General features: G+C 38.0%; 1 protein-coding gene across 1 annotated transcript; it reads right to left on the bottom strand.

Moving 5' to 3' along the window:
• Positions 1-10,293: 10,293 nt before the first annotated feature.
• LOC137744428 (uncharacterized) lies at positions 10,294-31,442 on the bottom strand. Its single transcript, XM_068484243.1, has 6 exons — positions 30,957-31,442; positions 30,531-30,692; positions 30,335-30,440; positions 11,608-11,810; positions 10,557-10,920; positions 10,294-10,430 (listed from the first exon to the last, which is right to left on the bottom strand). Exons 1-6 carry the CDS (start codon positions 31,440-31,442, stop codon positions 10,294-10,296), a joined length of 1,458 nt encoding a protein of 485 aa, XP_068340344.1.
• Positions 31,443-72,089: the final 40,647 nt, after the last annotated feature.

The raw sequence follows: 72,089 nt of genomic DNA on the forward strand, positions 1-72,089 counted from the left end.
CATTGCAGCCACTCCAACCACTCCCCAAACCATTCACACCATCAAACTATCCATAGACCTTGTGCTACAACGAAGAGGAAGATAAGAGGGCCTAAACGTTCATACAATTCAAGTTTGAGTTGTTGGAATGTTTAGGTGTTTCTTGGATTTCAATGTTTAATTTCAATACTCTTTGTTTTGTACGAATGAGGAATGGAAGAGAAGAGGGCCTAAACGTTCATACAATTCAAGTTTGAGTTGTTGGAATGTTTAGGTGTTTCTTTGATTCCAATGTTTAAATTCAACTAAACCCCCCTTGGCTAGGGGGGAATTCGAAATATATGTTTATGCTTGCATTTTGATTTGATTACTTCTAATTGCGTTTCATAAGTTGTGGATTCAATTCGTTTAACTGTTTGATTGATAACTTATTTATGTATGTTTATTGAGAGTGCACACTTAATTTTCATGCATGAATATGACGCTAGAATATAAGTGAGTTTCACCTAATAGTTACGAACTTATATTCACAAGTAGTGGAGGTTGCTTATAAACAATCGCGTTAAACGAATTCTTGGCATAAGTTTCATGCGTATTCCATAGTAACGAATGCCTCGTCAACACTTATAATTTTCATAGAGCGTAATGATTCTTGCTTGTATCTCTATTATGCAATCATGTAGGGGACTTGTGGGGAATGTTTTGGGTTGTCATATGCAATCATCCAATTCAATAACGTTAGGAAGATTTGAAAGTTAATTTAAGCGGACCTAATTAACTTGGAGCGTTGAGAATTCATGGTTTATTGAAATGCAATTGGAAATCATTTTATTATGCAAGTGTAACATGTGTGAAGATGAACCCCTTAGCTATTCTATCATCCATTCATTCCATTTTATCATTTTCATATTTACATTCTGTTTTAATTAGAATTTGTTCATTTATTTTAATTTCGTCCAAAACTCAATCCCCCTTTACTTTATTGTCCAATTTAGTTAGAAAGTATCTTAGTTTATGTTTCTAAGTGTTTTGATTCAATTTATTACACAAATTCGTCCAAATTCACCAAAGTGCTCAGAAACTGCCCAGAAAGTGATTTTAAGGCTGTTTTGAGTGTTTTGGGTGATGTTTGAGTCTTTTGGTTTGTTTTAGTGTTTTAAAGTTTAGTTTTGCATTCTTTGAGTCTAGTATAGTGTTTTATATTGTGTTTTTACGTTTGAATCAAACCATAATCTTAAATTCGTCCAACATTGGGTTTAAGGTCAGTGATAGGAGCATATTTATGCGACTTAAATGGCTTGTTCTCGTACATTTACGTTATGTTTCTTTAGTTATTTTAGTACTTTAAGCTATTTTCGTGTGTTTGTAGGTCCAAAGGGCTAAAGGAGCAAAAAGATGCATTTTGGAGACTTTTGGAGCACTTTTGGGCTAAGGACGGATAGCTTATGCTTGAAGCCAAAGTGTTGGACGAAATTGAAGACCTAATTGGAGCCAAAGTGTTGGAACCTTGTTCTCTTTAGTTTTAGGACATTTAAACCTTTCCTAATCCCAATCATGCCATGCATAACACACATCCATTCTAACACATTGTCATTGCACATGCATTTCCTTCATTAGTTAACCCACATGCACTTATCACTTATCATCACCACATATCATATCACTTAATCACTTATCACTTATCATCACCACTTAACCACTTATCATATCATAACCACATATCATATCACTTATCACTTATCACTTAACATATCATCCACCTACTTCACCTACAACATCCACCTACTTCACCTACAACATCCACTTCACCTACAACATCCACCTACTTCACCTACAACATCCACTTCACCTACAACATCCACCTACTTCACCTACAACATCCACCTACTTCACCTACAAATGACATAGCCATATGTTCCCTCCACTACTCCTATAAATACCCTTGCATTCATTCATTCATGGACATCTCATTTCATACACAACACATTACAAACACATTCTACCTTCCCTAGCCGTGAGCTTCCCATCTCTCCCCTTATAATCCAAACACCATTTTTCCATTCCCCTTCCACTTCTCCACCACTCCTCTTCCATTCCACACTTCCATCCCCCAAACCAATTATCCCTAGACCTTATGCTACAATAAAGAGGAAGAGAAGAGAGCCTAAACGTTCATACAATTCAAGTTTGAGTTGTTGGAATGTTTAGGCGTTTCTTTGATTTCAATGTTTAATTTCAATTCTCTTTGTTTTGTATGAGGAACTAAACCCCCCTTTAGCTAGGGGGTGATTCGAAATATATGTTTATGCTTGCATTTTGATTTGATTACTTCTAATTACGTTTCATAAGTTGTGAATTCAACTTGTTTAACTGTTTTATTGATAACCTATTTATGTATGTTTATTGAGAGTGCACACTTAATTTTCATGCATGAATTTGACGCTAGAATATAAGTGAATTTCACCTAATCGTTATGAACTTATATTCACAAGTAGTGGAGGTTGCTTATAAACAATCGCGTTAAACGAATTCTTGGCATAAGTTTCATGCGTATTCCATAGTAACGAATGTCTCGTCAAAACTTATAATCTTCATAGAGCGTAATGATTCTTGCTTGTATCTCTATTATGCAATCATGTAGGGGACTTGTGGGGAATGTTTTGGGTTGTCGTATGCAATCATCCAATTCAATAACGTTAGGAAGATTTGAAGGTTAATTTAAGCGGATCTAATTAACTTGGAGTGTTGAGAATTAATGATTTATTGAAATGCAATTGGAAATCATTTTATTATGCAAGTGTAACATGTGTGGAGATGAACCCCTTGGCTAGCATCCATTCATCCATACTTTCATCATATTCATATTTACATTCTGTCTAGTTTATTAACTTGTTTCGTTATTTCAATTTTTGTCAAGTCCTAAACCCCCCTTTACTTTCTTGTTCTTTAATGCTTAGAATCTGTTTAGTTTATGTTTTAAAGTATTTTTTTTTGTTTTTTGGTTTGTCTTAGTGTTTTAAACTTTAATTTTGCATTCTTTGAGTCTAGTTTAGTGTTTTAAACTTTATTTTACGTTTTTGAGTCAGTTTCCAAGAGATTTGCAATCCCTCCTAATCCCCGGTCCAGAACGATCCCTACTTATACTTATACTACAAATCGACAAAAAGAGGGTTTAATTTGTGCGTGTATAAATCTCGCATCAAATTTTGGCGCTGTTGCCGGGGATTAGAAAATTTGCTAATCCCTTGGATTGTTTGTTTCTGTATTGTCTTTTAGATTTAGTTTTTATTTGTGTTTTGTTTGTTAAGAACAACATGGCACTTGATAACGCTTCTCTTTTGTCACAGCTCATGGAAAGGTCCCAAATGCAAAGAGTTGATATATCTAATCTTCAATCAAGGAATAACGTGTTTTCCAATACTTACAATTCGGATTGGAGTGATCATTCAAACTCTATGTGGTGGGAACCTCAAAATGCTCAACAAGGAGGATATTGGCAGCCACCACAACCTCATATTCAATATGCCCAACCAAACTCAAGTTCGTCAATAGATTATAATCAAAAGCTTAATGAATTAATTTGTTTGGTGCAGGGCTCACAAAATCAAGACAATGAGGCTCAACAAGAAGGATATTGGCAGCCATATGAGGAGTTCTATTCAACGCCTATGCAGCCACCACAAAGGTTGGACCACTTGGATAAGCAAATTGGGCAGATCGCGGAGTTCGTAGGACAGTTTCGAGACCAAGGCGAACTCCCTAGTTCAACCATTGCAAATCAGAAGGGAGAATTTGAAAACACCAATGCTATCATGTTGAGAAGTGACAAGGAGGTTGGAACGGACCCTCAACCATCAAAATCAAATCACAAGGAAGAGGAATACACCCAACCCACGGAAAGGGTGGAAACACCTTTACCGGAGGCACCTATTGCTCCTATGCCATCTAATACAGGTATGGTTGTTCCAAATTTCATTATTTTTAACCCCGTTCCAACAAGTATCCCTATTCCTTGCAGATTCATGACTTCCAAGGAAGAAGAAGGTGAAAAAGACATCTTGGAAGCCCTTTCAAAGGTGACAAGTAGGGAATGTCATGAATTCATCAAAGAGGACGTTCTTGAAACCACAAAATCCAAAGAAGTTAAATTTGATGACATTGAACAAGTCATAACCATCACTTGCAATCTGGCCAAGTCCAATATCCCTGAAACTTTCAAAGGAGTGGTGTTTGTCATTGAGTTCTTGTCGGACAAAACAAGTAAGTTTTTTTCAAATTCCTTTACATTTTATACTAACTTGCTGTTTTTTATGAATCAGGCACCTACACTAGAATTCAAACCATTGCCGGTTCACTTCAAGTATCACCTTCCATTCAAGGACCAATTCCATGCCGTTTGATTTTATTTATGTTAATAAAAAAAAAATAAAAAAATAAAAAAAAATAAAAAAAAAAAAAGAGAAAGAAAGATACTAAACATGGAGAAAGGTGGAGCTTCACAAAGGTTGTTTGCGTGAAGCCCCACTACGAGGCGCAGAAGCGGGAGGCATAGAAGCGGGAAGCATCGGAGCGGAAGCCATCGGAGCGGAAGCCATCGGAGCGGGAGGCATCGGAGCTAGAGCAGTCCAGGCCTCAATACTTGGCCAAGCGCTGGATGACCCAGGAAAAAGGTGCCTCTGGAGATAAGACGCAAGCCTTTGACGGTCACTGTGAATTCGACCCTCAGATTCTTGCAGCTCATCAAGCTTCCTCTTCATCCCCGACGAATAGTTATTTGCAAGCACATGCAAACTTCTATTCTCGTACTTAAGCTGCTGGATCTCTTGCTTAAGTCTTTCCACCTCTGCCATCAACGATTCCACTTGGCGGGACCGAGCAAGCAGGCGTTGGCCCATGTTGGACACAGAACTCGCACACTGAACACTAAGTGCGAGGGACTCTTGAACGGCCAACTCATCGGACCGTCCTGACAGCAGCCTACTATCTTTTGGAGTGAGGAGGTTTTTAGCTACTATTGTAGCTGTTGTGGCGTCCTGCATCACAGAGTCTTCACCTGAAAGAGGACCGTTAGAAGATAAAAAAGAAGGGCGCCATACATTACCTTGACGGGGCGCAACCGGATCGCTGCTGAGACTCAAATCTAAGCTAAGGTTCGATGAGTTTGCCATTTTTTTCAAAAGTGTTCAAAGAGAAGGGGTGGATGGAGTTAAAATTTCACAAAGGGCCGGAGTCGAGTTTCAGGAATGGGAAATCTTCAGAGTGTGTGTGTTGGGGTGATTGATAGCTCTATAAAAAGCCAAGACGACGCGTCCACCGATTCAAAGAGCCGGATTTTCCGGCGTAATTTAGGCGACGCTCCCTCGGCTTTTCAGAAAACGCGTTCAACTTTGTCAAAAGATTTCTGACAAAGCTGAAAACACGTGGAGGCCATCATCGCATCTACACATCTTTAGCCGACAAGCGCAAAGTTCGGCGACGCTTTCTCTGCTTTTCAGAAGACGCGTGCAGCTTTGTCAAAAGGAGCCGCATCTGCACTACCACGTGTCGTTCAGAAAGCGAAGGGGCGTCGTTCAGAAATCGAAGGGGCGCCTGCTCAGAAATCGAAGAGGCGTATTCAAAGATCGAAGAGGCGCCACTATTTCAAAGAGCCGGATTTGCGGGATCAAAACGTTTGTCGACAAGGGTAAAAAGTACCACCACTTGATATTATCTCTATATATGTTGACCTTCGTCTTTTATGGCAGGGCAAACCTGAAGAAAATGCCCAACTCTCCCTCACCTCTGAGGGCGCACTCCCAGCAAAGCCTTTCAAAATACTCAATTCTTTCTTCTTCCCCAAAGATGATACCAGATGCCTGGAGTACATATGACCCAGGAGGAAACGGCGGATTGAAGCATGTGCTGATTCATTCACCGCTTCTTCAAAGCAAAGGTATCTCATATCATCAAGGTCAAAAGCAAATGTATCTCATATCATGCTCTTTCCCTGTCATTTTCTTTGTCCTTGTTCTTACTTGCATGGCAAAGTAAAAGAAGCAATCAGCCGGCACTTGGAGTCAGTCTTCCGATCTGGAGCCAACTGCCTGGAATCTATTCCTGATTGCTTACCTAGCGTTGCTCTCGAGTAGTCATCTTCAACGGTTGTTACACTTTGGTGCGAAAATTAACTTAACACACAAATTAACCCTCTTTTGACAATTGTAGCATATAAATAAGTAGGGATCGTTCTAAACCGGGGATTAGGAGGGATTGCTAAATCACTTGGAAACTGACTCAAAAACGTAAAACAAAGGTTAAAACACTAAACTAGACTCAAATAATGCAAAGCTAAACAATAAAAACACTAAAACAAACCCAAAGACTCAAAACAGCCCCAAAACACTCAAAACTGCCTTAAAAACACTTTCTGGGCAGTTTTGAGCACTTTCACTAATTTGGACGAATTTGGGTAACAACTTGAATCAAAACACTCAAAAACACAATCTAAAACATATTCTAACTAATTAGACACTCTAAGACACTTGGGGATTTGGTTTTTGACGAAAATCAAACAAACAAAACAAATATGTAAAATAGGCAGATTCTGACGAAATTGGTGAAATTAAGTGGATGGTGAGATGGCTAGGAGGTTTTTCTCCACACATGGCATACTTGCATACAAAATAATCTCCAGTTGCTTATTCGATGAATTTATGAACCTCAACACCCCAAGTTAATTAGGTACGCTTAAATTAACTCTCAGATTTCCCTTAGGTCATTGAATTGAATGGAATTAGCGCATTGCAATCAAATTATTCCTTAAAAGTTTTCTATATGAAAGCGCATGATAGAAAGACAATCAAAGATCATTAGGTTCTATGGAAATCATAGGTGTTGACGAGGCATTCGTAACTATGAAAGCGCATGATACTTATACCAAGAATTTACTTAACATAATTGCGACCAACAATCTTAACTACTCATGGATGTGAGTTCCCAACGATTAGGTGAAGTTCCCTCATATCCTAGCATCATGTTTATGCATGCAAATCAAGCGTGCACTCTCAATTCATATACATAAGCAAGTTTTAATTAAAATAGATAAGTAAATTGAATTCATCATTCATGAAATCACAACTGAAAATAATCAAATCATCATGCAAATATAACCATGGTTTCGAAATTCCCCCCTAGCCAAAGGGGGGATTAGTTCCTCATGCTTGCACAACAAAAAGTATTGAATTTAAACATGGAAATCATAAGAAAGAATACACCTAAATGCTCAGCAATTCCAAGATGGATTCGATGCACAGATTGGCTCCTCTTCCTCCTCCTTGCTGCGGCACAAAGTTAGGGTGATGGAATTGGTGGTTTTGGATGGTGTTTTCTAGTTTGGAGGGATGGAGGATGGTTGATTATGGTGGGAAGGGTGCGGCAGAGATGTATGGATGTGTAGGGAGGTCTATGGAGGCTTAGAATGGAGAATGGAGGTGCGGCACAAGGGTTTCTGAATAGCATAAGGGGGTAGTACGAATTTGTGGCTGAAAATATGTTTATATAGTCCTAGGGTTTATTAGATTAGGGTTTACTTAGCAGATTTGGTGGATTAGGGCCCTAGAATTCGGCCATAGTGATTCAAATCCACTTAGGAGAAGGTTTTGGCCCACATAGTTCTATAAACTGATTTGTATACCCAAATCCACAAGGATTAGGCCTTGGAATTCAGAATCCCAAAGGGATTGGGCCTAGGAAGGTGCGGCTGATTTAGGGGGAAGGGTAGCTTGCCTTGCAAGGCAAGGTAAAGCCTTCTAGAAAGGTTTGGGCGCCACTTTTCTAGGGTTTCTAGAAAGAATAGGTTTTGTGGCAGATTTGGGCCTTCTAGACTAGGATGCTTCTAGAAATAGGTTCTAGAATGATCCATTTAGGTCCCCATGTAATTAGGAGTAAGACATGATAAGGTTTGGATAGGATAAGATGAGATAAGGTTTGGATAATGTTTTGGATAATTGGATAATGTTAGATAAGGTTTTGGATAATGTTGGATAAGGTTGGATAAGGTTTTGGATAATGTTTCCTCTTTTCTTGCACTTTCCTTATCCACTTTGTCCTTAGCTTAGTTCCTTCCTCTTCTTATCACATTTCCACCTTCTTAAAGTCCAAATTCGTCCATCCATGTTAGCCCACATGCAAGCTCACCACCTAGTGTCCAAAATAGCTCCAAAATGCACCAAAATGCACTTTCTTGATACTTTAACCCATAGGACCTACAAACACACGAAATTGAGTTGTAATACGACATTAACTAAGAAATAATAGCACAAATGCACAAGAATAAGCTAGTTAAGTCGCCTAAATATGCTCCTATCAAATTCCCCCACACTTATCTTTTGCTAGTCCTCGAGCAAAACAAATAAACAAAAGAAACAAAACATATAATCTAAACCTTCCAACGTTCGTCTCAGGGATTTCCAATGAAACATGACATGCCAAAGATCACCACTCACATAGATTTAAGCAATCCTTACCCTCGAGCATACTTAATCATAGTCACCATTCACTAGCTCGCATTTAATCAATTAAAACAACATTTTGAATGTAGTAACATGCCTTACAGAATTCCCTCAATTCCTTACTAGGTGTACTCTCAATTTTCACACAGATTTTCTAACTACACTCCCTACACTAGGTATACGTGAGAAGATTGATGTAAACATGTAGACGAACACTCACATATGTTATAACAAGGAAAGCATTTTCTGGAATTATTAACATGTATGTATATGATCTCATGAATGGAATGCTACTACCTAGATACGAGAACCAGGGATACCATATGCTCCAAACCCACTTTAAACTCCACATATTGAAACACATAACAATCAAGATAGAAGTCAAAGGGTTGTAACGAGGCTAGGGTATTGGCTAACAACGAAAGGTAAAGGATAACAAACATTCTTAAAGCAATAATGAGCAAAGTATTGGATTAGGCACTTAGAATTCCCTTTATAACGCGGAAGTCAACTTTGATCACCCAAGGGGGAATCACACAAAACTTAGGGCCATATTCAAACTTTTTGGACCCTTTCTTCAACAATCAACACTTGTGAGTTCATTCTCACTTATTTTCACTCTTTTTCTTTCTTTTCTTCTTCTTTTTTTCTTCTTTTTCACAATTTTTTTTTTTTCTTTTCGTTTTTTTTTTTTTTTTTTCTTTCTTTTCTCGTGCCCCTTTTAAGACTTTGGCACACACACACTCACAAAATACCTTCCCCCACACTCGTTTTCTGCACAAATGTCACTCAAAAGGAATTCCTTTTACATTATGCTCCACTATACTTTAAGAACAAAGGTATGGGAAGTCCTATTCTAGGCTAGGTAAGGATGATGTGGTTAACAAGAAAATAGGCTAAATAAGGCTCAAGGGGGTTTAAACCTACAATACAAGTGACAAGGGTGGATTCGGCTATTTGGCTATGGTGGTGACTACTACACAACTTCATCTTGTTATTTGTTATGCTAATCAATTTCATGCTTTGAATAAAACGGGTATGAGTTCTAGTATTTGGAACTATAGTGATGAAACGCATTCTAAGTAGCAACCAAGCAAAGAATAATGAGATCATGCAACGACTTTTAGAAAACAAGAATGCACAGATTAATAACTCTCCAAATAAACGTTTAGGCTCAAGTCTCTCAGGGATGTAGCGTTTGTTTGAGTTCCTTCCTTCAAGCATGTTACAAAAACTGATTTTATCTTTTGCAATTACATGTGAATTCGTAAACTATAACTACAACCAAGCATAAACCAAAGAGCAAATCAAACTTCCATCATTGTTTGTAACTCTCTTTAACAGTCATGCATTAAAAACCAAATCCTCATCATTGTGTTGGAAGGTACCCTAAGACACAAACAAACACACAAAAACAACTCTTTTTGGCTTTTTCAAAACACTTTTTTCAATTTTTTTTCAAATTTTCGGATTTTTACTTCAACACACACCAAAATAGCTCAAAATGCATTAAAAACACCTAAAAACAGTGAGAAACAACATTAGAAGTGATAGGTGATAGAATCCCACGAATTTTGCATAAAAAACACTTGTTTACCCCCCCACACTTAAATCAAACATTGTCCTCAATGTTTCACACAAAGACTCACATAAAAGCAAACAAATAATAAGCAACTAAGCATGATAAAATAAACAGCAAGGAGAAGGGTTTAGAAACGCAAATCTGGGTTTGGAATGGAAGTTCCATCTTCTCCTTGTCGAATACATGGGTTGCCTCCCAAGAAGCGCTTGCTTTAACGTCTTCCAGCCGGACGAATACGCCATGCTAAGCTTCACTAGTAGTACCCACGGCATGGAGGGGTACATCATCCACCACATGCTCCTCGAAGTTCTCGTAGTAGGGCTTTAATCGATGGCCATTCACCGTGAACTCTTGTCCTGTTTTCAAGCTTTGAACTTGGACTGCACCATAAGGAAAAACATTAGTAATAACAAACGGGCCAACCCACTTAGAACGCAACTTACCAGGAAACAAGCGAAGGCGGGAATTAAAGAGTAGCACTTTCTGCCCAATAGAGAATGATTTGCCTCGAATCATCTTATCATGAAAAGCCTTTGTCTTTTCCTTGTAAATTCGAGCGTTGTCATACGCCTCGTTCCTAATCTCTTCTAATTCATTCAATTGGAGCTTCCTGTGAAGTCCAGCCGCATCAATGTCCATGTTGAATGTCTTGATGGCCCAATGCGCCTTGTGCTCCAATTCCACGGGAAGATGGCATGGTTTGCCATAAATGAGCCGAAATGGGGACATGCCCAGGGGGGTCTTGTAAGCCGTGCGATATGCCCACAACGCATCCTCCAACCGTACACTCCAATCCTTCCTTGTAGGGCCCACGGTTTTTTCTAGAATCTGCTTAATCTCCCTATTTGAAACCTCGGCTTGCCCATTGGTCTGAGGATGATAAGGTGTTGAAACCTTATGCGTGACGTTGTACTTCTTGAGCAAAGCCTCAATGGTTCGATTGCAAAAGTGAGATCCTCCATCACTTATGATCACTCGTGGCATTCCAAACCTTGCAAAAAGGTTAGTTCTAATGAAATCTGCAACCACTCGAGAATCATTAGTTCGGGTGGCTTTTGCTTCCACCCATTTCGATACATAATCCACAGCAAGTAAGATATACAAGAAACCATGTGAGGAAGGAAAAGGACCCATAAAATCAATACCCCAAACATCAAAAATTTCAACCGGGAGAATAACATTTTGCGGCATTTGATCCTTTGCACTAATGTTGCCCATTCTTTGGCAACGATCACAAGACATACAAAAGTTTCTAGCATCCTTAAATAAAGTTGGCCAATAGAATCCACATTCTAAAACCTTAAGGGCTGTGCGTTGTGTCCCAAAGTGTCCCCCACATGCATAAGTGTGACAAAATGTTAAAATAGAAGTGAATTCCATGTCATGCACACACTTACGTATAATCTGATCCGAGCAATATTTCCACAAGTATGGATCATCCCAAACATAAAACCTAGCGTCTTTTTTCAATTTATCACGTTGGTTTCTAGTTAAAGTGGTAGGAACTTGTTTAGTCACCAAATAATTTACCAAATCCGCATACCAAGGCTCACTTACCTTAATGGATAACAATTGCTCGTCAGGGAATGTTTCTACAATAGGGTACGGCTCCTCCTCATGTATCATGCGGCTTAGGTGGTCAGCCACCACATTTTCACTTCCCTTTTTGTCCTTGATTTCGATGTCAAACTCTTGAAGAAGTAGCATCCATCGAATTAGCCGTGGTTTGGCTTCCTTCTTCGTGAACAAGTACTTTAAAGCTGCATGATCAGTGAAAATAATAACCTTAGTACCAAGTAAATATGATCGAAATTTATCTAAAGCAAAGACAATGGCAAGAAGTTCTTTTTCAGTAGTTGAATAGTTCAATTGAGCGTCATTCAACGTCCGAGATGCGTAGTAGATGACATGCGGCTTCTTGTCCTTCCTTTGGCCTAAAACAGCCCCTAACGCATAGTCGGATGCATCACACATTAGCTCGAACGGAAGACTCCAATCTGGTGGCACAATGATGGGTGCCGTGGTTAGCATGTCCTTGAGGAGTTGGAAAGCTGCCGTGCATTCCTTGGTGAAGTCGAAAGGTGCATCTTTTTGTAGGAGGCGGCATAAAGGTTGGGAGATCTTCGAGAAATCCTTGATGAACCTCCTATAAAAACCTGCATGTCCAAGGAACGAACGAACCTCTCTAACCGAAGTAGGAGAGGGTAAGTGACGCACAAGATCTATTTTTGATTTATCTACCTCAATACCTTTTTCAGAAATAATATGACCTAAAACTATGCCTTGTTTAACCATGAAATGACATTTCTCCCAATTTAACACAAGGTTAGTTTCAATGCATCGTTTTAAAATCAAACTAAGATTATTCAAACAACCATCAAATGAATCACCAAAAACGCTGAAATCATCCATAAAAACTTCAATAATTTTCTCAACGTAATCTGAAAATATGCTCATCATGCATCTTTGAAATGTGGCAGGTGCATTACATAAACCAAATGGCATACGACGATAAGCAAATGTACCAAAAGGGCATGTGAAAGTGGTTTTTTCTTGATCTTCTGGGGCTATCACAATTTGATTATAACCTGAATACCCATCAAGAAAACAATAAAACGCATAACCCGCTAACCTTTCAAGCATTTGATCAATGAATGGCAAGGGAAAATGATATTTCCTTGTCGTGGCATTGAGCTTCCTATAGTCAATACAAACCCTCCAACCTGTTTGGATTCGCGTAGGAACAAGCTCATTTTCGGCATTTGTCACCACAGTTACTCCGGATTTCTTTGGGACACATTGCACCGGAGACACCCACCGACTGTCTGAAATTGGATAGATCACTCCACAATCCAAGAGCTTGATTATCTCCTTCTTCACAACTTCCATCATTGGAGGGTTGAGTCGGCGTTGAGCCTCTCGAGATGCTTTGGTCCCCTCCTCCAAAAGTATACGATGCATGCACGTGGTTGGGCTTATTCCCTTGATGTCGGCCAACGTCCAACCAATCGCAGTTTTGTACTCCTTTAACACCCTCACTAACTTACCTTCTTCTTGTGCCGTGAGTGAGGAGGATATGATGACGGGCAAGGTCTCTTGGTCTCCCAAGAAAACATACTTCAAATGGCTTGGCAATGGTTTAAGTTCAAGGGAAGGTGGCTGCACAACTGAAGGAATGGGCTTATTAGTCGAAATTGGAATTGAAATTAGGTCCGAAGACTTACCAGATTGTAGTGGCAATGACTCAAGGGCAGCCACTATCTCAACCATGTCAACACTAGGGGGCACGGCATGGTGCTTGATAGGAGCATATTTATGCGACTTAAATGGCTTGTTCTCGTACATTTACGTTATGTTTCTTTAGTTATTTTAGTACTTTAAGCTATTTTCGTGTGTTTGTAGGTCCAAAGGGCTAAAGGAGCAAAAAGATGCATTTTGGAGACTTTTGGAGCACTTTTGGGCTAAGGACGGATAGCTTATGCTTGAAGCCAAAGTGTTGGACAAAATTGAAGACCTAATTGGAGCCAAAGTGTTGGAACCTTGTTCTCTTTAGTTTTAGGACATTTAAACCTTTCCTAATCCCAATCATGCCATGCATAACACACATCCATTCTAACACATTGTCATTGCACATGCATTTCCTTCATTAGTTAACCCACATGCACTTATCACTTATCATCACCACATATCATATCACTTAATCACTTATCACTTATCATCACCACTTAACCACTTATCATATCATAACCACATATCATATCACTTATCACTTATCACTTAACATAACATCCACCTACTTCACCTACAACATCCACTTCACCTACAACATCCACCTACTTCACCTACAACATCCACCCACTTCACCTACAACATCCACCTACTTCACCTACAACATCCACTTCACCTACAACATCCACCTACTTCACCTACAACATCCACCTACTTCACCTACAAATGACATAGCCATATGTTCCCTCCACTACTCCTATAAATACCCTTGCATTCATTCATTCAATTCACATCTCATTTTCATACACAACACATTACAAACACATTCTCCCTTCCCTAGCCGTGAGCTTCCCATCTCTCCCCTTATAATCCAAACACCATTTTTCCATTCCCCTTCCACTTCTACACCACTCCTCATCCATTTCCATAATCCCCCAAACCTCACCTTAGACCTTGTGCTACAACAACGAGGAAGATAAGAGGGCCTAAACGTTCATACAATTCAAGTTTGAGTTGTTGGAATGTTTAGGTGTTTCTTTGATTTCAAAGTTTAAATTCAATTCTCTTTGTTTTGTACGTATGAGGAATGGAAGAGAAGAGTGCCTAAACGTTCATACAATTCAAGTTTGAGTTGTTGGAATGTTTAGGTGTTTCTTTGATTTCAAAGTTATGAGGAACTAATCCCCCTTTAGCTAGGGGGTGATTCGAAACTATGTTTATATTTGCAATATGAATTGATTAACTTTCGTTGGAATTTCATAAGTTGTTGATTCAATTTGTTTAACCGTTTGATTGATAACTTATTTATGTATGTTTATTAAGAATGCGCGCTTAATTTTCATGCATGAATATGACGCTAGAATATAAGTGAGTTTCACCTAATCGTTATGAACTTATATTCACAAGTAGTGGAGGTTGCTTATAAACAATCGCGTTAAATGAATTCTTGGCACGAGTTTCATGCTCATCATAGTAACGAATGCCTTGTCAACACTTATAGTTTTCATGATGCTTAATGATCTTTGATTGTATCTTTATTGTGCTGTTCACGTAAAGGACTTTTGGAGAATGTTGTGAATTGCGTTGCACTAACCCATCCAATTCATTAACTTAAGGAAAACTTGACGGTTAATTTAAGCGGACCTAATTAACCCGGAGTGTTGAGTTTCATAATTTATCGAAAGACCAACTGAGAATCAATCTTGTATGCAAGTGTAAAATGTGTTGAGAAGAACCCCTTAGCTATTCCATCATCCATATTTTTATCATATTTATATTTACGTTTTGCCTTTAATTACAATTTGTGCATTTTAGTTAATTTTCGTCAAATCAAACCCCCCCCCCCTTTACTTTCTTGTTCTTTAATGCTTAGAATTTGTTTAGTTTATGTTTTAAAGTATTTTTGAATTTTTGGTTTGTCTTAGTGTTTTAAACTTTAATTTTGCATTCTTTGAGTCTAGTTTAGTGTTTTAAACTTTATTTTACGTTTTTTTTCCAAGAGATTTGCAATCCCTCCTAATCCCCGGTCCAGAACGATCCCTACTTATACTTATACTACAATTGTCAAAAAGAGGGTTTAATTTGTGTGCATAAAAATCTCGCACCAAATTTTGGCGCCGTTGCCGGGGATTAGAAAATTTGCTAATCCCTTGGATTGTTTGTTTCTGTATTGTCTTTTAGATTTAGTTTTTTTTTTTTATTTGTGTTTTGTTTGTTAAGAACAAGATGGCACTTGATAATGCTTCTCTTTTGTCACAACTCATGGAAAGGTCCCAAATGCAAAAAGTTGATATATTTAATCTTCAATCAAGGAATAACGTGTTTTCCAATACTTACAATTCGGATTGGAGTGATCATTCAAACTCTATGTGGTGGGAACCTCAAAATGCTCAACAAGGAGGATATTGGCAGCCACCACAACCTCATATTCAATATGCCCAACCAAACTCAAGTTCGTCAATAGATTATAATCAAAAGCTTAATGAATTAATTTGTTTGGTGCAGGGCTCACAAATTCAAGACAATGAGGCTCAACAAGAAGGATATTGGCAGCCATATGAGGAGTTCTATTCAACGCCTATGCAGCCACCACAAAGGTTGGACCACTTGGATAAGCAAATTGGGCAGATCGCGGAGTTCGTAGGACAGTTTCGAGACCAAGGCGAACTCCCTAGTTCAACCATTGTAAATCCGAAGGGAGAATTTGAAACTGCCAAGGAAATCATGTTGAGAAGTGACAAGGAGGTTGGAACGGACCCTCAACCATCAAAATCAAATCACAAGGAAGAGGAATACACCCAACCCACGGAAAGGGTGGAAACACCTTTACCGGAGGCACCTATTGCTCCTATGCCATCTAATACAGGTATGGTTGTTCCAAATTTCATTATTTTTAACCCTGTTCCAAGATTCATGACTTCCAAGGAAGAAGAAGGTGAAAAAGACATCTTGGAAGCCCTTCCAAAGGTGACAAGTAAGGAATGTCATGAATTCATCAAAGAGGACGTTCTTGAAACCACAAAATCCAAAGAAGTTAAATTTGATGACATTGGACAAGTCATAACCATCACTTGCAATCTGGCCAAATCCAATATCCCTGAAACTTTCAAAGGAGTGGTGTTTGTCATTGAGTTCTTATCGGACAAAACAAGTAAGTTTTTTTTTCCAAATTCCATTAGATTTTATACTAACTTGCTATTTTTTTTTAATCAGGCACCTACACTAGAATTCAAACCACTGCCGGTTCACTTCAAGTATCACCTTCCATTCAAGGACCAATTCCATGCCGTTTGATTTTATTTATGTTAATAAAAAAAAAAAAAAAAAAAAAAAAAAGAAGAAAAAAAAAAAGAAAGATACTAAATGTGGAGAAAGGTGGAGCTTCACAAAGGTTGTTTGCGTGAAGCCCCACTACGAGGCGCAGAAGCGGAAGGCATAGAAGCGGGAGGCATAGAAGCGGGAGGCATCGGAGCGGAAGCCATCGGAGCGGGAGGCATCGGAGCTAGAGCATTCCAAGCCTCAATACTTGGCCAAGCGCTGGATGACCCAGGAAAAAGGTGCCTCTGGAGATAAGACGCAAGCCTTTGACGGTCACTGTGAATTCGACCCTCAGATTCTTGCAGCTCATCAAGCTTCCTCTTCATCCCCGACGAATAGTTATTTGCAAGCACATGCAAACTTCTATTCTCGTACTTAAGCTGCTGGATCTCTTGCTTAAGTCTTTCCACCTCTGCCATCAACGATTCCACTTGGCGGGACCGAGCAAGCAGGCGTTGGCCCATGTTGGACACAGAACTCGCACACTGAACACTAAGTGCGAGGGACTCTTGAACGGCCAACTCATCGGACAGTCCTGACAGCAGCCTACTATCTTTTGGAGTGAGGAGGTTTTTAGCTACTATTGTAGCTGTTGTGGCGTCCTGCATCACAGAGTCTTCACCTGAAAGAGGACCGTTAGAAGATAAAAAAGAAGGGCGCCATACATTACCTTGACGGGGCACAACCGGATCGCTGCTGAGACTCAAATCTAAGCTAAGGTTCGATGAGTTCGCCATTTTTTTTTCAACGATGTTCAAAGAGAAGGGGTGGATGGAGTTAAAATTTCACAAAGGGCCGGAGTCGAGTTTCAGGAATGGGAAATCTTCAGAGTGTGTGTGTTGGGGTGATTGATAGCTCTATAAAAAGCCAAGACGACGCGTCCACCGATTCAAAGAGCCGGATTTTCCGGCGTAATTTAGGCGACGCCCCCTCGGCTTTTCAAGAAAACGCGTTCAACTTTGTCAAAAGATTTCTGACAAAGCTGAAAACACGTGGAGGCCATCATCGCATCTACACATCTTTAGCCGACAAGCGCAAAGTTCGGCGACGCTTTCTCTGCTTTTCAGAAGACGTGTGCAGCTTTGTCAAAAGGAGCCGCATCTGCACTACCACGTGTCGTTCAGAAAGCGAAGGGGCGTCGTTCAGAAATCGAAGGGGCGCCTGCTCAGAAATCGAAGAGGCGTATTCAAAGATCGAAGAGGCGCCACTATTTCAAAGAGCCGGATTTGCGGGATCAAAACGTTTGTCGATGCTGCGAGATTTATACGCGCACAAATTAAACCCTCTTTTTGACAATTGTAGTATAAGTATAAGTAGGGATCGTTCTGGACCGGGGATTAGGAGGGATTGTTAATCACTTGGATTTGACTCAAAAACGTAAAAACGTAATAATAAACACTAAACTAGACTCAAAGAATGTAAAACTAAACTTTAAAACACTAAGACAAACCAAAGACTCAAAATGCTTTTAAAAACACAAACTAAAATGATTTCTAACTAAATTGACATTAAAGTAAAGGGGGATTTAAGTTTATACGAAATTAAATTAAATGAACAAATTAAAACAGAATGTAAATATGAAATTGATGGAATTGAATGGATGAATGCTAGCTAAGGGGTTCATCTCCATACATGTTATACTTGCATAATAAAACGATTTCCAATTGCATTTCAATAAATCATTAATTCTCAACACTCCAAGTTAATTAGGTCCGCTTAAATTAACCGTCAAGTTTTCCTTAAGTTAATGAATTGGATGACTGCATACGACAACCCAAAGCATTCCTCACAAGTTCCCTACATGAATTGCATAATAGAGATACAAGCAAGAATCATTAAGTTCTTTGAAAACTATAAGTGTTGACGAGGCATTCGTTACTATGATTGCATGAAACTTATGCCAAAAATTCGTTTAACGCGATTGTTTATAAGCAACCTCCACTACTTGTGAATATAAGTTCATAACGATTAGGTGAAATTCACTTATATTCTAGCGTCAAATTCATGCATGAAAATTAAGTGTGCACTCTCAATAAACATACATAAATAGGTTATCAATAAAACAGTTAAACAAATTGAATTCACAACTTATGAAACGTAATTAGAAGTAATCAAATCAAAATGCAAGCATAAACATATATTTCGAATCACCCCCTAGCTAAAGGGGGGTTTAGTTCCTCATACAAAACAAAGAGAATTGAAATTAAACATTGAAATCAAAGAAACGCCTAAACATTCCAACAACTCAAACTTGAATTGTATGAACGTTTAGGCTCTCTTCTCTTCCTCTTTATTGTAGCATAAGGTCTAGGGATAATTGGTTTGGGGGATGGAAGTGTGGAATGGAAGAGGAGTGGTGGAGAAGTGGAAGGGGAATGGAAAAATGGTGTTTGGATTATAAGGGGAGAGATGGGAAGCTCACGGCTAGGGAAGGGAGAATGTGTTTGTAATGTGTTGTGTATGAAATGAGATGTTCATGAATGAATGAATGCAAGGGTATTTATAGGAGTAGTGGAGGGAACATATGGCTATGTGATTTGTAGGTGAAGTAAGTGTGTGAGGTTGGTGAAGTAAGTGGAGGTTGTAGGTGAAGTAGGTGGATGTTGTAGGTGAAGTAGGTGGATGTTGTAGGTGAAGTGGATGTTGTAGGTGAAGTAGGTGGATGTTGTAGGTGAAGTAGGTGGATGTTGTAGGTGAAGTAGGTGGATGATATGTTAAGTGATAAGTGATATGATATGTGGTTATGATATGATAAGTGGTTAAGTGGTGATGATAAGTGATAAGTGATTAAGTGATATGATATGTGGTGATGATAAGTGATAAGTGCATGTGGGTTAACTAATGAAGGAAATGCATGTGCAATGACAATGTGTTAGAATGGATGTGTGTTATGCATGGCATGATTGGGATTAGGAAAGGTTTAAATGTCCTAAAACTAAAGAGAACAAGGTTCCAACACTTTGGCTCCAATTAGGTCTTCAATTTCGTCCAACACTTTGGCTTCAAGCATAAGCTATCTGTCCTTAGCCCAAAAGTGCTCCAAAAGTCTCCAAAATGCATCTTTTTGCTCCTTTAGCCCTTTGGACCTACAAACACACGAAAATAGCTTAAAGTACTAAAATAACTAAAGAAACATAACGTAAATGTACGAGAACAAGCCATTTAAGTCGCATAAATATGCTCCTATCAAATACCCCCACACTTAGCTTTTGCTAGTCCTCGAGCAAAACAGAAAAACAAAACAAAAAGAACAAAACACAACCTACACCTTCCAACAATCGTATCAGGGACTTCCAATGCACATGACAAGTTAAAAATCATTATTCTCACAGATTTGAGCCATCTTTACACTTAAGTACATTCTTACTCATAGTCACCACATACTAGTTCACAATTAAGCATTTAAAACCATGTTTTGAATGAAGTAACATGCCTTAGAGAATTCCCTCAATTTCTTACTAGATGTACTCTCGTTTTTCACACAGATTTTCTGACTACACACCCTACACTAGGTATATGTGAGAAGATTGATGTAAACATGTAGACGAACACTCACATATGTTATAATAAGGAAAGCATTTTCTGGAGTTAATAAGCATGTTTAGATATGATCTCATGAATGGAATGCTCCTACTTAGATGCGAGAACCAGTGACACCATATGCTCATACCAAGTTCAAACTCCACAAATTGAAACACATAACACTCAAGATTGAAGTCACGGGTTGTAATGGGGCTTGGGGTAACTGGCTAAAAATGAAAGGTAAGGATAACAAACGTTCTTTAAGCAATAGTGAGCAAAGTATTGAATTAGGCACTTAGAATTCCCTTTAGAATGCAGAAGTCAACTTTGATCACCCAAGGGGGAATTACACAAAACTTAGGGCCATATTCAACTTTTTTGGACCCTTTCTTCAACCATCAACGCTCGTGAGTTCATTCTTACTTATTTTCACTCCCTTTTTTTTTTTTTTTTTTTTTTCTTTTTCTTTTTCTTTTCTTCTTCTTTTTCTTTTGAATCTCAAAACATACATATAAACGTAAGAACAACTTTTTACTCCCCCACACTTATTTCCTTGCATAATGTAACTCAAAAGGAATTCATTTAAGTCATGCTCACTATACTTTAAGAACAAGGGTATAGGAAAGTCCTACTCTAGGCTAGGTAAGGGGTGATGTGGTTAGCAAAGAAAATAGGCTAAACGAGGCTCAACGGGGTTAAAACTAATATATACGAAATATGGGAAGTAAGGCTATTTGGCTATGGTGGCAACTACACAACTTCATCTTGATATATGTTATGCAATTCAATGTCATGCTTTGAATGAAACGGATATAAGTTCTAGCATTTAGTTCTATCATGATACAATTGCATTCTAAGTAGCAACCAAGCAAGGAATAATGAGATCATGCAACAACTTTAGAAAATAAAGAATCACAGAAAATAACTCTCCAAAGAAAGTGATGGCTCGAGTCTCACAGGGATGTAGCGTTTGTTTGAGTTTCTTCCTTTAAGCATGTTACAAAAATGAATTTTTCTTTTATGATTGCATGTGAAGTCATACATTATAACCATAACCAAGCATATACCAAGAGTAAATCAAATTTTTCTCTATGTTTATAACTCTTTCTAACCGTCATGCAATTATAAACCAAATCCTTATCATTGTGTTGGAAGGTACCCTAAGACACAAACACACAAAAACGACTTTTAAAACAACTCTTTTTGGGTTTTTCAAAACAATTTTTCAAATTTTTATGGGATTTTCGAATTATAAAACAAAACACACTAAAACACTCTAAAACAACTTAAAAACACCTTAAAACAGCAAGGAACAACATTAGAAGTTATGGTGGATAAAACCCTACGAATTTGCATCAAAACACTTTAGTTACCCCCCCACACTTAAATCAAACATTGTCCTCAATGTTTTAAGCATAGATTCACACAAAACATAAGTAAACACACAAAAAGCAATTTAAACATACTAAACATGGCAGAATGTAATTAACAAAGAGAAGAGTTTAGGGACGCAAATCTGGTTATGGAGTGTAAATTCCATCTTCTCCTTGGTAATTGCATTGAGGCTTTGATCATAGTGACTCCATAGGCTTACTCTTGAACTGGTTTCCGCCCATCATTGATTTTCCTTTGTGCTACTCTTGATCTGGGCAGCAGGATGGTTCTTTTGGTTTCCCCCGAAGGTCTGAGCTTCCTCCTGTTATCTGTTTCTTTGTTCAATCTTTGCAGGAGTGGTCCCTTCTCTGGAAGTGTAACAACCGTTGAAGATGACTACTCGAGAGCAACGCTAGGTAAGCAATCAGGAATAGATTCCAGGCAGTTGGCTCCAGATCGGAAGACTGACTCCAAGTGCCGGCTGATTGCTTCTTTTACTTTGCCATGCAAGTAAGAACAAGGACAAAGAAAAAGACAGGGAAAGAGCATGATATGAGATACTTTTGCTTTTGACCTTGATGATATGAGATACCTTTGCTTTGAAGAAGCGGTGAATGAATCAGCACATGCTTCAATTCGCCGTTTCCTCCTGGGTCATATGTACTCCAGGCATCTGGTATCATCTTTGGGGAAGAAGAAAGAATTGAGTATTTTAAAAGGCTTTGCTGGGAGTGCGCCCTCAGAGGTGAGAGAGAGTTGGGCATGGTTCTTCAAGTTTGCCTTGCCATAAAAGATGAAGGTCGACATATATAGAGATAATATCAAATGGTGGTACTATTCTTTTACCCTTGTCGACAAAAGTCTCTTCGATATCAGAACGACGCCTCTTCGATTTCTGAGCAGGCGCCCCTTCGATTTCTGAACGACGCCCCTTTGCTTTCTGAACGACACGTGGTAGTGCGGATGCGGCTCCTTTTGACAAAGCTGCACGCGTTTTCTGAAAAGCAGAGAAAGCGTCGCCGAACTTTGCGCTTGTCGGCTAAAGACGTGTAGTTGCGATGATGGCCTCCACGTGTTTTCAGCTTTGTCAGAAATCTTTTGACAAAGTAGAACGCGTTTTCTGAAAAGCCGAGAACGCATCGCCTAAATTACGCCGGAAATTCCGGTTTTTTTGAATTGGTGGACGCGTCGCCTTGGCTTCTTATAGAGCTATCGATCACCACAACAAACACACTCTGAAGAATTCCCATTCTTGAAAATCGACTCCGACCCTTTGAAAATTTACTCCATCAACCCTTATCTTTGAACACCTTTGAAAAATGGCAAACTCGTCGAACCTTAGCTTGGAATTGAGCCTTAGCAGTGATACGGGCGCGCCGCGTCAAGGTAACGTATGGCGCCCTTCTTTCTTATCTTCTAACGGTCCTCTTACAGGTGAAGACTCCGTGATGCAGGACGCCACAACAGCTACAATAGTAGCTAGAAACCTCCTCACTCCAAAAGATAGTAGGCTGCTGTCAGGACGGTCCGATGAGTTGGCCGTTCAAGAGTCCCTCGCACTTAGTGTTCAGTGTGCGAGTTCTGTGTCCAACATGGGCCAACGCCTGCTTGCCCGCTCCCGTCAGGTGGAATCATTGATGGCAGAAGTGGAAAGTCTTAAGCAAGAGATCCAGCAGCTTAAGTACGAGAATAGAAGTTTGCATGTGCTTACAAACAACTATTCGACGGGCATGAAGAGGAAGCTTGATGAGCTGCAAGAGTCTGAAGGTCGGATTCACAGTGACCGTCAAAGGTTTTCGTCTTTCCTCCAGAGGCAACTTTTTCCTGGCTCATCCAGCGCTTGGCCAAGTATTGAGGCCTGGAATGCTCTAGCTCCGATGCCTCCCGCTCCGATGCCTTCCGCTCCAATGCCTTCCGCTTCGATGCCTTCCGCTTCAATGCCTTCCGCTTCGATGCCTTCCGCTTCGACGCCTTCCGCTTCGACGCCTCGTAGTGGGGCTTCACGTAAACACCCTTTGTGAAGCTCCACCTTTCTCCATGTTTAGTATCTTTTTTTTTTTTTTTTTTTATTTTTATTTTTTTTTTATGAACATGCTTTGTTTTATTCAGCGCATTGGGTTGCCTCCCAAGTAGCGCTTTCTTTTACGTCTTGCAGCCGGACGAAGAACCCAATCACTCCAGGATATGTTCACAAATCAGATGAGAACTCCGAGTCATGAACTAGTACCTAAAACAAGAAACAAAACAAAATTAAGAATCTGGAAAAATAAAAACAAACAAAAATAAAACAATCCAAGGGATTAGCAAATTTTCTAATCCCCGGCAACGGCGCCAAAGTTTGCTGCGAGATTTATACGCGCACAAATTAAACCCTCTTTTTGACAATTGTAGTATAAGTATAAGTAGGGATCGTTCTGGACCGGGGATTAGGAGGGATTGTTAATCACTTGGATTTGACTCAAAAACGTAAAAACGTAATAATAAACACTAAACTAGACTCAAAGAATGTAAAACTAAACTTTAAAACACTAAGACAAACCAAAGACTCAAAATGCTTTTAAAAACACAAACTAAAATGATTTCTAACTAAATTGACATTAAAGTAAAGGGGGATTTAAGTTTATACGAAATTAAATTAAATGAACAAATTAAAACAGAATGTAAATATGAAATTGATGGAATTGAATGGATGAATGCTAGCTAAGGGGTTCATCTCCATACATGTTATACTTGCATAATAAAACGATTTCCAATTGCATTTCAATAAATCATTAATTCTCAACACTCCAAGTTAATTAGGTCCGCTTAAATTAACCGTCAAGTTTTCCTTAAGTTAATGAATTGGATGACTGCATACGACAACCCAAAGCATTCCTCACAAGTTCCCTACATGAATTGCATAATAGAGATACAAGCAAGAATCATTAAGTTCTTTGAAAACTATAAGTGTTGACGAGGCATTCGTTACTATGATTGCATGAAACTTATGCCAAAAATTCGTTTAACGCGATTGTTTATAAGCAACCTCCACTACTTGTGAATATAAGTTCATAACGATTAGGTGAAATTCACTTATATTCTAGCGTCAAATTCATGCATGAAAATTAAGTGTGCACTCTCAATAAACATACATAAATAGGTTATCAATAAAACAGTTAAACAAATTGAATTCACAACTTATGAAACGTAATTAGAAGTAATCAAATCAAAATGCAAGCATAAACATATATTTCGAATCACCCCCTAGCTAAAGGGGGGTTTAGTTCCTCATACAAAACAAAGAGAATTGAAATTAAACATTGAAATCAAAGAAACGCCTAAACATTCCAACAACTCAAACTTGAATTGTATGAACGTTTAGGCTCTCTTCTCTTCCTCTTTATTGTAGCATAAGGTCTAGGGATAATTGGTTTGGGGGATGGAAGTGTGGAATGGAAGAGGAGTGGTGGAGAAGTGGAAGGGGAATGGAAAAATGGTGTTTGGATTATAAGGGGAGAGATGGGAAGCTCACGGCTAGGGAAGGGAGAATGTGTTTGTAATGTGTTGTGTATGAAATGAGATGTTCATGAATGAATGAATGCAAGGGTATTTATAGGAGTAGTGGATGTTGTAGGTGAAGTAGGTGGATGTTGTAGGTGAAGTAAGTGTGTGAGGTTGGTGAAGTAAGTGGAGGTTGTAGGTGAAGTAGGTGGATGTTGTAGGTGAAGTAGGTGGATGTTGTAGGTGAAGTGGATGTTGTAGGTGAAGTAGGTGGATGTTGTAGGTGAAGTAGGTGGATGATATGTTAAGTGATAAGTGATATGATATGTGGTTATGATATGATAAGTGGTTAAGTGGTGATGATAAGTGATAAGTGATTAAGTGATATGATATGTGGTGATGATAAGTGATAAGTGCATGTGGGTTAACTAATGAAGGAAATGCATGTGCAATGACAATGTGTTAGAATGGATGTGTGTTATGCATGGCATGATTGGGATTAGGAAAGGTTTAAATGTCCTAAAACTAAAGAGAACAAGGTTCCAACACTTTGGCTCCAATTAGGTCTTCAATTTCGTCCAACACTTTGGCTTCAAGCATAAGCTATCTGTCCTTAGCCCAAAAGTGCTCCAAAAGTCTCCAAAATGCATCTTTTTGCTCCTTTAGCCCTTTGGACCTACAAACACACGAAAATAGCTTAAAGTACTAAAATAACTAAAGAAACATAACGTAAATGTACGAGAACAAGCCATTTAAGTCGCATAAATATGCTCCTATCAGTCGACAAGGGTAAAAGTACCACCACTTGATATTATCTCTATATATGTCGACCTTTGCTTTTATGGCAGGGCAAACCTGAAGAAAATGCCCAACTCTCCCTCACCTCTGAGGGCGCACTCCCAGCAAAGCCTTTCAAAATACTCAATTCTTTCTTCTTCCCCAAAGATGATATCAGATGCCTGGAGTACATATGACCCAGGAGGAAACGGCGGATTGAAGCATGTGCTGATTCATTCACCGCTTCTTCAAAGCAAAGGTATCTCATATCATCAAGGTCAAAAGCAAAAGTATCTCATATCATGCTCTTTCCCTGTCTTTTTCTTTGTCCTTGTTCTTACTTGCATGGCAAAGTAAAAGAAGCAATCAGCCGGCACTTGGAGTCAGTCTTCCGATCTGGAGCCAACTGCTTGGAATCTATTCCTGATTGCTTACCTAGCGTTGCTCTCGAGTAGTCATCTTCAACGGTTGATACACTTCCAGAGAAGGGACCACTCCTGCAAAGATTGAACAAAGAAACAGATAACAGGAGGAAGCTCAGACCTTCGGGGGAGACACTAAAGGGAATCCTGCTGCCCAGTTCAAGAGTAGCACAAAGGAAAATCAACGATGGGCGGAAACCAGTTCAAGAGTAAGCCTGTGGAATCACAAAGATCAAAGCCTCAATGCAATCACCAAGGAGAAGAGGGAATTTACACTCCATAACCAGATTTGCGTCCCTAAACTCTTCTCTTTGTTAATTACATTCTGCCATGTTTAGTATGTTTAAGTGCTTTTTGTGTATTTACTTATGCTTTGTGTGAATCTATGCTTAAAACATTGAGGACAATGTTTGATTTAAGTGTGGGGGGGGGTAACTAATGTTGTTAATTTAAATTCGTGGGATTTTATCACCCATAACTTCAAATGTTGTTCCTTGCTGTTTTAAGGTGTTTTTAAGTTGTTTTAGAGTGTTTTAGTGTGTTTTGTTTTATAATTCGAAAATCCCATAAAAATTTGAAAAATTGTTTTGAAAAACCCAAAAAGAGTTGTTTTAAGAGTCGTTTTTGTGTGTTTGTGTCTTAGGGTACCTTCCAACACAATGATAAGGATTTGGTTTATAATTGCATGACGGTTAGAAAGAGTTATAAACATAGAGAAAAGTTTGATTTACTCTTGGTATATGCTTGGTTATGGTTATAATGTATGACTTCACATGCAATCATAAAAGAAAAAAATTCGTTTTTGTAACATGCTTGAAGGAAGGAACTCAAACAAACGCTACAACCCTGAGAGACTTGAGCCTATAACGTTCTTTGGAGAGTATAATCTGTGATTTCTTGTTTTCTAAAGTCGTTGCATGATCTCATTATTCTTTGCTTGGTTACTACTTAGAAGGCGTTTCATCATATAGTTCCAAATGCTAGAACTCATGCCCATTTCATTCAAAGCATGTTATTGATTTGCATAACACATATTCAAGAAGAAGTTGTGTAGTGACCACCACCATAGCCAAATAGCCTTACTTCCCATACTTCGTATATGTTGTAAGTTTTAACCCCGTTGAGCCTCGTTTTGCCTTTATTCCTTGTTTACCCACATCACCCCTTACCTAGCTTAGAGTAGGACTTTCCTATACCCTTGTTCTTAAAGTTTAGTGAGCATGACTTAAATGAATTCCTTTTGAGTTACATTATGCAAGAAAATGAGTGTGGGGGAGTAAAAGTTTGTTCTTACGTTTATATGTATGTTTTGAGATTCAAAAGAAAAAGAAGAAAAGAAAAAAAAAAAAAAAGGAGTGAAAATAAGTAAGAATGAACTCACGAGCGTTGATGGTTGAAGAAAGGGTCCAAAAAGTTGAATATGGCCCTAAGTTTTGTGTGATTTTCCCTTGGGTGTTCAAAGTTGACTTCTGCGTTCTTAAGGGAATTCTAAGTGTCTAATTCAATACTTTGCTCACTATTGCTTTAAGAATGTTTGTTTATCCTTCACCTTTCATTGTTAGCCAATACCCTAGCCCCGTTACTACCCTTTAACTTCTATATTGAGTGTTATGTATTTCAATTGTGGAGTTTGAACTTGGTATGAGCTTATGGTGTCACTGGTTCTCGCGTCTAAGTAGTAGCATTCCATTCATGAGATCATATCTAAACATGCTTATTAACTCCAGAAAATGCTTTCCTTATTATAACATATGTGAGTGTTCGTCTACATGTTTACATCAATCTTCTCACATATACCTAGTGTAGGGTGTGTAGTCAGAAAATCTGTGTGAAAAACGAGAGTACATCTAGTAAGAAATTGAGGGAATTCTCTAAAGGCATGTTACTACATTTGAAATGTGTTTTAATTGCTTAATTGTGAACTAGTATGTGGTGACTATGATTAAGAATGTACTTAAGTGTAAAGATGGCTCAAATCTGTGAGAATAATGATTTTTAACTTGTCATGTGCATTGGAAGTCCCTGATACGATTGTTGGAAGGTGTAGGTTGTGTTTTGTTCTTTTTGTTTTGTTTTTCTGTTTTGCTCGAGGACTAGCAAAAGCTAAGTGTGGGGGTATTTGATAGGAGCATATTTATGCGACTTAAATGGCTTGTTCTCGTACATTTACGTTATGTTTCTTTAGTTATTTTAGTACTTTAAGCTATTTTCGTGTGTTTGTAGGTCCAAAGGGCTAAAGGAGCAAAAAGATGCATTTTGGAGACTTTTGGAGCACTTTTGGGCTAAGGACGGATAGCTTATGCTTGAAGCCAAAGTGTTGGACAAAATTGAAGACCTAATTGGAGCCAAAGTGTTGGAACCTTGTTCTCTTTAGTTTTAGGACATTTAAACCTTTCCTAATCCCAATCATGCCATGCATAACACACATCCATTCTAACACATTGTCATTGCACATGCATTTCCTTCATTAGTTAACCCACATGCACTTATCACTTATCATCACCACATATCATATCACTTAATCACTTATCACTTATCATCACCACTTAACCACTTATCATATCATAACCACATATCATATCACTTATCACTTATCACTTAACATAACATCCACCTACTTCACCTACAACATCCACTTCACCTACAACATCCACCTACTTCACCTACAACATCCACCCACTTCACCTACAACATCCACCTACTTCACCTACAACATCCACTTCACCTACAACATCCACCTACTTCACCTACAACATCCACCTACTTCACCTACAAATGACATAGCCATATGTTCCCTCCACTACTCCTATAAATACCCTTGCATTCATTCATTCAATTCACATCTCATTTTCATACACAACACATTACAAACACATTCTCCCTTCCCTAGCCGTGAGCTTCCCATCTCTCCCCTTATAATCCAAACACCATTTTTCCATTCCCCTTCCACTTCTACACCACTCCTCATCCATTTCCATAATCCCCCAAACCTCACCTTAGACCTTGTGCTACAACAACGAGGAAGATAAGAGGGCCTAAACGTTCATACAATTCAAGTTTGAGTTGTTGGAATGTTTAGGTGTTTCTTTGATTTCAAAGTTTAAATTCAATTCTCTTTGTTTTGTACGTATGAGGAATGGAAGAGAAGAGTGCCTAAACGTTCATACAATTCAAGTTTGAGTTGTTGGAATGTTTAGGTGTTTCTTTGATTTCAAAGTTATGAGGAACTAATCCCCCTTTAGCTAGGGGGTGATTCGAAACTATGTTTATATTTGCAATATGAATTGATTAACTTTCGTTGGAATTTCATAAGTTGTTGATTCAATTTGTTTAACCGTTTGATTGATAACTTATTTATGTATGTTTATTAAGAATGCGCGCTTAATTTTCATGCATGAATATGACGCTAGAATATAAGTGAGTTTCACCTAATCGTTATGAACTTATATTCACAAGTAGTGGAGGTTGCTTATAAACAATCGCGTTAAATGAATTCTTGGCACGAGTTTCATGCTCATCATAGTAACGAATGCCTTGTCAACACTTATAGTTTTCATGATGCTTAATGATCTTTGATTGTATCTTTATTGTGCTGTTCACGTAAAGGACTTTTGGAGAATGTTGTGAATTGCGTTGCACTAACCCATCCAATTCATTAACTTAAGGAAAACTTGACGGTTAATTTAAGCGGACCTAATTAACCCGGAGTGTTGAGTTTCATAATTTATCGAAAGACCAACTGAGAATCAATCTTGTATGCAAGTGTAAAATGTGTTGAGAAGAACCCCTTAGCTATTCCATCATCCATATTTTTATCATATTTATATTTACGTTTTGCCTTTAATTACAATTTGTGCATTTTAGTTAATTTTCGTCAAATCAAACCCCCCCCCCTTTACTTTCTTGTTCTTTAATGCTTAGAATTTGTTTAGTTTATGTTTTAAAGTATTTTTGAATTTTTGGTTTGTCTTAGTGTTTTAAACTTTAATTTTGCATTCTTTGAGTCTAGTTTAGTGTTTTAAACTTTATTTTACGTTTTTTTTCCAAGAGATTTGCAATCCCTCCTAATCCCCGGTCCAGAACGATCCCTACTTATACTTATACTACAATTGTCAAAAAGAGGGTTTAATTTGTGTGCATAAAAATCTCGCACCAGTGCTCACCATGCATGCCGTGGGTATGCAATTGCCCTACTTCCTTGTCTTTAAGTTCCATTCCTCTTGTAATGACCAATTCAAGTGCATCTTCGTTCAATTGTTCAAAATGGTCCTGCGCCAACGAATCAATTACATCAATAGCAAAACATGAATGATCATCAAGAGGGTACTTAATAGATTCAGAAAGATTGAAATTAATAACTTCCCCATCAAATTCCATTGTCAAAGTCCCATTGAACACATCAATCTTCGTGCGGGCTGTTTTCATAAATGGGCGGCCAAGAAGAATTGGCAATGACGGGGCATGGTTTGATTCTTCCATTTCCAACACGTAGAAATCCGCCGGAAAGATTAGATGATTAACCTGCACTAAAACATCTTCCAAAACACCCTTTGGATAGGCATTAGATCTATCGGCCAATTGAATAATCACACCATCATTTTTTAACTCACCTAGGTTCATAGATGCATAAATGGAGTACGGCATAACATTAATAGATGCACCTAAGTCTAGCATAGCATGTTCAAACCGATTATTGCCAATAACACAAGGAATCGTAAAACTACCCGGATCTTTGCATTTAGGGGGCAATTTACGTTGCAAGATGGCTGAGACATTCTCACTTACCTTTACAACCTCTTTGTTTGAAATTCTCTTCCTAGTAGTACAAAGTTCTTTTAAAAACTTAGCATACCTCGGAACTTGTTTAATTGCATCCAAAAGTGGTATATTGACTTGTACTTTTCTAAACGTCTCTAAAATGTCCTTTTCAGCCTCCTCCTTCTTTGTTTGCATGAATCTACGAGGAAAAGGTACATTTGGAGGAATAACATTAGAAATAACCGAATTTGGAACATCCTTACCCTTAGAAGCCGAGTGGTGTACTTTGGGTGGCTGCGGCATGGTGTCTCCCATCCTTGCCGTGGCTTGCTCATGCTCCCCCTCTTCAAATTGCAACTTTTCGTCCTCCATTGGGGCTGAATTAGAGGGTTGTGAAGCCGTTCCAACTTGTTTTCCACTTCGCAACATGATTGCTTTCGCAGATTCGAATCCTCCTTTCGGGTTGACCACTGTTGAGCTAGGCAACCTTCCTTGCTCACGAAATTGCCCCATGAATTCGGCAATCTGTCCCACTTGCTTCTCCAAGTTGTCCACCCTCTTGTCTTGGATTTGCCTCTCTTTGTTTTGAGTTTGGACTTCCTGCGTCAAAGTAGTAAGTAATTGAAAAATCTTATCATTTTCACTTGAATTACCTACATTGCTTTGGGCAGGTTGTGCTTGGGCTTGTGGTGGTGCCAACGGCTTTTGATAGAAACCCGGGGGTTGTTGCCTAAATCCGCTTTGTTGTTGACCTTGTTGGGGGTCTCGCCATTTGAAATTCGGATGATCACGCCAACCGGGATTGTAAGTATTAGAGAACGGATCACCACGTGATTGGTATTGGTTGCCATATCCCACGGCATTGAGTGTCTCCCACCCTCCATTCTCGATTAATTGTGGGCACTTGTCTGTAGGGTGTTCTTGCATGGAGCATACGCCACAAGAAGCTACGGTTTTGACTTTTGGACCTTCCACCACCTGAGAAAGCAACGTAGTAAGGTTAGCCATTTGATTTTGAAGTTCGGTTATGGCACTTACCTCATTGACTTGGTGTTGCCGTGGGGTACTCTTCTGTCCAACGCCTTCGTATTGTTGAGCGTTCAATGCTCGATTAGCAATCAAGGACTTTGCAGCCGTGGGGGTCTTGTCCACCAATGCTCCTCCCGCTGAGGCATCTAGCATTTGACGTTCAATAGGTAGAAGTCCCTCGTAAAAGTATTGTAGAAGTAGTTCCTCCTTCATTTGATGCTGTGGACATGAAGCAACAAGAGATTTAAAACGTTCATAATAAGTAGGAAAGGATTCACCTTCATCTTGTTGAATTCCACTTATCCTTTTTCGTAGGAGGATGACTCGAGAAGTTGGGAAAAACTTCTCCAAGTAAGCTCGTTTCATGCTCTCCCATGATGTGACCGTTCCGGGAGCCAACTCGTACAACCAATCTTTCGCTTTCTCTTGGAGAGAAAAGGGAAAGGCCTTCATCTTCAAGATGCTCTCATCCACGTTCACCGGAGTCATGCTTGAGCAAACAACTTCAAACTCCTTCAAGTGCTTGTTCGGATCTTCCATGGACAGCCCATGGTACTTCGGAATGTGATGTAACAGGCTTGACTTCAATTCGAACTCGGCAGTCTTGTCTTGAGCCGCCCTTGGGTATTGGATGCACAAGGGTGCGGCATTGGCCAATCCCGAAGCGGAAAGCTCCTTGATTGTTCGGTTGTCCGCTGCCATGTCTTCCACTTCCTCTTCAAATTCAGAAACGGACTCGGAACTTGCACTTGATTCACTAGGTTCCGGGTTCTTCCTCTTACGTCTCAACTCACGCTCAAAATCGTCGTCAAAGTTTAAAATATGTTCGTGAACCGGATTAGAACTCCGAGTCATAAACAAGTACCTAAAACAAGAAACAAAATAACATAAGAATCTGATCTAATAAGAAAAACGAAAATAACAATCCAAGGGATTAGCAAAGTTGCTAATCCCCGGCAACGGCGCCAAAATTTGGTGCGAAAATTAACTTAACACACAAATTAACCCTCTTTTGACAATTGTAGCATATAAATAAGTAGGGATCGTTCTAAACCGGGGATTAGGAGGGATTGCTAAATCACTTGGAAACTGACTCAAAAACGTAAAACAAAGGTTAAAACACTAAACTAGACTCAAATAATGCAAAGCTAAACAATAAAAACACTAAAACAAACCCAAAGACTCAAAACAGCCCCAAAACACTCAAAACTGCCTTAAAAACACTTTCTGGGCAGTTTTGAGCACTTTCACTAATTTGGACGAATTTGGGTAACAACTTGAATCAAAACACTCAAAAACACAATCTAAAACATATTCTAACTAATTAGACACTCTAAGACACTTGGGGATTTGGTTTTTGACGAAAATCAAACAAACAAAACAAATATGTAAAATAGGCAGATTCTGACGAAATTGGTGAAATTAAGTGGATGGTGAGATGGCTAGGAGGTTTTTCTCCACACATGGCATACTTGCATACAAAATAATCTCCAGTTGCTTATTCGATGAATTTATGAACCTCAACACCCCAAGTTAATTAGGTACGCTTAAATTAACTCTCAGATTTCCCTTAGGTCATTGAATTGAATGGAATTAGCGCATTGCAATCAAATTATTCCTTAAAAGTTTTCTATATGAAAGCGCATGATAGAAAGACAATCAAAGATCATTAGGTTCTATGGAAATCATAGGTGTTGACGAGGCATTCGTAACTATGAAAGCGCATGATACTTATACCAAGAATTTACTTAACATAATTGCGACCAACAATCTTAACTACTCATGGATGTGAGTTCCCAACGATTAGGTGAAGTTCCCTCATATCCTAGCATCATGTTTATGCATGCAAATCAAGCGTGCACTCTCAATTCATATACATAAGCAAGTTTTAATTAAAATAGATAAGTAAATTGAATTCATCATTCATGAAATCACAACTGAAAATAATCAAATCATCATGCAAATATAACCATGGTTTCGAAATTCCCCCCTAGCCAAAGGGGGGATTAGTTCCTCATGCTTGCACAACAAAAAGTATTGAATTTAAACATGGAAATCATAAGAAAGAATACACCTAAATGCTCAGCAATTCCAAGATGGATTCGATGCACAGATTGGCTCCTCTTCCTCCTCCTTGCTGCGGCACAAAGTTAGGGTGATGGAATTGGTGGTTTTGGATGGTGTTTTCTAGTTTGGAGGGATGGAGGATGGTTGATTATGGTGGGAAGGGTGCGGCAGAGATGTATGGATGTGTAGGGAGGTCTATGGAGGCTTAGAATGGAGAATGGAGGTGCGGCACAAGGGTTTCTGAATAGCATAAGGGGGTAGTACGAATTTGTGGCTGAAAATATGTTTATATAGTCCTAGGGTTTATTAGATTAGGGTTTACTTAGCAGATTTGGTGGATTAGGGCCCTAGAATTCGGCCATAGTGATTCAAATCCACTTAGGAGAAGGTTTTGGCCCACATAGTTCTATAAACTGATTTGTATACCCAAATCCACAAGGATTAGGCCTTGGAATTCAGAATCCCAAAGGGATTGGGCCTAGGAAGGTGCGGCTGATTTAGGGGGAAGGGTAGCTTGCCTTGCAAGGCAAGGTAAAGCCTTCTAGAAAGGTTTGGGCGCCACTTTTCTAGGGTTTCTAGAAAGAATAGGTTTTGTGGCAGATTTGGGCCTTCTAGACTAGGATGCTTCTAGAAATAGGTTCTAGAATGATCCATTTAGGTCCCCATGTAATTAGGAGTAAGACATGATAAGGTTTGGATAGGATAAGATGAGATAAGGTTTGGATAATGTTTTGGATAATTGGATAATGTTAGATAAGGTTTTGGATAATGTTGGATAAGGTTGGATAAGGTTTTGGATAATGTTTCCTCTTTTCTTGCACTTTCCTTATCCACTTTGTCCTTAGCTTAGTTCCTTCCTCTTCTTATCACATTTCCACCTTCTTAAAGTCCAAATTCGTCCATCCATGTTAGCCCACATGCAAGCTCACCACCTAGTGTCCAAAATAGCTCCAAAATGCACCAAAATGCACTTTCTTGATACTTTAACCCATAGGACCTACAAACACACGAAATTGAGTTGTAATACGACATTAACTAAGAAATAATAGCACAAATGCACAAGAATAAGCTAGTTAAGTCGCCTAAATATGCTCCTATCACACTTCCAGAGAAGGGACCACTCCTGCAAAGATTGAACAAAGAAACAGATAACAGGAGGAAGCTCAGACCTTCGGGGGAAACCAAAAGAACCATCCTGCTGCCCAGTTCAAGAAGTAGCACAAAGGAAAATCAACGATGGGCAGAAACCAGTTCAAGAGTAAGCTTGTGGAATCACAAAGATCAAAAGCCTCAATGCAATTACCAAGGAGAAGATGGAATTTACACTCTATAACCAGATTTGCGTCTCTAAACTCTTCTCTTTGTTAATTACATTTTGCCATGTTTAGTATGTTTAAGTGCTTTTTGTGAGTTTACTTATGTTTTGTGTGAATCTATGCTTAAAACATTGAGGACAATGTTTGATTTAAGTGTGGGGGGGTAACTAAGTATATTTAATGCAAATTCGTGGGATTCTATCACCCATTACTTCAAATGTTGTTCCTTGCTGTTTTAAGGTGTTTTTAAGTTGTTTTAGAGTGTTTTTAGTGTGTTTTGTTTTATAACTCCGAAAATCACATAAAAATTTGAAAAACATGTTTTAAAAAGCCTAAAAAGAGTGTTTTGAGTCGTTTTTGTGTGTTTGTGTCTTAGGGTACCTTCCAACAAAATGATAAGGATTTGGTTTGTAATTGCATGACTGTTAAAAAGAGTTATGAACATAGAGAAAAGTTTGAATTACTCTTGGTATATGCTTGGTTATGGTTATAATGTATGACTTCACATGCAATCATAAAAGAAAAAAATTCGTTTTTGTAACATGCTTGAGGGAAGGAACTCAAACAAACGCTACAACCCTGAGAGACTTGAGCCTATAACGTTCTTTGGAGAGTATAATCTGTGATTTCTTGTTTTCTAAAGTCGTTGCATGATCTCATTATTCTTTGCTTGGTTACTACTTAGAAGGCGTTTCATCATATAGTTCCAAATGCTAGAACTCATGCCCATTTCATTCAAAGCATGTTATTGATTTGCATAACACATATTCAAGAAGAAGTTGTGTAGTGACCACCACCATAGCCAAATAGCCTTACTTCCCATACTTCGTATATGTTGTAAGTTTTAACCCCGTTGAGCCTCGTTTTGCCTTTATTCCTTGTTTACCCACATCACCCCTTACCTAGCTTAGAGTAGGACTTTCCTATACCCTTGTTCTTAAAGTTTAGTGAGCATGACTTAAATGAATTCCTTTTGAGTTACATTATGCAAGAAAATGAGTGTGGGGGAGTAAAAGTTTGTTCTTACGTTTATATGTATGTTTTGAGATTCAAAAGAAAAAGAAGAAAAGAAAAGAAAAAAAAAAAAAAAAAAAAAAAAAGGAATGAAAATAAGTAAGAATGAACTCACGAGCGTTGATGGTTGAAGAAAGGGTCCAAAAAGTTGAATATGGCCCTAAGTTTTGTGTGATTTTCCCTTGGGTGTTCAAAGTTGACTTCTGCGTTCTTAAGGGAATTCTAAGTGCCTAATTCAATACTTTGCTCACTATTGCTTTAAGAATGTTTGTTTATCCTTCACCTTTCATTGTTAGCCAAAACCCTAGCCCCGTTACTACCCTTTGACTTCTATATTGAGTGTTATGTATTTCAATTGTGGAGTTTGAACTTGGTATGAGCTTATGGTGTCACTGGTTCTCGCGTCTAAGTAGTAGCATTCCATTCATGAGATCATATCTAAACATGCTTATTAACTCCAGAAAATGCTTTCCTTATTATAACATATGTGAGTGTTCGTCTACATGTTTACATCAATCTTCTCACATATACCTAGTGTAGGGTGTGTAGTCAGAAAATCTGTGTGAAAAACGAGAGTACATCTAGTAAGAAATTGAGGGAATTCTCTAAAGGCATGTTACTACATTTGAAATGTGTTTTAATTGCTTAATTGTGAACTAGTATGTGGTGACTATGATTAAGAATGTACTTAAGTGTAAAGATGGCTTAAATCTGTGAGAATAATGATTTTTAACTTGTCATGTGCATTGGAAGTCCCTGATACGATTGTTGGAAGGTGTAGGTTGTGTTTTGTTCTTTTTGTTTTGTTTTTCTGTTTTGCTCGAGGACTAGCAAAAGCTAAGTGTGGGGGTATTTGATAGGAGCATATTTATGCAACTTAAATGGCTTGTTCTCGTACATTTACGTTATGTTTCTTTAGTTATTTTAGTACTTTAAGCTATTTTCGTGTGTTTGTAGGTCCAAAGGGCTAAAGGAGCAAAAAGATGCATTTTGGAGACTTTTGGAGCACTTTTGGGCTAAGGACGGATAGCTTATGCTTGAAGCCAAAGTGTTGGACGAAATTGAAGACCTAATTGGAGCCAAAGTGTTGGAACCTTGTTCTCTTTAGTTTTAGGACATTTAAACCTTTCCTAATCCCAATCATGCCATGCATAACACACATCCATTCTAACACATTGTCATTGCACATGCATTTCCTTCATTAGTTAACCCACATGCACTTATCACTTATCATCACCACATATCATATCACTTAATCACTTATCACTTATCATCACCACTTAACCACTTATCATATCATAACCACATATCATATCACTTATCACTTATCACTTAACATATCATCCACCTACTTCACCTACAACATCCACCTACTTCACCTACAACATCCACTTCACCTACAACATCCACCTACTTCACCTACAACATCCACCTACTTCACCTACAACATCCACTTCACCTACAACATCCACCTACTTCACCTACAACATCCACCTACTTCACCTACAAATGACATAGCCATATGTTCCCTCCACTACTCCTATAAATACCCTTGCATTCATTCATTCATGGACATCTCATTTCATACACAACACATTACAAACACATTCTACCTTCCCTAGCCGTGAGCTTCCCATCTCTCCCCTTATAATCCAAACACCATTTTTCCATTCCCTTCCACTTCTCCACCACTCCTCTTCCATTCCACACTTCCATCCCCCAAACCAATTATCCCTAGACCTTATGCTACAATAAAGAGGAAGAGAAGAGAGCCTAAACGTTCATACAATTCAAGTTTGAGTTGTTGGAATGTTTAGGCGTTTCTTTGATTTCAATGTTTAATTTCAATTCTCTTTGTTTTGTATGAGGAACTAAACCCCCCTTTAGCTAGGGGGTGATTCGAAATATATGTTTATGCTTGCATTTTGATTTGATTACTTCTAATTACGTTTCATAAGTTGTGAATTCAACTTGTTTAACTGTTTTATTGATAACCTATTTATGTATGTTTATTGAGAGTGCACACTTAATTTTCATGCATGAATTTGACGCTAGAATATAAGTGAATTTCACCTAATCGTTATGAACTTATATTCACAAGTAGTGGAGGTTGCTTATAAACAATCGCGTTAAACGAATTCTTGGCATAAGTTTCATGCGTATTCCATAGTAACGAATGTCTCGTCAAAACTTATAATCTTCATAGAGCGTAATGATTCTTGCTTGTATCTCTATTATGCAATCATGTATGGGACTTGTGGGGAATGTTTTGGGTTGTCGTATGCAATCATCCAATTCAATAACGTTAGGAAGATTTGAAGGTTAATTTAAGCGGATCTAATTAACTTGGAGTGTTGAGAATTAATGATTTATTGAAATGCAATTGGAAATCATTTTATTATGCAAGTGTAACATGTGTGGAGATGAACCCCTTGGCTAGCATCCATTCATCCATACTTTCATCATATTCATATTTACATTCTGTCTAGTTTATTAACTTGTTTCGTTATTTCAATTTTTGTCAAGTCCTAAACCCCCCTTTACTTTCTTGTTCTTTAATGCTTAGAATCTGTTTAGTTTATGTTTTAAAGTATTTTTTTTGTTTTTTGGTTTGTCTTAGTGTTTTAAACTTTAATTTTGCATTCTTTGAGTCTAGTTTAGTGTTTTAAACTTTATTTTACGTTTTTGAGTCAGTTTCCAAGAGATTTGCAATCCCTCCTAATCCCCGGTCCAGAACGATCCCTACTTATACTTATACTACAAATCGACAAAAAGAGGGTTTAATTTGTGTGCGTATAAATCTCGCATCAGTCAGAAACTGCCTAGTTAGTGTTTTTAGGCAGTTTTGAGTCTTTTGAACTTGTTTTGAGTCCTTTGAGTCTTTGTGAACGTTTTTAACTTTGTTTTTATGTTTTTGAGTCAAATCCAAGTGATTAACAATCCCTCCTAATCCCCGGTCCAGAACGATCCCTACTTATACATATACTACAATTTGACGAAAAGAGGGTTTAATTTGTGTGCGTATAAATCTCGTAATGCTTATTTATAGGTGAAATGGGGGGAACATGACAGCTAGGAGGGAATGTGGCTGCATGTTTGAATGATTAAAGGATGCATGTGGGTTGGAATTGCATGTGCAATGAATATGTGGCTGCATGTGCAAGGGGACAATCTGAAAATGCATGTGAAAGCATGTGTTGGCTGCAATGATGAAATGGATGGGAGTGCATGTGGCTTAATTAATTAAAGGGAGTGCATGTGCAATGTTTTAAAGGATGGAATGCATGTGAATATGATGGAAATCTGATATGGTGATGGGAGATGCATGTGGCTGATTTATGCATGTGAATGCATGTGGCTACAATGGATTAGGAATCCTTCAATTTCGTCCATTCCTTTTGCTCCAAACATAAGCTATCCATTCCAAGTCCAATTTTGCTCCAAAATGCTCCAAAATGCATCTTTTTGCTTCCTTAGCCACATGAACCTAAAAACACACGAAAATGGCTTAAAAGCCAAAAACAACTATGAATTAACAATATAAATGCACGAAAACAAGCTAAGTAAGTCGCCTAAATATGCTCCTATCAATATGCTCAATTAAATTCAAGTTCGCCAATAGATTATATTCAAATTCTTAATGAAATAAATTCTTTGGCGCAGGGGTCACAAAATCAAGCCAAGGAGGCTCAACAAGAAGCATATTGGCAACCATATGAGGAGTTCAATACAACACCTATGCAGCCACCACAACCTCCCCCACAACAATTCCAATCAAGTTCAAGTATGTCTATGGATAATGATAAAAATTTTCAATTACTAACCACTTTGACGCAGGACGAACAAAATCAAGACAAGAAGTTGGGTAAATTGGACGAGCAATTTGGGCAGATTATGGAGTTCATGAAACAAATTCAAGAGCAAAGTGAACTTTCCAACTCAACTATTGAAAACTCGAAGGAAGATTTTGAAATCCATAATGCTATCACTTTGGGAAGTGCTATGGAGGTTGGAGCTGACCTAAAAATGTCCAAACATAGCCTAGAAGTGGATGAAGAGCTGCTAATTGAGGAGGAGGAAGAAGACATGCACACGGCAAGGGTAGAACAACCCTTGCCGCAGCCCCCTAAGCCCTCTAAACCACCCACCACCAGTAAGGACGTCCCAATTCCATGTTATTCTGATGTTATTCCACCCAATGTCCCTTTTCCTAGCAGGTTTTTGATTCCCAACCAAGAAGAGAGTAAAAAGGACATCGTGGAAGCCTTCCCAAAGGTGCAAAATGCTATTCAAATTCTTGGTGCAACACAGCAAGTTTTAGATGGTGTTGAATTCTTCAAAGGACTTTGTACACCAAGAAGAATGATTCAAGAGAAGGTAGTGGCTGGAGAAGATGTAGAAGGCATCAAAGAGGACATATTTGAAACCACAATTCCCAAGGAAGTTGGATTTTATGACACGGGACAAGTCATAACTTTCGAAGGGGTGTTTATTCTGGAGTTCATTTTGGAGCACACAGGTAAGCCGCCTCCCCGAATTTCAATTTTCTTTTATACTAACATGTGGTTAATGATTCAGGCACCCAATCTGGAATTTAAACTATTACCGGATCATTTCAAGTATCACCGCCCATTCAAAGATAAATTCCATGCCGTTTGATTTTATTTATAAAAGAAAAAAAAAAAAAAAAGAAAAAAAAGAAAAAAAAAAAAAAAGATACTAAACATGGAGAAAGGTGGAGCTTCACAAAGGTTGTTTACGTGAAGCCCCACTACGAGGCGCAGAAGCGGAAGGCATAGAAGCGGGAGGCATCGAAGCGGAAGGCATCGGAGCGGGAGGCATCGGAGCTAGAGCATTCCAGGCTTCAATACTTGGCCAAGCGCTGGATGACCCAGGAAAAAGGTGCCTCTGGAGATAAGACGCAAGCCTTTGACGGTCACTGTGAATTCGACCCTCAGATTCTTGCAGCTCATCAAGCTTCCTCTTCATCCCCGACGAATAGTTATTTGCAAGTGATAGGAGCATATTTATGCGACTTAAATGGCTTGTTCTCGTACATTTACGTTATGTTTCTTTAGTTATTTTAGTACTTTAAGCTATTTTCGTGTGTTTGTAGGTCTAAAGGGCTAAAGGAGCAAAAAGATGCATTTTGGAGACTTTTGGAGCACTTTTGGGCTAAGGACGGATAGCTTATGCTTGAAGCCAAAGTGTTGGACGAAATTGAAGACCTAATTGGAGCCAAAGTGTTGGAACCTTGTTCTCTTTAGTTTTAGGACATTTAAACCTTTCCTAATCCCAATCATGCCATGCATAACACACATCCATTCTAACACATTGTCATTGCACATGCATTTCCTTCATTAGTTAACCCACATGCACTTATCACTTATCATCACCACATATCATATCACTTAATCACTTATCACTTATCATCACCACTTAACCACTTATCATATCATAACCACATATCATATCACTTATCACTTATCACTTAACATATCATCCACCTACTTCACCTACAACATCCACCTACTTCACCTACAACATCCACTTCACCTACAACATCCACTTACTTCACCTACAACATCCACTTCACCTACAACATCCACCTACTTCACCTACAACATCCACCTACTTCACCTACAAATGACATAGCCATATGTTCCCTCCACTACTCCTATAAATACCCTTGCATTCATTCATTCATGGACATCTCATTTCATACACAACACACCACAAACACTTCCATTCATTCTCTTTGCCGTGAGTTCCCTTGTAATCCAAACACCATTTTTCCATTTCCCTATTAATCCAAACACCACTCCCCAAACTATTCACACCATCAAACTATCCTTAGACCTTGTGCTACAACAACGAGGAAGAGAAGAGTGCCTAAACGTTCATACAATTCAAGTTTGAGTTGTTGGAATGTTTAGGTGTTTCTTTGATTTCAATGTTTAAATTCAATTCTCTTTGTTTGTACGTATGAGGAATGGAAGAGAAGAGTGCCTAAACGTTCATACAATTCAAGTTTGAGTTGTTGGAATGTTTAGGTATTTCTTTGATTTCAAAGTTATAATAAACTAAACCCCCTTTAGCTAGGGGTGATTCGAAATATATGTTTATGCTTGCATTTTGATTTGATTAATTCTAATTGCGTTTCATAAGTTGTGGTTCAATTTGTTTAACCGTTTGATTGATAACTTATTTATGAATGTTTATTAAGAATGCGCGCTTAATTTTCATGCATCAATATGACGCTAGAATATAAGTGAGTTTCACCTAATAGTTACGAACTTATATTCACAAGTAGTGGAGGTTGCTTATAAACAATCGCGTTAAATAAATTCTTGGCATAAGTTTCATGCGTAGTCCATAGTAACGAATGCCTCGTCAACACTTAAAGTTTTCATGATGCTTAATGATCTTTGATTGTATCTTTATTGTGCTTTTCACGTAAAGGACTTTTGGAGAATGTTGTGAATTGCGTTGCGCTAACCCATCCAATTCATTAACTTAAGGAAAACTTGACGGTTAATTTAAGCGGACCTAATTGACCCGGGGCGTTGAGAATTAATGATTTGTTGAAATGCAATTGGAAATCATTTTATTATGCAAGTATAACATATGTGGAGATGAACCCCGTAGCTAACTTTCCATCCATTTGTTCTTTCTTTTCTTGTTTCTGTTTTCATGTTTAATTTAACTTGTTATTCAATTATGTTAAACATGTGAAACTAATTTCTTTTTAGTTAGAGGCGAATTTGAAGCCATGGACATATGTTGGTTATGATTTGATTTACTCCAGTTATGAATTCATGAACTTTAGATGTGGGTTACTTTTCTGTTTTGATTAAGAACTTGTTTATGTATGTGGGTTGAGGGTCGACACTTAATTTGCATGCCTAAGATTTGATGCTAGGATATAAGGGAATTTCACCTAATCGTTATGAACTTATATTCATGAGTAGTAAAAATCGCTAGTCACGATTGTGTTTAGTAAACCCTAGGCTGGATTAACATGCGTATTCCATAGTTATGAATGCCTAGTCAATGTTTATGATTTCCGTTGAACTTAATGATCTTTGTTGAATGTCTCTATCATGCGTATTCCATGTGAGAGACTTTGATTAGGAATAATTTGGTTGTAATGCGTATCCCATTCAATCCAATGAATCTAGGGAAATCTGAAGGTTAATTTAAGCGGACCTAATTAACTTGGAGCATTGTCATTCATCGTTTGTTGAAGTCATAACTGGGAGTTAAATTATATGCTTATGTTCATGTGTGGATAAGGAACCCTCTAACTAGTTTTTCTTCATTTTATTCCATCAATTTCGTTTGTACAATCTGTTTTGTTTCCAAGTTTCTATTTTAGTTTAATTTCGTCCAAAACCAATCCCCCATTTATTTTAAAGTGTTAGGTTAGTTAGAAATACATTTATTTTGTGTTTTTACGTTTTTTTGAGTCAAATCCAAGTGATTAACAATCCCTCCTAATCCCCGGTCCAGAACGATCCCTACTTATACATATACTACAATTTGACGAAAAGAGGGTTTAATTTGTGTGCGTATAAATCTCGCATCAGCAAGCACATGCAAACTTCTATTTTCGTACTTAAGCTGCTGGATCTCTTGCTTAAGTCTTTCCACCTCTGCCATCAACGATTCCACTTGGCGGGACCGAGCAAGCAGGCGTAGGCCCATGTTGGACACAGAGCTCGCACACTGAACACTAAGTGTGAGGGACTCTTGAACGGCCAACTCATCGGACCGTCCTGATATCAGCCTACTATCTTTTGGAGTGAGGAGGTTCCTAGCTACTATTGTAGCTGTTGTGGCGTCCTGCATCACAGAGTCTTCACCTGAAAGAGGACCGTTAGAAGATAAAAAAGAAGGACGCCATACATTACCTTGACGGGGCGCAACCAGATCGCTGCTGAGACTCAAATCTAAGCTAAGGTTCGATGAGTTTGCCATTTTTTTCAAAAGTGTTCAAAGAGAATGGGTGGATGGAGTTAAATTTCGAAGGGCCGGAGACGATTTTCAAGAATGGGAGATCTTCAGAGTGTGTTTGTTGTGGTGATCGATAGCTCTATAAAAAGCCAAGGCGACGCGTCCACCGATTCAAAGAGCCGGATTTTCCGGCGTAATTTAGGCGACGCGTTCTCGGCTTTTCAGAAGACGTGTTCAACTTTGTCAAAAGATTTCTTCTTTTCAGAAAACACGTGGAGGCCATCATCATAACTACACATCTTTAGCCGACAAGCGCAAAGTTCGGCGACGCTTTCTCTGCTTTTCAGAAAACGCGTGCAGCTTTGTCAAAAGGAGCCGCATCTGCACTACCACGTGTCGTTCAAAGAGAAGGGGCGTCGTTCAGAAATCGAAGGGGCGCCTGCTCAGAAATCGAAGAGGCGTATTCAAAGATCGAAGAGGCGCCACTATTTCAAAAAGCCGGATTTGCGGGATCAAAACGTTTGTCGACAAGGGTAAAAAGTACCACCACTTGCTATTATCTCTATATATGTCGACCTTCATTTTTTAATGGCAAGGCAGACCTGAAGAAAATGCCCAACTCTCCCTCACCTCTGAGGGCACACTCCCAGCAAAGCCTTTCGAAATACTCATTTTTTTCTTCTTCCCCAAAGATGATACCAGATGCCTGGAGTACAGATGACCCAGGAGGAAACGGCACAACAAATACATGTGCTGATTCATTCACCGCTTCTTCAAAAGCAAAGGTATCTCATATCATCAAGGTCAAAAGCACAAGTATCTCATATCATGCTCTTTCCCTGTCTTTTTCTTTGTCCTTGTTCTTACTCGCATGGCAAAGTAAAAGAAGCAATCAGCCGGCACTTGGAGTCAGTCTTCCGATCTGGAGCCAACTGGCTGGAATCTATTCCTGATTGCTTACCTAGCGTTGCTCTCGAGTAGTCATCTTCAACGGTTGATACACTTCCGGAGAAGGGACCACTTCTGCAAAGGGGAGCGAGTAAGGCAAGTGAAAATGATACATTGAAGCATGTGGAGACAAACATAGGCTGAGTTATCCTCCAACCCTTTTCATTACGAATTGGAAAGATTGAACAAAGAAACAGACCAAAGGGGTAAGCTCAGACCTTCGGGGAAGACCAAAAGAATCCTCCAGCCCAGTAGCACAAAGGAAAATCAATGATGGGCGGCAATGATAGGAGCATATTCATGCAACTTAAATAGCTTGTTCTCGTACATTTACGTTATGTTTCTTTAGTTATTTTAGTACTTTAAGCTATTTTCGTGTGTTTGTAGGTCCAAAGGGCTAAAGGAGCAAAAAGATGCATTTTGGAGACTTTTGGAGCACTTTTGGGCTAAGGACGGATAGCTTATGCTTGAAGCCAAAGTGTTGGACGAAATTGAAGACCTAATTGGAGCCAAAGTGTTGGAACCTTGTTCTCTTTAGTTTTAGGACATTTAAACCTTTCCTAATCCCAATCATGCCATGCATAACACACATCCATTCTAACACATTGTCATTGAACATGCATTTCCTTCATTAGTTAACCCACATGCACTTATCACTTATCATCACCACATATCATATCACTTAATCACTTATCACTTATCATCACCACTTAACCACTTATCATATCATAACCACATATCATATCACTTATCACTTATCACTTAACATAACATCCACCTACTTCACCTACAACATCCACTTCACCTACAACATCCACCTACTTCACCTACAACATCCACCCACTTCACCTACAACATCCACCCACTTCACCTACAACATCCACCTACTTCACCTACAACATCCACCCACTTCACCTACAACATCCACCTACTTCACCTACAACATCCACTTCACCTACAACATCCACCTACTTCACCTACAACATCCACCTACTTCACCTACAAATGACATAGCCATATGTTCCCTCCACTACTCCTATAAATACCCTTGCATTCATTCATTCAAAAACATCTCATTTCATACACAACACACCACAAACACATCCCTTTCTCTCTTAGCCGTGAGTCTCCCTTAGAATCCAAAAACCATCTTTCCATTTCCATCACTCCTCACTCCATTCCACACTTCCATTCCCCCAAACCAACTATCCTTAGACCTTATGCTACAATAAAGAGGAAGAGAAGAGGGCCTAAACGTTCATACAATTCAAGTTTGAGTTGTTGGAATGTTTAGGTGTTTCTTTGATTTCAATGTTTAATTTTAATTCTCTTTGTTTTGTATGAGGAACTAAACCCCCCCTTAGCTAGGGGGTGATTCGAAATATATGTTTATGCTTGCATTTTGATTTGATTACTTCTAATTGCATTTCATAAGTTGTTGATTCAATTTGTTTAACCGTTTGATTGATAACTTATTTATGTATGTTTATTAAGAATGCGCGCTTAATTTTCATGCATGAATATGACGCTAGAATATAAGTGATTTTCACCTAATCGTTATGAACTTATATTCACAAGTAGTGGAGATTGCTTATAAACAATCGCGTTAAATGAATTCTTGGCACGAGTTTCATGCTCATCATAGTAACGAATGCCTCGTCAACACTTATAGTTTTCATAATGCTTAATGATCTTTGATTGTATCTTTATTGTGCTGTTCACGTAAAGGACTTTTGGAGAATGTTGTGAATTGCGTTGCGCTAACCCATCCAATTCATTAACTTAAGGAAAACTTGACGGTTAATTTAAGCGGACCTAATTAACTTGGAGTGTTGAGAATTAATGATTTATTGAAATGCAATTGGAAATCGTTTTATTATGCAAGTATAACATGTATGGAGATGAACCCCTTAGCTAGCATTCATCCATTCAATTCCATCACATTCATATTTACATTCTGTCTAGTTTATTAACTTGTTTCGTTATTTCAATTTTCGTAAAACCTAAACCCCCCTTTACTTTCTTGTTCTTTAATGCTTAGAATCTGTTTAGTTTATGTTTTAAAGTATTTTTGAATTCTTTGAGTCTAGTTTAGTGTTTTATATTGTGTTTTTATGTTTTTGAGTCAAATCCAAGTGATTAACAATCCCTCCTAATCCCCGGTCCAGAACGATCCCTACTTGCACATATACTACAATTTGACGAAAAGAGGGTTTAATTTGTGTGCGTATAAATCTAGCATCAGGCAACCAGTTCGAGAGTAAGCCTGTGGAATCATCAAGATCAAGCCTCAATGCAATCAACAAAGAGAAGATGGAATTTACACTCCATAACCAGATTTGCGTCCCTAAACTCTTCTCTTTGTTAATTACATTTTGCCATGTTTAGTATGTTTAAATGCTTTTGGTGTGTTTACTTATGTTTTGTGTGAATCTATGCTTAAAACATTGAGGACAATGTTTGATTTAAATGTGGGGGGGGGGGGGGTAACTAAGTATATTTAATGCAAATACGTGGGATTTTATCCACCATAACTTCTAATGTTGTTCCTTGCTGTTTTAAGGTGTTTTTAAGTTGTTTTAGAGTGTTTTAGTGTGTTTTGTTTTATAATTCGAAAATCCCATAAAAATTTGAAAAATTGTTTTGAAAAACCCAAAAAGAGTTGTTTTAAAAGTCGTTTTTGTGTGTTTGTGTCTTAGGGTACCTTCCAACACAATGATAAGGATTTGGTTTATAATTGCATGACGGTTAGAAAGAGTTATAAACATAGAGAAAAGTTTGATTTACTCTTGGTATATGCTTGGTTATGGTTATAATGTATGACTTCACATGCAATCATAAAAGAAAAATTCGTTTTTGTAACATGCTTGAAGGAAGAAACTCAAACAAACGCTACATCCCTGTGAGACTCGAGCCATTACTTTCTTTGGAGAGTTATTTTCTGTGATTCTTTATTTTCTAAAGTTGTTGCATGATCTCATTATTCCTTGCTTGGTTGCTACTTAGAATGCAATTGTATCATGATAGAACTAAATGCTAGAACTCATGCCCATTTCATTCAAAGCATGTTATTGATTTGCATAACACATATTCAAGAAGAAGTTGTGTAGTGACCACCACCATAGCCAAATAGCCTTACTTCCCATACTTCGTATATGTTGTAAGTTTTAACACCGTTGAGCCTTGTTTAGCCTTTATTCTTTGTTTACCCACATTTTCCTCACCTAGCCTAGTTTAGGACAATCCCCACCCTTGTTCTTAAAAGATAGTGAGCATGACTTAATGATGCGAGAATTATACGCGCACAAATTAAACCCTCTTTTCGTCAAATTGTAGTATATGTATAAGTAGGGATCGTTCTAGACTGGGGATTAGGAGGGATTGTTAACCACTTGGATTTGACTCAAAAACGTAAAATAACAATATGAAACACTATACTAGACTCAAAGAATGCAAAACGAAACTTTAAAACACTAAGATAAACCAAAAGACTCAAAACAACACAAACACACTCATATCTGCCTAAAAACCACTTTCTGGGCAGATTTGAGCACAAACACAAATTTGGACGAAATTAAGTAATAACTTGACTCAAGAACGTAAAATAAAGTTTAAAACACTAAACTAAACTCAAAGAATGCGAAGCTAAACGCTTAAAACACTAAAACAAATCAAAAGACTCAAACATCACCCAAAACACTCAAAACTGCCTTAAAATCACTTTCTGGGCAGTTTTGAGCACTTTGGTGAATTTGGATGAAATTGGGAAATAAATTGAATCAAAACACTTTAAAACATAAACTAAACAAATTCTAAGTAAATTAGACAATAAAGAACAAGAAAGTAAAGGGGGGGGTTTAGTTTTGGACGAAATTAACTAAAATGCACAGATTCAAATTAAAACAGATAGTAAAGATGAAATTGATGAAATGGAATGAATGGGAACCTAGCTAAGGGGTTCATCTCCATACATGTTACACTTGCATAATAAAATGATTTCCAATTGCATTTCAATAAACCATGAATTCTCAACGCTCCAAGTTAATTAGGTCCGCTTAAATTAACTTTCAAATCTTCCTAACGTTATTGGATTGGATGATTGCATACGACAACCCAAAACATTCCCCACAAGTCCTCTACATGATTGCATAATAGAGATACAAGCAAGAATCATTACGATCTATGAAAATTATAAGTGTTGACGAGGCATTCGTTACTATGGAATACGCATGAAACTTATGCCAAGAATTCGTTTAACGCGATTGTTTATAAGCAACCTCCACTACTTGCGAATACAAGTTCGTAACTATTAGGTGAAACTCACTTATATTCTAGCGTCATATTCATGCATGAAAATTAAGCGCGCATTCTCAATAAACATACATAAATAAGTTATCAATCAAACGGTTAAACAAATTGAATCCACAATTTATGAAACGCAATTAGAAGTAATCAAATCAAAATGCAAGCATAAACATATATTTCGAATCCCCCCCTAGCCAAGGGGGGGTTTAGTTCCTCATAACTTTGAAATCAAAGAAACACCTAAACATTCCAACAACTCAAACTTGAATTGTATGAACGTTTAGGCACTCTTCTCTTCCATTCCTCATACGTACAAAACAAAGAGAATTGAATTTAAACATTGAGATCAAAGAAACACCTAAACATTCCAACAACTCAAACTTGAATTGTATGAACGTTTAGGCACTCTTCTCTTCCTCGTTGTTGTATCACAAGGTCTAAGGTGAGTTTTGGGATAGTGTGAAGTGTTTTGGAGGGATGGGGAGTGGTTGGAGTGGTGTTTTGGATGATTTTCTGAATATGGACGAATTGAATGAGAATGAATGCAATGGATGCTTATTTATAGGTGAAATGGGGGGAACATGACAGCTAGGAGGGAATGTGGCTGCATGTTTGAATAATTAAAGGATGCATGTGGGTTGGAATTGCATGTGCAATGAATATGTGGCTGCATGTGCAAGGGGACAATCTGAAAATGCATGTGAAAGCATGTGTTGGCTGCAATGATGAAATGGATGGGAGTGCATGTGGCTTAATTAATTAAAGGGAGTGCATGTGCAATGTTTGAATGTGGTGGTGAATGTGGCTGATTTGATTTATGGAAGATGCATGTGGATTAAAGGTGAGTGAATGATTATGGAATGCAATCTGAAATGGGAGATGGAATGGGATGTTTTGCATGTGAATTAAAGAGTAAATGCATGTGAATTAAAGAGTGAATGCATGTGCAATGACAGCTAGGTTGAATATGCATGTGGAATGGCTGATTTATTTGAAGATGCATGTGCAATGAAGTGGAATGACAGCTAGGTTATGATGATGAATGCATGTGGCTGATTTAATTGAATAGGAAAGCATGTGGATTTAATGGTTTAAAGGGTGAATGCATGTGGATGCATGTGTTGATGAATGGGATTAGGAAAGGTTTAAATGTCCTAAAACTAAAGGGAACAAGTTTCCAACACTATGGTCTTCAATTAGGTCTTCAATTTCGTCCAACACTTTGGCTCCAAGCATAAGCTATCCATCCTTAGCCCAAAAGTGCTCCAAAAGTCTCCAAAATGCATCTTTTTGCTCCTTTAGCCCTTTGGACCTACAAACACACGAAAATAGCTTAAAGTACTAAAATAACTAAAGAAACATAACGTAAATGCATGAGAACAAGCCATTTAAGTCGCATGAATATGCTCCTATCACTTAATTGAATTCCTTTTGAGTTACATTATGAAAGAAAATAAGTGTGGGGGAGAGAATGTTTAAGTGTTTATGTTTTGAGATTCAAAAGAAAAGAAAAAGAAAAGAAAAAAAAAAAAGAGAAAAGAAAGAAAGAAAGAAAAAAAAAAAGAGCTTAAAAAAAAAAAAAATGAAAGAATAAGTGATTGAAGAAAGGTTCCAAAACACCAATTCTGGGCGTAAATTGTCTAAATTCTCCCTTTTTGTTCAAAAGTTGAGTTTTCATTCAAAAGTTATTCTAAGTTGATTCAAATGCTTTGCTCACTATTTCTTTAAAAACCTTTGTTTTCCATATCCCTTCTTTGTTATCCACATACCCCAAGCCCCGTTACAACCCTTGACTTCTATCTTGAGTGTTGTGTATTTCAATTTGTGGAGTTTGAACTTGGTATGAGCTTATGGTATCACTGGTTCTCGCGTCTAAGTAGTAGCATTCCATTCATGAGATCATATCTAAACATGCTTATTAACTCCAGAAATTGCTTCCTTTGAAATACATATATGTGAGTGTTCGTTTTTATGATTACATCAATCTTCTCACATATACCTAGTGTAGGGTGTGTAGTCAGAAAATCTGTGTGAAAAACGAGAGTACATCTAGTAAGAAATTGAGGGAATTCTCTAAGGCATGTTACTACATTCAAAACATGGTTTTAAATGCTTAATTGTGAACTAGTATGTGGTGACTATGAGTAAGAATGTACTTAAGTGTAAAGATGGCTCAAATCTGTGAGAATAATGATTTTTAATTTGTCATGTGCATTGGAAGTCCCTGATACGATTGTTGGAAGGTGTAGGTTGTGTTTTGTTCTTTTTGTTTTGTTTTTCTGTTTTGCTCGAGGACTAGCAAAAGCTAAGTGTGGGGGTATTTGATAGGAGCATATTTATGCGACTTAAATGGCTTGTTCTCGTACATTTACGTTATGTTTCTTTAGTTATTTTAGTTCTTTATGCTTCTTTTGTGTGTTTTCAGGTTCTAAGGGCAAAGTATGCAAAAGGATGCCTTTTGGAGCCTTTTGGAGCAAATTAGAGATTGGAATGAATATCATATGCTTGGAGCCAAAAGGATGGACGAAATTGAAGACTTGAAGTAGGAAAGTTAAATCCTAAAAAGACCTCATGTTTGAGCATCATTGAAAACTCCTACGCATTTTAGAACACAAAAACAACATTCCTAGCAACCTTAGGACATTGTCGTGTGTTTCCTTGTGTCTCCCTTCCTTGCCATGCAAGGAAGGGCTTTGTTCCCTATTTTAAATACTTAAACACTACCACATATCATTCACCACTTATCATATCATACATTCATTTATCACTTATCATAATCATTCACTTATCACTTAACATATCATACACTTATCACTTATCACTCATAATCACCTACAACATCCACCTACTTCACCTACAACATCCACCTACTTCACCTAACATCCACCTACTTCACCTACAACATCCACCTACTTCACCTACAACATCCACCTACTTCACCTACAAATGACATAGCCATATGTTCCCTCCACTACTCCTATAAATACCCTTGCATTCATTCATTCAAAAAACATCTCATTTTCATACACAACACACCACAAACACATCCCTTTCTCTCTTAGCCGTGAGTCTCCCTTAGAATCCAAAAACCATCTTTCCATTTCCATCACTCCTCACTCCATTCCACACTTCCATTCCCCCAAACCAACTATCCTTAGACCTTATGCTACAATAAAGAGGAAGAGAAGAGGGCCTAAACGTTCATACAATTCAAGTTTGAGTTGTTGGAATGTTTAGGTGTTTCTTTGATTTCAATGTTTAATTTTAATTCTCTTTGTTTTGTATGAGGAACTAAACCCCCCCTTAGCTGGGGGTGATTCGAAATATATGTTTATGCTTGCATTTTGATTTGATTACTTCTAATTGCATTTCATAAGTTGTTGATTCAATTTGTTTAACCGTTTGATTGATAACTTATTTATGTATGTTTATTAAGAATGCGCGCTTAATTTTCATGCATGAATATGACGCTAGAATATAAGTGATTTTCACCTAATCGTTATGAACTTATATTCACAAGTAGTGGAGGTTGCTTATAAACAATCGCGTTAAATGAATTCTTGGCACGAGTTTCATGCTCATCATAGTAACGAATGCCTCGTCAACACTTATAGTTTTCATAATGCTTAATGATCTTTGATTGTATCTTTATTGTGCTGTTCACGTAAAGGACTTTTGGAGAATGTTGTGAATTGCGTTGCGCTAACCCATCCAATTCATTAACTTAAGGAAAACTTGACGGTTAATTTAAGCGGACCTAATTAACCCGGGGTGATGAGTTTCATAATTTATCGAAAGATCAACTGGAAATCTTTTTATTATGCAAGTGTAACATATGTGGAGATGACCCCCTTAGCTATTCTATCATCCATTCATTCCATTTCATCAATTTCATATTTACATTCTGTCTAGTTTATTTAACTTGTTTCGTTATTTCAATTTTCGTATAAACTTAAATCCCCCTTTACTTTAATGTCAATTTAGTTAGAAATCATTTTAGTTTGTGTTTTTAAAAGCATTTTGAGTCTTTGGTTTGTCTTAGTGTTTTAAAGTTTAGTTTTACATTCTTTGAGTCTAGTTTAGTGTTTTATATTGTGTTTTTACGTTTTTGAGTCAAATCCAAGTGATTAACAATCCCTCCTAATCCCCGGTCCAGAACGATCCCTACTTATACATATACTATAATTTGACGAAAAGAGGGTTTAATTTGTGTGCGTATAAATCACGCATCACACTCTCAATAAACATACACAAATAAGTTATCAATCAAGCAGTTAAACAAATTGAATCCACAATACATGAAATTCCAACCAAAGGTAATCAAATCATATTACAAGCATAAACATAGTTTCGAATCACCCCCTAGCTAATTAGGGATTTAGCCTCTCATGTTCACAGAAAGAGAAATAAAATTGAGTTTAAACATAACGAACAAAAGATTGATTACACCTAGAACGCACAACGAATCTGATGCGTGAATTATACGCACACAAATTAAACCCTCTTTTTGACAATTGTAGTATAGATATAAGTAGGGATCATTCTGGACCGGGGATTAGGAGGGATTGTTAACCACTTGGATTTGACTCAAAAACGTAAAATAACAATATGAAACACTATACTAGACTCAAAGAATGCAAAACTAAACTTTAAAACACTAAGACAAACCAAAAGACTCAAAACAACACAAACACACTCAAATCTGCCTAAAAACCACTTTCTGGGCAGATTTGAGCACAAACACTAATTTGGACGAAATTAAGTAATAACTTGACTCAAGAACGTAAAAACACAATATAAAACACTAAACTAACTCAAAGAATTGTAAAACTAAACACTTAAAACATTAAAACAAACCAAAAGACTCAAACATCACCCAAAACACTCAAAACTGCCTTAAAATCACTTTCTGGGCAGTTTTGAGCACTTTGGTGAATTTGGACGAAATTGGGAAATAAAATGAATCAAAACACTTAAAAGCACAAACTAAATTGATTTCTAACTAAATTGGACATTAAAGTAAAGGGGGATTTAGATTTATACGAAAATTGAAATAACAAAACAAGTTAATAAACGAAACAGATTGTACAACGAATTTGATGGAATGGAATGAATGGATGATAGAATGGGTAAGGGGGTTCATCTCCATACATGTTATACTTGCATAATAAAATGATTTCCAATTGCATTTCAATAAACCATGAAACTCAACACCCCGGGTTAACCGTGACGCACTAATTAACCTTCAAATCTTCCTAACGTTATTGAATTGGATGGGTTAGCGCATACAACAATTCAAAACATTCCCCACAAGTCCTCAACATGAATGCATAGAAGAGATACAAGCAAGAATCATTACGCTCTATGAAAATTATAAGTGTTGACGAGGCATTCGTTACTATGGATTGCATGAAACTTATGCCAAGAATTCATTTAACGCGATTGTTTATAAGCAACCTCCACTACTTGTGAATATAAGTTCATAACGATTAGGTGAAACTCACTTATATTCTAGCGTCATATTCATGCATGAAAATTAAGCGTGCACTCTCAATAAACATACATAATAGGTTATCAATAAAACAGTTAAACAAATTGAATTCACAACTTATGAAACGCAATTAGAAGTAATCAAATCAAAATGCAAGCATAAACATATATTTCGAATTCCCCCCTAGCCAAGGGGGGTTTAGTTGAATTTAAACATTGGAATCAAAGAAACACCTAAACATTCCAACAACTCAAACTTGAATTGTATGAACGTTTAGGCTCTCTTCTCTTCCATTCCTCATTCGTACAAAACAAAGAGTATTGAAATTAAACATTGAAATCAAAGAAACACCTAAACATTCCAACAACTCAAACTTGAATTGTATGAACGTTTAGGCCCTCTTATCTTCCTCTTCGTTGTAGCACAAGGTCTAAGGATAGTTTGATGGTGTGAATGGTTTGGGGAGTGGTTGGAGTGGCTGCAATGGAGGAGAAAAGTGTTTTGGTGGCTGTTGCAAGGGTGTGGAGAGGTTTTGACGAATTTCTGGAATATGGAAGAGTGTATGAGAATGAATGTGAATGAATGTTGTGTGAAGTGTGTATGGTTTTTATAGGGAGATGAATGGATGGGAGAGGGAACATGACAGCTAGGTTAAGTGAATGCATGTGCAAAACAGCTAGGATGGCTGAAATTGTAAGGGGAATGCATGTGCAATGTTGGAAATCTGATGGGAGAAAGGTGGATGCATGTGTTGGCTGATTTAAAGAATGTGAGGGAATGATGAAAGGGGAAACATGACAGCTAGGATGAATGCATGTGCAATGTTTTAAAGGATGGAATGCATGTGAATATGCTAGAAATCTGATGGGAATGAATGATTAAATGTGAATGGCTGATTAGAATCTAGGGTGCATGTGGGTTAGAAATGCATGTGGGTGAATGTTTGAATGATTAAAGGGGAAACATGACAGCTAGGTTGGTTGGTGGCTGCCATGGAGGTGTGGAATGATGGAATTGCACAAGGGGAATGCATGTGCACGGTTTTGGTGTGGAGAAATGATTATGGATGCATGTGTTGAATGATTTCTTGGTGAGGGATGTGGAGTGGCTGGAATGATGAAAGAATAAAGGGTGCATGTGGGTTAATTAATTAAAGGGAGTGCATGTGCAATGTTGTTGTTGGTGCAATGATGGAGGAACAAGTGCATGTGGCTGAAATGTGGAAGGTGTGTGGCTACTTCAAGTAGGAATCCTTGTGACATCAACTCTTCAATTTCGTCCATTCCTTTTGCTCCAAGTATAAGTTATCCCTTCCAAGTCCAATTTTGCTCCAAAATGCTCCAAAATGCATCTTTTTGCTTCCTTAGCCACATGAACCTAAAAACACACGAAAATGGCTTAAACGCCAAAAACAACTATGAATTAACAATATAAATGCACGAAAACAAGCTAAGTAAGTTGCCTAAATATGCTCCTATCAGAATCCACTTGAATTTCTGCGCGTCCAAGCTCCTCTTTCTCCTTTCCTTGCTGCGGCAGAGATGGTTTAGGGAATTTCTGAATGTTATTTTGGGTTGGGGATGGATTTAGGGAGGTTTGGTGGTGCGGCAAGGTTGGTGGAAGGTGTGTGGAGGTGTGAAAGGTGGCTGGAAGGGTGGAGATGGCTGCGGCAGTGGTGGGAAAGGTGTGGAAGATGGCTGGAATGAAGGGGAATGCACGGCAGAGAAGGGTTTTGGTATGGTGGCTGCGGATTAAAGGGGGAAAATTAGGGTGAATGATGAATGGAATGCAAAGTTGCGGCTGCTAGGTTTTTGATGCGTGATTTATACGCACACAAATTAAACCCTCTTTTCGTCAAATTGTAGTATATGTAAGTAGGGATCGTTCTGGACCGGGGATTAGGAGGGATTGTTAATCACTTGGATTTGACTCAAAAACGTAAAATAACAATATGAAACACTATACTAGACTCAAGGAATGCAAAACTAAACTTTAAAACACTAAAACAAACCAAAAGACTCAAACATCACCCAAAACACTCAAAACTGCCTTAAAAACACTTTCTGGGCAGTTTTGAGCACTTTGGTGAATTTGGACGAAAATAAGTTGTAACTTGACTCAAGACTCTTAAAAACACAAACTAAATTGATTTCTAACTAATTTGACATTAAAGTAAAGGGGGATTTAGGTTTTGACGAAAGTAAACTAAATGAACAAATTGCAATTAAAACAGAAAGTAAATATGAAATTGATGAAATGGAATGAATGGATGATAGAATAGCTAAGGGGTTCATCTCCATACATGTTACACTTGCATAATAAAACGATTTCCAATTGCATTTCAATAAACCATGAATTCTCAACACCCCAAGTTAACCGTGATGCACTAATTAACCTTCAAATCTTCCTAACGTTATTGAATTGGATGATTGCATACGTGATAGGAGCATATTCATGCGACTTAAATGGCTTGTTCTCGTGCATTTACGTTATGTTTCTCTCGTTATTTTAGTCCTTTATGCTTCTTTTGTGTGTTTTCAGGTTCTAAGGGCCTAGGGAGCAAGAAAGTGCATTTTGAGGCCATTTGGAGCATTTTTGGGCATGGATTGGATAGCTTATCCATGGAGCCAAGAGGATGGACGAATTTGAAGGCCTTGTATGCACTTGAAGACACAACACATTATGCCATACAAACCAACCTATTTTAGGCCCATTCTATGTACTTAAACCCTAGCCCTTTAAACTAGTTCATTTATCACTTATCAAACCATTCACTTATCACTCACCACATATCATATATTTATTACTTATCATATCATTCATTCATCTACATATCAATAACCACATATCAATAACCACTTATCTTATCACTCAACATATCATACACTTATCACTCATCACACTTCATTATTACACCACCATTCATTCTTTAAAACACAAACAACATTCACATGCAAACACAAGCTTTAACCAACAAACAAAACAGCCAACACATGCACCAAAACACCTTTGCCGTGGCCTTCACTCCCCCTTGCATTTTCAGCCATTCCACTTCATCATTACACCACCTTCTCCATCTTTAATCACATGCACCACTAATTCAACACATGCACTTGTTCCTCCATTAAATCAACCACATTCATCACCAAAGAACCTTTGTGCCGTGAGTTCCATTGCATTTCCAGCATCCTCACATGCATTCCCTTCACATTCACCCACATGCACATTCAATCATTCACACATCCACCACTCATTCTTCATCATTTCAACCACCTACATGCATTAATTATTAAACTCTTCATCATTGCATCCAGAAAATGAGCAAGAAAGCTTCCCAAACACATGCAAATCCATCCATGCCGTGGGTTCCCTTTGCTCCCCTTGTGCAATTCCAGTTTTCACATGTGTCCTAGCTGTTTTTCCATCATTCCTCCACACAAATGCTTAAACAAACAGCCATATGTTCCCTCCACCACCCCTATAAATACCCTAGCATTCATTCATTCACTCCCCATTCAATTCATATCTCATATTTCCATTCACAACACTTCACACAACACAAATACCATTCCATTGCCGTGAGTCCCATTCCATTTTCTGTGCAGTTTTTCTCCTTCATTGCAGCCACTATCCAACCACTTCCCATCCCTCCAAAACACTTCACATAATCCCCAAAGCTCACTTAGACCTTGTGCTACAACAACGAGGAAGAAAAGAGTGCCTAAACGTTCATACAATTCAAGTTTGAGTTGTTGGAATTTTTAGGTGTTTCTTTGATTTCAAAGTTTAAATTTAATTCTCTTTGTTTTGTACGTATGAGAATGGAAGAGAAGAGTGCCTAAACGTTCATACAATTCAAGTTTGAGTTGTTGGAATGTTTAGGGGTTTCTTTGATTTCAAAGTTATGAGGAACTAAACCCCCTTTAGCTAGGGGGTGATTCGAAACTATGTTTATATTTGCAATATGAATTGATTACTTTTGGTTGGTATTTCATAAGTTGTGGATTCAATTCGTTTAACTGTTTGATTGATAAATTATTTATGTATGTTCATTAAGATTGCAAGCTTAATTTTCATGCATGAATATGACGCTAGAATATAAGTCAGTTTCACCTAATCGTTATGAACTTATATTCACAAGTAGTGGAGGTTGCTTATAAACAATCGCGTTAAACGAATTCTTGGCATAAGTTTCATGCGTATTCCATAGTAACGAGTGCCTCGTCAACACTTATAATTTTCATTGAACTTAATGATCTTTGTTGAATGTCTCTATTATGCGTATTCCATAGTTAGGGACTTTGATTAAGAATAATTTGGTTGTAATGCGTATTCCATTCAATCCAATGAATTTAGGGAAATTTGAAAGTTAATTTAAGCGGACCTAATTAACTTGGAGCATTGAGTTTCATAATTTATCGAAAGACCAACCGAAAATCAATCTTGTATTGCAAGTGTAACATGTGTGGAGAAGAACCCCTTAGCTATTCCATCATCCATATTTTTATCACATTCATATTTACATTTTGCCTTCAATTATATTCTGTCTTTTTAATTTAATATCGTCCAACCACAATTCCCCCCCCTATTTTGTTAAAGTCTTAATCATTCGTATTTGTTTTATTTGTGTATCTTTAAAGCTTTTGGAGTGATAAACAATTGCAAATTCGTCTAAATCAAGTTCTAGCTTCTATTTGAGTCAATTTGATTGTTTTAGACAATTTGAGTTTTTCAAAGCCATTCTGAGTCATAGTAGTCTTGTTAAGAGTATTTTAATTTAGTTTTTATGTTTTTAAGTCAATTTAGAAGGTTTTAGCAAGCCCTCCTAATCCCCGGTCTAGAACGATCCCTCACTTATCCATTCTACTACAATTGTCAAACGAGGGTTTAATTTGAGTGTCAAGTAAATCTCACATCAAATTTTGGCGCCGTTGCCGGGGATTAGCAACTTTGCTAATCCTTTGTCTTTATTTTTATATTTTGTTTTTCGTGCATTCTTATTTCAAATTCTTAGTTTGTTTGTTTCCTTGTTTTTTTTAGGTACTGTGTATGACTCGTAGCTCTCGACCTATTATAGAGAACATCTCCGACTTTGACGGTGATTTTGAACGCACTTTGAGGAGAACGAGGAGTCAACAAGGGCCACCACAACCTCCACCACAACCTGGGCTTGAAGAAGACGAAGTAGGTGTAGAAGAAAAGCCCACGGATCAGATTTTTGAAGAAGAACAAGCCATGGCAGCAGATAATAGAACCATTAAGGAGCTTTCGGCCTCGGGTCTGGATAATGCATTGCCTCTTTGTATCCAATACCCCACGGCTGCCCAAGGCAAGACCGATGAATTTGAACTCAAATCCAGTTTGTTACACCATATTCCGAAGTTCCATGGCTTGTCTATGGAAGACCCCAACAAACACTTGAAGGAGTTCGAGGTGGTTTGTTCGAGCATGACCCCCGTCAATGTGGATGGGAGTATATTGAAGATGAAGGCCTTTCCATTTTCACTTATGGACAAGGCCAAAGATTGGCTCTACGAACTAGCCCCGGGAACTGTGACTTCGTGGGAGAGTATGAAGCGTGCTTTCTTGGAGAAATTCTTCCCTACTTCGAGAGTGATTCTCCTACGGAAGAAAATTAGTGGTATTCAACAGAATCATGGTGAGACATTCCCGGCTTATTATGAGCGCTTCAAGGGCCTTGTAGCTTCATGTCCTCAACATCAAATGAAGGAGGAACTTCTCCTTCAATATTTCTATGAGGGCCTCTTTCCTATCGAACGTCAAATGCTTGATGCATCAGCGGGAGGAGCATTGGTGGACAAAACACCAAGGGATGCCAAGGTTCTCATAGCCAACCGAGCGCTCAACGCTCAACAATATGAAGGAGTGGGCCAAAGGGAAGCCCCACGGCAACAAAGTGTAAATAAGGTGAGTGCTATTTCTGAAATTCAATCACAACTTGCTAATCTTACTTCTCTTGTTTCTCAGGTTGTGATTGGTCCAAAAGCACAAGAACACCAAGTCTGTGGCGTGTGCTCAATTCAAGGGCATCCATCCGACAAGTGCCCTCAACTAATCGAGAATGGTGGGTGGGAATCTGCCAATGCAATTGGTTTCCAAGGACAAAATCAAAACAACCCATACTCGAACACTTACAATGCCGGATGGAGGGACCATCCAAACTTCAAATGGAGGGAGCCACAACAAGCTGCCCAACAAGGAGGATTTAGGCCAAACCCCCCTGGTTTTTATTCCAAGCCGTATGCACCCCAACAATCCCAACAACCTTCGGCATCATCTCATTCAGGTACGTCTTTGGAAAGTAATCAAGCTATGCAATTACTAACCTCTATTTCGCAGGGGTTGCAAAATCAAAACAACCGGATAGAAAATAACGAGAAGGAGATGATGGATATGAAGAAACAAATAGGGCAGATTTCTGAGTTCCTTGGACAGATTAGAGAGCAAGGAAAGCTTCCTAGCTCAACCACAGTCAATCCAAAGGGAGGATTCGAATCCGCCAAGGCCATCACCCTAAGGGGTGGAAAAGAAGTTGGGACCGAGCCAAACAATCCCAAATCTACCCAGAAAGTAGATGAAGAGACGACACAACCTGAGGCAGATCACCCTAACTCGGCCAAATCAGGTAATTTAAGTTCAAATTCATGTACTTCACGTCCTAATCTGCCCAATGTACCTTTTCCTCGCAGGTTCATGCAAGAAAAAAAGGAAGAAAGCGAGAAGGACATTCTTGAAACGTTCCGGAAGGTGCAAGTGAACATACCGCTTCTCGATGCAATCAAACAGGTTCCAAAGTATGCTAAATTCCTCAAGGACCTATGCAATACAAGGAGAAGAAGGGCAAACAAAGAGGTAGTGAAGGTAAGCGAGAATGTGTCCGCTGTTTTGCAACGTAAACTGCCTACTGATAGGAGCATATTTATGCGACTTAAATGGCTTGTTCTTGTACATTTACGTTATGTTTCTTTAGTTATTTTAGTACTTTAAGCTATTTTCGTGTGTTTGTAGGTCCAAAGGGCTAAAGGAGCAAAAAGATGCATTTTGGGGACTTTTGGAGCACTTTTGGGCTAAGGACGGATAGCTTATGCTTGAAGCCAAAGTGTTGGACGAAATTGAAGACCTAATTGGAGCCAAAGTGTTGGAACCTTGTTCTCTTTAGTTTTAGGACATTTAAACCTTTCCTAATCCCAATCATGCCATGCATAACACACATCCATTCTAACACATTGTCATTGCACATGCATTTCCTTCATTAGTTAACCCACATGCACTTATCACTTAATCACTTATCACTTATCATCACCACTTAACCACTTATCATATCATAACCACATATCATATCACTTATCACTTATCACTTAAAATATCATCCACCTACTTCACCTACAACATCCACCTACTTCACCTACAACATCCACTTACTTCACCTACAACATCCACTTCACCTACAACATCCACCTACTTCACCTACAACATCCACCTACTTCACCTACAACATCCACTTCACCTACAACATCCACCTACTTCACCTACAAATGACATAGCCATATGTTCCCTCCACTACTCCTATAAATACCCTTGCATTCATTCATTCATGGACATCTCATTTTCATACACAACACACCACAAACACCATTTTTCCATTTCCCTATTAATCCAAACACCACTCCCCAAACTATTCACACCATCAAACTATCCTTAGACCTTGTGCTACAACAACGAGGAAGAGAAGAGTGCCTAAACGTTCATACAATTCAAGTTTGAGTTGTTGGAATGTTTAGGTGTTTCTTTGATTTCAATGTTTAAATTCAATTCTCTTTGTTTGTACGTATGAGGAATGGAAGAGAAGAGTGCCTAAACGTTCATACAATTCAAGTTTGAGTTGTTGGAATGTTTAGGTATTTCTTTGATTTCAAAGTTATAATAAACTAAACCCCCTTTAGCTAGGGGGTGATTCGAAATATATGTTTATGCTTGCATTTTGATTTGATTACTTCTAATTGCATTTCATAAGTTGTTGATTCAATTTGTTTAACCGTTTGATTGATAACTTATTTATGTATGTTTATTAAGAATGCGCGCTTAATTTTCATGCATGAATATGACGCTAGAATATAAGTGATTTTCACCTAATCGTTATGAACTTATATTCACAAGTAGTGGAGGTTGCTTATAAACAATCGCGTTAAATGAATTCTTGGCACGAGTTTCATGCTCATCATAGTAACGAATGCCTCGTCAACACTTATAGTTTTCATAATGCTTAATGATCTTTGATTGTATCTTTATTGTGCTGTTCACGTAAAGGACTTTTGGAGAATGTTGTGAATTGCGTTGCGCTAACCCATCCAATTCATTAACTTAAGGAAAACTTGACGGTTAATTTAAGCGGACCTAATTAACCCGGGGTGATGAGTTTCATAATTTATTGAAATGTAATTGGAAATCTTTTTATTATGCAAGTGTAACATATGTGGAGATGACCCCCTTAGCTAGCATTCATCCATTCTATTTCATCAATTTCATATTTACATTCTGTTTTAATTTGTTCATTTAATTTAATTTCGTATAAACTTAAATCCCCCTTTACTTTAATGTCAATTTAGTTAGAAATCATTTTAGTTTGTGTTTTTAAAAGCATTTTGAGTCTTTGGTTTGTCTTAGTGTTTTAAAGTTTAGTTTTACATTCTTTGAGTCTAGTATAGTGTTTTAAACTGTGTTTTTAAGTTTTTGAGTCAGTTTCCAAGAGATTTGCAATCCCTCCTAATCCCCGGTCCAGAACGATCCCTACTTACATTCTTCAATACAATTGACAAAAAGAGGGTTTAATTTGTGTGCGTATAAATCTCGCATCAAATTTTGGCGCCGTTGCCGGGGATTAGAAAATTTGCTAATCCCTTGGATTGTTTGTTTCTGTATTGTCTTTTAGATTTAGTTTTTATTTGTGTTTTGTTTGTTAAGAACAACATGGCACTTGATAACGCTTCTCTTTTGTCACAGCTCATGGAAAGGTCCCAAATGCAAAGAGTTGATATATCTAATCTTCAATCAAGGAATAACGTGTTTTCCAATACTTACAATTCGGATTGGAGTGATCATTCAAACTCTATGTGGTGGGAACCTCAAAATGCTCAACAAGGAGGATATTGGCAGCCACCACAACCTCATATTCAATATGCCCAACCAAACTCAAGTTCGTCAATAGATTATAATCAAAAGCTTAATGAATTAATTTGTTTGGTGCAGGGCTCACAAAATCAAGACAATGAGGCTCAACAAGAAGGATATTGGCAGCCATATGAGGAGTTCTATTCAACGCCTATGCAGCCACCACAAAGGTTGGACCACTTGGATAAGCAAATTGGGCAGATCGCGGAGTTCGTAGGACAGTTTCGAGACCAAGGCGAACTCCCTAGTTCAACCATTGCAAATCAGAAGGGAGAATTTGAAAACACCAATGCTATCATGTTGAGAAGTGACAAGGAGGTTGGAACGGACCCTCAACCATCAAAATCAAATCACAAGGAAGAGGAATACACCCAACCCACGGAAAGGGTGGAAACACCTTTACCGGAGGCACCTACTGCTCCTATGCCATCTAATACAGGTATGGTTGTTCCAAATTTCATTATTTTTAACCCCGTTCCAACAAGTATCCCTATTCCTTGCAGATTCATGACTTCCAAGGAAGAAGAAGGTGAAAAAGACATCTTGGAAGCCCTTTCAAAGGTGACAAGTAGGGAATGTCATGAATTCATCAAAGAGGACGTTCTTGAAACCACAAAATCCAAGGAAGTTAAATTTGATGACATTGGAGAAGTCATAACCATCACTTGCAATCTGGCCAAGTCCAATATCCCTGAAACTTTCAAAGGAGTGGTGTTTGTCATTGAGTTCTTGTCGGACAAAACAAGTAAGTTTTTTTCAAATTCCTTTACATTTTATACTAACTTGCTGTTTTTTATGAATCAGGCACCTACACTAGAATTCAAACCATTGCCGGTTCACTTCAAGTATCACCTTCCATTCAAGGACCAATTCCATGCCGTTTGATTTTATTTATGTTAATAAAAAAAAAAATAAAAAAAAAATAAAAAATAAAAAAAAAAAAGAGAGATAGAAAGATACTAAACATGGAAAAAGGTGGAGCTTCACAAAGGTTGTTTGCGTGAAGCCCCACTACGAGGCGCAGAAGCGGGAGGCATAGAAGCGGGAGGCATCGGAGCGGAAGCCATCGGAGCGGAAGGCATCGGAGCTAGAGCATTCCAGGCCTCAATACTTGGCCAAGCGCTGGATGACCCAGGAAAAAGGTGCCTCTGGAGATAAGACGCAAGCCTTTGACGGTCACTGTGAATTCGACCCTCAGATTCTTGCAGCTCATCAAGCTTCCTCTTCATCCCCGACGAATAGTTATTTGCAAGCACATGCAAACTTCTATTCTCGTACTTAAGCTGCTGGATCTCTTGCTTAAGTCTTTCCACCTCTGCCATCAACGATTCCACTTGGCGGGACCGAGCAAGCAGGCGTTGGCCCATGTTGGACACAGAACTCGCACACTGAACACTAAGTGCGAGGGACTCTTGAACGGCCAACTCATCGGACCGTCCTGACAGCAGCCTACTATCTTTTGGAGTGAGGAGGTTTTTAGCTACTATTGTAGCTGTTGTGGCGTCCTGCATCACAGAGTCTTCACCTGAAAGAGGACCGTTAGAAGATAAAAAAGAAGGGCGCCATACATTACCTTGACGGGGCGCAACTGGATCGCTGCTGAGACTCAAATCTAAGCTAAGGTTCGATGAGTTCGCCATTTTTTTTCAACGATGTTCAAAGAGAAGGGGTGGATGGAGTTAAAATTTCACAAAGGGCTGGAGTCGAGTTTCAGGAATGGGAAATCTTCAGAGTGTGTGTGTAGGGGTGATTGATAGCTCTATAAAAAGCCAAGACGACGCGTCCACCGATTCAAAGAGCCGGATTTTCCGGCGTAATTTAGGCGACGCTCCCTCGGCTTTTCAGAAAACGCGTTCAACTTTGTCAAAAGATTTCTGACAAAGCTGAAAACACGTGGAGGCCATCATCGCATCTACACATCTTTAGCCGACAAGCGCAAAGTTCGGCGACGCTTTCTCTGCTTTTCAGAAGACGCGTGCAGCTTTGTCAAAAGGAGCCGCATCTGCACTACCACGTGTCGTTCAGAAAGCGAAGGGGCGTCGTTCAGAAATCGAAGGGGCGCCTGCTCAGAAATCGAAGAGGCGTATTCAAAGATCGAAGAGGCGCCACTATTTCAAAGAGCCGGATTTGCGGGATCAAAACGTTTGTCGACAAGGGTAAAAAGTACCACCACTTGATATTATCTCTATATATGTCGACCTTCGTCTTTTATGGCAGGGCAAACCTGAAGAAAATGCCCAACTCTCCCTCACCTCTGAGGGCGCACTCCCAACAAAGCCTTTCAAAATACTCAATTCTTTCTTCTTCCCCAAAGATGATACCAGATGCCTGGAGTACATATGACCCAGGAGGAAACGGCGGATTGAAGCATGTGCTGATTCATTCACCGCTTCTTCAAAGCAAAGGTATCTCATATCATCAAGGTCAAAAGCAAAAGTATCTCATATCATGCTCTTTCCCTGTCTTTTTCTTTGTCCTTGTTCTTACTTGCATGGCAAAGTAAAAGAAGCAATCAGCCGGCACTTGGAGTCAGTCTTCCGATCTGGAGCCAACTGCCTGGAATCTATTCCTGATTGCTTACCTAGCGTTGCTCTCGAGTAGTCATCTTCAACGGTTGTTACACTTCCAGAGAAGGGACCACTCCTCCAAAGATTGAACAAAGAAACAGATAACAGGAGGAAGCTCAGACCTTCAGGGGAAACCAAAAGAACCATCCTGCTGCCCAGTTCAAGAAGTAGCACAAAGGAAAATCAACGATGGGCAGAAACCAGTTCAAGAGTAAGCCTGTGGAATCACAAAGATCAAAGCCTCAATGTAATCACCAAGGAGAAGAGGGAATTTACACTCCATAACCAGATTTGCGTCCCTAAACTCTTCTCTTTGTTAATTACATTATGCCATGTTTAATATGTTTAGTTGCTTTTTGTGTGTTTACTTATGTTTTGTGTGAATCTATGCTTAAAACATTGAGGACAATGTTTGATTTAAGTGTGGGGGGGTAACTAAAGTGTTTTGATGCAAATTCGTAGGGTTTTATCCACCATAACTTCTAATGTTGTTCCTTGCTATTTTAAGGTGTTTTTAAGTTGTTTTAGAGTGTTTTAGTGTGTTTTGTTTTATAATTCGAAAATCCCATAAAAATTTGAAAAATTGTTTTGAAAAACCCAAAAAGAGTTGTTTTAAAGTTGTTTTTGTGTGTGTGTTTGTGTCTTAGGGTACCTTCCAACACAATGATAAGGATTTGGTTTATAATTGCATGACGGTTAGAAAGAGTTATAAACATAGAGAAAAGTTTGATTTACGCTTGGTTATGGTTATAATGTATGACTTCACATGCAATCATAAAAGAAAAAAAAATTCGTTTTTGTAACATGCTTGATGGAAGGAACTCAAACAAACGCTACAACCCTGAGAGACTTGAGCCTATAACGTTCTTTGGAGAGTATAATCTGTGATTTCTTGTTTTCTAAAGTCGTTGCATGATCTCATTATTCTTTGCTTGGTTACTACTTAGAAGGCGTTTTATCATATAGTTCCAAATGCTAGAACTCATGCCCATTTCATTCAAAGCATGTTATTGATTTGCATAACACATATTCAAGAAGAAGTTGTGTAGTGACCACCACCATAGCCAAATAGCCTTACTTCCCATACTTCGTATATGTTGTAAGTTTTAACCCCGTTGAGCCTTGTTTAGCCTTTATTCTTTGTTTACCCACATTTTCCTCACCTAGCCTAGTTTAGGACAATCCCCACCCTTGTTCTTAAAAGATAGTGAGCATGACTTAATTGAATTCCTTTTGAGTTACATTATGAAAGAAAATAAGTGTGGGGGAGAGAATGTTTAAGTGTTGATGTTTTGAGATTCAAAAGAAAAGAAAGAAAAAAGAGAAAAGAAAGAAAGAAAGAAAAAAAAAAAGAGCTTGAAAAAAAAAAAAATGAAAGAATAAGTGATTGAAGAAAGGTTTCAAAACACCAATTCTGGGCGTAAATTGTCTAAATCCTCCCTTTTTGTTCAAAAGTTGAGTTTTCATTCAAAAGTGAATTCTAAGTTGATTCAAATGCTTTGCTCACTATTTCTTTAAAAACCTTTGTTTTCCATATCCCTTCTTTGTTATCCACATACCCCAAGCCCCGTTACAACCCTTGACTTCTATCTTGAGTGTTGTGTATTTCAATTTGTGGAGTTTGAACTTGGTATGAGCATATGGTATCACTGGTTCTCGCGTCTAAGTAGTAGCATTCCATTCATGAGATCATATCTAAACATGCTTATTAACTCCAGAAATTGCTTCCTTTGAAATACATATATGTGAGTGTTCGTTTTTATGATTACATCAATCTTCTCACATATAACTAGTTTAGGGTGTGTAGTCAGAAAATCTGTGTGAAAAACGAGAGCATATCTTGTAAGGAATTGAGCAAATTCTCTAAGGCATGTTACTACATTCAAAATATAGTTTTAAATGCTTAATTGTGAATTAGTATGTGGTGACTATGATTAAGAATGTACTTAAGTGTCAAGATGGCTAAAATCTGTGGGAATAATGATTTTTAACTTGTCTTGTGCATTGGAAATCCGTGAGACGATTGTTGGAAGGTGTAGGTTGTGTTTTGTTCTTTTTGTTTTGTTTTTCTGTTTTGCTCGAGGACTAGCAAAAGCTAAGTGTGGGGGTATTTGATAGGAGCATATTTATGCGACTTAAATGGCTTGTTCTTGTACATTTACGTTATGTTTCTTTAGTTATTTTAGTACTTTAAGCTATTTTCGTGTGTTTGTAGGTCCAAAGGGCTAAAGGAGCAAAAAGATGCATTTTGGGGACTTTTGGAGCACTTTTGGGCTAAGGACGGATAGCTTATGCTTGAAGCCAAAGTGTTGGACGAAATTGAAGACCTAATTGGAGCCAAAGTGTTGGAACCTTGTTCTCTTTAGTTTTAGGACATTTAAACCTTTCCTAATCCCAATCATGCCATGCATAACACACATCCATTCTAACACATTGTCATTGCACATGCATTTCCTTCATTAGTTAACCCACATGCACTTATCACTTATCATCACCACATATCATATCACTTAATCACTTATCACTTATCATCACCACTTAACCACTTATCATATCATAACCACATATCATATCACTTATCACTTATCACTTAAAATATCATCCACCTACTTCACCTACAACATCCACCTACTTCACCTACAACATCCACTTACTTCACCTACAACATCCACTTCACCTACAACATCCACCTACTTCACCTACAACATCCACCTACTTCACCTACAACATCCACTTCACCTACAACATCCACCTACTTCACCTACAACATCCACCTACTTCACCTACAAATGACATAGCCATATGTTCCCTCCACTACTCCTATAAATACCCTTGCATTCATTCATTCATGGACATCTCATTTTCATACACAACACACCACAAACACCATTTTTCCATTTCCCTATTAATCCAAACACCACTCCCCAAACTATTCACACCATCAAACTATCCTTAGACCTTGTGCTACAACAACGAGGAAGAGAAGAGTGCCTAAACGTTCATACAATTCAAGTTTGAGTTGTTGGAATGTTTAGGTGTTTCTTTGATTTCAATGTTTAAATTCAATTCTCTTTGTTTGTACGTATGAGGAATGGAAGAGAAGAGTGCCTAAACGTTCATACAATTCAAGTTTGAGTTGTTGGAATGTTTAGGTATTTCTTTGATTTCAAAGTTATAATAAACTAAACCCCCTTTAGCTAGGGGGTGATTCGAAATATATGTTTATGCTTGCATTTTGATTTGATTACTTCTAATTGCATTTCATAAGTTGTTGATTCAATTTGTTTAACCGTTTGATTGATAACTTATTTATGTATGTTTATTAAGAATGCGCGCTTAATTTTCATGCATGAATATGACGCTAGAATATAAGTGATTTTCACCTAATCGTTATGAACTTATATTCACAAGTAGTGGAGGTTGCTTATAAACAATCGCGTTAAATGAATTCTTGGCACGAGTTTCATGCTCATCATAGTAACGAATGCCTCGTCAACACTTATAGTTTTCATAATGCTTAATGATCTTTGATTGTATCTTTATTGTGCTGTTCACGTAAAGGACTTTTGGAGAATGTTGTGAATTGCGTTGCGCTAACCCATCCAATTCATTAACTTAAGGAAAACTTGACGGTTAATTTAAGCGGACCTAATTAACCCGGGGTGATGAGTTTCATAATTTATTGAAATGTAATTGGAAATCTTTTTATTATGCAAGTGTAACATATGTGGAGATGACCCCCTTAGCTAGCATTCATCCATTCTATTTCATCAATTTCATATTTACATTCTGTTTTAATTTGTTCATTTAATTTAATTTCGTATAAACTTAAATCCCCCTTTACTTTAATGTCAATTTAGTTAGAAATCATTTTAGTTTGTGTTTTTAAAAGCATTTTGAGTCTTTGGTTTGTCTTAGTGTTTTAAAGTTTAGTTTTACATTCTTTGAGTCTAGTATAGTGTTTTAAACTGTGTTTTTAAGTTTTTGAGTCAGTTTCCAAGAGATTTGCAATCCCTCCTAATCCCCGGTCCAGAACGATCCCTACTTACATTCTTCACTACAATTGACAAAAAGAGGGTTTAATTTGTGTGCGTATAAATCTCGCATCACCTACCAAGTGCAAAGACCCCGGTAGTTTCACGATTCCTTGTGTGATTGGACATAATCGTTTTGAACATGCCATGCTTGATTTAGGTGCATCCATAAATGTCATGCCTTATTCTATTTATGCATCTATGAATTTGGGTGAATTAAAACAAGATGGTGTAATTATACAATTGGCCGATCGTTCTAACGCGTATCCAAAAGGAGTTTTGGAAGATGTGCTTGTGCAGGTGAACCATTTAATTTTTCCGGCTGATTTCTACGTCCTAGACATGGAGGATTCAGCCCATTCTACATCTTTGCCGATTCTCCTTGGTAGGCCATTCATGAAGACGGCCCGAACGAAGTGTTGATGTATAATTCCTTCCTAATGCTAGAATGTATTTAGTATAATGGCACAAGCAAGGGTGTCGAATCCACAGGGACTAATTGGACCTATGTAACTACTTGTTTGCAAGAAATCTAAGAAATGAATCAAACTAGTCTAAATAGGCAGATTTGAATCAAACTAATCAAACTATGCAGATTTGTTGTTTTAACTTGAAAGCATAAGAGAATGAAGTAAACACAAATCAATGAATCAACAACTAATGTAATGGGATAGTATCAATGGAAATGAAACTAGGGATTCGATTTCACCATTGCTCAACTAAGTCCATGTTTGTCAAGTTAGTTTATACTCATTCATCTACCTATTTCTTGAGTTTGTTTCACTTGGATATGATCAACCATATGATGTGTGGATTTGATCAAATGTCTCTAATCATGAACCTAATTGTGATGTGCAACTTTGGTTCATAATCAAGATTATGTAATGTACAAGAAACTTTCATAAAACCAAAGGGAGTAATTCGGCAGGATGTGTGCTAAACACTCCCTTCATTCATTCACATATCTACCAAGATTATGCATGATGTGTGCTTTAATCTTGGCTACACAACTTAGTGATTAATTCAAATGATGATCAAACATTAAAATCAACATACTAAGTCACCATTAAAACAGAAAATGAAACAAGAAATAGATGGACAAAATGAGCATTCTAACTTAATTACATGGCAAACTTTGCAAGGTTACATCGAATCCCTAGAGAAAGATTAGTTACAATTCATGTTTACAGAATGTTTAACATAAAGATACACAACATGAATGAACATAGAATTAAGTAGAAGGG

Source organism: Pyrus communis, chromosome 9 (assembly GCF_963583255.1).
Source record: "Pyrus communis chromosome 9, drPyrComm1.1, whole genome shotgun sequence".
NCBI lineage: Eukaryota > Viridiplantae > Streptophyta > Magnoliopsida > Rosales > Rosaceae > Pyrus > Pyrus communis.

Coding starts and splice junctions, on each gene's coding strand:
- LOC137744428 (XM_068484243.1), bottom strand. CDS start 31,442: ATGGGGCAATTTCGTGAGCAAGGAAGGTTGCCTAGCTCAACAGTGGTC. Junction 30,693..30,956: donor CAAACAAAGAGGTTGTAAAG/GTAAGTGAGAAT, acceptor GTTTTAGTGCAG/GTTAATCATCTAATCTTTCC. Junction 10,431..10,556: donor TCATGATAAGATGATTCGAG/GCAAATCATTCT, acceptor CTTATGGTGCAG/TCCAAGTTCAAAGCTTGAAA.